The sequence below is a fragment of the Talpa europaea genome, assembly GCF_964194135.1.
Source record: "Talpa europaea genome assembly, chromosome: X".
Classification (NCBI taxonomy): domain Eukaryota; kingdom Metazoa; phylum Chordata; class Mammalia; order Eulipotyphla; family Talpidae; genus Talpa; species Talpa europaea.
The window spans coordinates 95,475,698-95,545,381 of record NC_140081.1 but is presented as its reverse complement, the minus strand read 5'-3'; the positions used below and the strand labels follow the sequence as shown (position 1 = coordinate 95,545,381).

At 54.6% G+C, this 69,684-nt stretch overlaps 1 protein-coding gene across 1 annotated transcript; it reads left to right on the top strand.

The window, feature by feature from the left end:
* The first annotated feature begins 21,843 nt into the window (after positions 1 to 21,843).
* On the top strand, positions 21,844 to 68,101 carry MECP2 (methyl-CpG binding protein 2). The gene is made up of 3 exons (XM_084258684.1): positions 21,844 to 21,920; positions 65,515 to 65,841; positions 66,906 to 68,101. Exons 1-3 carry the CDS (start codon positions 21,859 to 21,861, stop codon positions 67,984 to 67,986), a joined length of 1,470 nt encoding a protein of 489 aa, XP_084114810.1. The 5' UTR covers positions 21,844 to 21,858; the 3' UTR covers positions 67,987 to 68,101.
* The last annotated feature ends 1,583 nt before the right edge of the window (positions 68,102 to 69,684 follow it).

Genomic DNA, 69,684 nt, shown 5'->3' with positions numbered 1-69,684 from the left:
ATGGGACCATCGTGGCCGCCATCTTTAACCGTCCACCCATCCAGTGTGTTCTGTTCACCCCCAGATGGCAGAGAAAACCCCAGGGACAAGAAGTCACAAGACCACTGTGTGTCATGAAAGGACAGTTGAGTCCCCTAGAAGCATAAAGTCCCGGCTCTTCGAGACCCTGTATTAGCGCTGGCAAAAAATGAGCATTTTTCTCTTCATCTTAAGTTTTGTAATTAACCCAAATATATTTTAAGTGGTTTTTCATTGAAGTGAAATTCATATGAGATACAATTATCTTATTTCCTCAGACAATTCTGTGGCATTTAATACATCCACACTATTGTCCAACTCGTGCCCTCTAATTCCAGATTCTCATCATCCCTAGCAGAATCCCCAAACCCAGCAGTCACTTGCCATGCACTTGTCCCTCCGCACCCCAGTCCCTCACACCCCCAGTCTCCTTTCCAAAGTCTAAGGACTTCCTTGTTCTGGACATTTCATATCCATGCGACTCCCGAGACTGGCTCACCCGCTGCACGCTAGCGCCTCGTTCCTCTTCCCGTGGTGCGTCTCAGCCAGGACATGCTGATAAATGTACGGGGTGGCTTTTATAATGCCCTCGAGTGATTTTTATTTTTTTTTTATTTTTTTTTATTTTTTATTTTTTTTTTTTTAATAGAGGCATGCTTTTATTTATTTATTTATTATAGTTGTTTGTTTGTTTTGTTTATACATGCACTGGGTACAGTCAGAAGCGCGGGAGGGTGAGAGAATTCACCAGAGCCAGAGTGGGGAGCAGAGCAGGCAGAAGGACTGAAGTACACTGCTGAGGGGAGCAGCGGGTGGCAGGAGAGGTCTGCGCACCATGTGGGATCCTCCTCCGGGGCCGGGGAGCAGCCGGGGATCGAACCGGCGCCGCAGAGGCCGCGGGCAGCTTCGCAACCCAGCGCTCAACCGCTGCGCCACCGGGGAGGCCCTTATTTTTTTTTTAAAGATACACTTTTTTTTTCCAATTTTTTTTTAAGATTTATTTATTTATTTATTCATTCATTCATACAAGCACTGGGTACAGTCAGAAGCGCGAGAGGGTGAGAGAATTCACCAGAGTCAGAGCAGGATGCAGAACAGCTGAAGTACACTGCTGAGGGGAGCAGCGGGCGGCAGGAGAGGTCTGCGCGCCATGTGGGACCCTCCTCTGGTGGCCGGGGAGCAGCCGGGGATCGAACCGACACTGCAGAGGCTGCGGGCAGCTTCGCAACCCCACGCTCAACAGCTGCGCCACCAGGGAAGCCCTAGAGTGATTTTTAATAACTGTGCCTCATCCTGACCATGCCCTCTTTTTTAATTATTTATTTATACAAGAGCTGGGGTATAGGCCAGAGGCACAGGAGGGTGAGAGGATTCACCAGAGACAGAGCGGGGAGCAGAACAGGCAGACTGACTGAAGCACACTGCTGAGGGGAGCAGTGGGTGAGGCAGGAGAGGTCTGCCGCGCCATGTGGGAATCTCCCTGGCTGGTGGGAAATCAAAACTGAGCTGCAGAGGCTGAGGACAGCTTCACAGAGCTGTGCTCTTCCTGCTGCTCCATCAGGGGGACCCCTGACCATGCCCTCTTATCCCTTACATCCTTCTTTATTCCCAGTGGGTCAGCCAAGCCAGGTGAAGAGGTAAACCTCGGCACCATGAAGCAGCCACCTGCAAGGATGTGGTGTGGGGCAGTGCCTCATCGCATGGTTATCAATGTGAGGACTTGTTTTGCAACCACCCCAGGCCAGTTAGGTTCACCTTTGATTCTCACAGTTTAAAAGAGAACTTTGGGGGGGGCCTCCCTGGGGGTGCAGGGGTTAGTCTCAGCGCTATGAAGCTATCGGCAGCCGCTGAGGCTTCATTTACCCTTCAGGACTGAGCGTGGGGAAGGCCAGGATCGATGGCACTTGTGACAGGAGACTGGTCAGTGGCTTGGAGTCAGCATTGGTGCCCCAGAACAAGAAATGCCCATGACCTTGAAAATGTAACCAGAGTCACAATATTTGATAACAACATACAGCAGAGAGTAATATGATAACAAGTGGGAGTCTAAGCTCTTCCAGGAAGGAAGAACCGCCGCCTCTTGTTTGCCTTGCTTCTTTTCTTTCAACTGGCCCAACTGTGAACCCTGAAGAACAGCTCCCCTGTTAACAAAATCTGGAGCTGTGAGAGAAAAACTCTTCTCCTTTGGGCGGGACACCTGCGCTGAAAGATACTGATTGCTGAAAGACCCCTTTTCTGCCGAACGCCCAGGCTGGTACTCTTCGAACCTGCTGAAAACATGTCTTGGCTTAATGCTCCTTTCTCTGTATTTTAAGCAAGTACACGCTAGATGCTGTCACAGTCAAAGAGGCTCAGATGGCGATGCTATTGAAAACGTCAAGGCTTTAGGTGTTAAAATATAATGAAAATGACCAGGCATAGCACAAAACACTGTTTATACTGAAGTGCTTCTCTGAATTTAATTTGAGCGTGAGAGGGCAATTGTTTATATACAGACAAGACTATATAAGTAAAAAGCAACTATTACTTGTGCATTCTCTCTCTACGAATTTTAATTCCTTTGGAAATTGTCCAGGTAGAGCTTATTTGCTAATTACCTTGGTTTATTATTCACCGCAGGCCTCAAAGTCAATGGGTTGGGTGATCTTAGAAGTCAGAGCAGACATTGAAGAATAGTGTGATCCCAATTGAATGGAAAGTACTCATTTTACGGGATGGAGTAACTTCGAAGGGCTACATAATTATCATTATTGTTGGAAAGGATCAATTATTAATTATTGTGACTCAATTTAGTTCAACTTCTGCATGGATATTTACATAACATTACATCACCATAGACATTTACTGTAAGACAGAATCGTGGATCTGTAGGAAGTTCCACTTAATCTTTTCTTATAAAAATTGAATAATCGATAGATCGCAAATCTCACAAATGCGCCCTACTGTCATAGAACTGGGGGAAAGTGGGCCTGTCTTTGAAGCGAAAGCCAACAGAACAGTTAACTTTGCTCAGGCATTTGACCTTGCCAGGAGATGCTTTCTTTGCCTTTATTTTGCCAAGTGCAGCCACAACTTGATGAAGTGGGGTCCGAACACCTTAATCGTGAAGAACCAGGGTTTGTGTCAGTTGGAGGTGAACACAATGAGCAGGGCCTTTGCACCCCGATACCACCCAGTTCCCCACTGAAATGTCCTAGCACCTGTGACAGGCAGGGATTCGAGGAGTCTCACCACGGTTGGCGCCCTCCAGTGGCCTGCGGAGGCATGGAGGCGGAAGCTTGAGGGCCAGGGACCTGGCTCTGCTTTTCCCCCAGGCAAACTCGTCAGGTCCCTACTCATCTCTCCCAGGTAGAGTCTTTAAATGGGAGTAAGAGTGTTTCACACCGAAGAGGTGCCTGGTCCCTAACTGTTCCCGTTTGGCTTGATGGCCTTGCACCTTTCCTTGCTCCTTATGCTGTTACTTAGCAACCAGGACCTCAAGGCAATTGAAGAAAACAAATCATTTTCCATTGTCTCCCATCCAAAAACTTTTTTCAAGAAAGTGCATTGAAGAAACAGGCTTACTCTTTACACTGGTTCGAATAGGCTGCTGGATTTCTATGGTAAGTTATACATCTTCTACTTTTACTCATTAGTGTGTAAAAACCAAAACTTCTATGCTTTGATTCATTTTCCTCCCTTGTTGACCATTTAGAAATTACCTTTAGTGGCAGCTTCCTCCCCACTCCCACTCCAGTGCTGATGACCCAGCAGACAGTGGGGCAGTGCCCTTTGGCTCCCTCCCTCCAGGTTCCACAGGGGTCACCTGCTTGATGAGGTGGTTCCCGGTCTGGGGACCACCCTCCCCATGGTTGGGGGGGCTCTGGTAGCCAGGGCTTCACTGAGGACAGTGCACGGATCTTATGCCAGCCCCTGGCTGCTCCATCTCTGAACCTTGAGAAGTTCTCTGGAGGGGCTGGTACTTTTTTTTTTTAAGATTTATATATTTATTTATTTATATAAGCACTGGGTACAGTCAGAAGCGCAGGAGGGTGTGCGCATTCACCAGAGCCAGAGCGGGGAGCAGCTGGGGATCGAACCGGCACTTCAGAGGCTGCGGGCAGCTTTGCAACCCAGCGCTCAACCGCTGCACCATCGGGGAGGCCCGGGGCCGGTACTTTTACAGGATCAGCCGTGTGGGCTTACGTTGTAAGCTGTGTTCCCCCTGGGGGCTCTCTTTCTCTAAAGATTTTATTTTTGCCTAGAAGAACTGGGGGTTTTTGAATCCCATGCAAATACCAGTTGCATGGGCTCTGAGAGCTGTGCCTTCTCTGTTCATTTCCTTCGGAAGCAGAAGCTGAAGGGAAAGCAGCAGGGTTGTCTTTCAAAGGGAGCCCCCTTCACTTGCACGATGTGCTCTGCGTGCTGGGGACTTGAGGGGGACACCTGTGAGGATCGCAGTCCCCCAACAGGGACTGTGCCCACACTGGGGGTCTCCTTTCAGTGTGGAGCCCATCAGCTCTGGGACTCGGGGGGCCCCTTCCAGGCCACCACAGAAAGCTGGAGCACACAGAGTGCATGCTTGTCCTGCCATCCTGCCTTTGCCCACTTGGGAATGTTTCCCGGATTCCTCTGGTTCTGCAGGAAAAGCTGTCAAAAGCAGCCTCTGGGCAGGCATGAGGCAGTGGAGGCGGGGCTGCCCTTGCTGTCCTCCCAGGGAAAACCCACCCTGAACCCTGCCATCCTACTGCCCAGGCATGGGCTGTGAACCCTAGCATGCACGTCCTCCCCCAGGTCTCCCAGGGGCCTGGCTGCTCCGCAACTGCTGGCGTGTGTCTCTCCTGGAGGACAGGGGATCAGTGGCCGTGCCTGGGGTGGTGACTCCAGGGACACAGCTCTCTGCAAGGCTGAAGGAAACAGGCCCAGCCAGTTCTGCGGCCTGAGCTGGAAGCCAATGGAAACACACACACACACACACACACACACATACACACACGTGGGCAGCAGGCGTAGCTCCTCTGGCCTCGGACTGGGAACCGCAGAGGACTCCTGGGTAGCTTCTATGCTCTGGCTGACAGAAAGCCTCACCTGGCTCCCACGTTCTCACCAGGAAGCGGATGCCCTGGAGTGGTCTGGTAGGTTCTGTAGCACGAACAGAGCTAGTTAAGTGGGTAGAAACAGGACTTTGGAGCTCTCACACTGAAAGATGAGGAACTGACCAAGACTGACCAGGGGACCACAAACCTCGAGTGGCTATCAGGCATGGACATAGGAGAGCTCAATCACTGCAAGCAGGGTCCAGCTCCCCAGCCAGCAGGAAAGGACACATGGGGTCCTCACAGCGCACTGCTAGGCTTCGAGATGAGTAACCTTGGGAGAACCTCTAAACCACGACAACAAAGTCAGAGAGGTGAGGAACACAAGTCAAGAGCAGCAACACAGCCGGCAGGAGAGAAGGCTGAGGGGGCAGCTCTCCGGAGGCAGGGGTGGGGGGGCAGAGAGGCGGGGATTTAGACCACTTGCTTCAGTGGGTGTGAAGCAGGCTAATTTTCCCAGGGGCTAGTGGTGGGTGTTACACCTTGGGATCTTAATTAGAAGTGATAAGCAAGATAGCTGTGAGTGCCCAGCGGAAACATAGCACTGAAATGTCCAGTTTTTCCTCATGACAAAGTCCTGCCTCTGTTGGGAGAAAAGACACTTTTTCTTAAGTTTGGAATAAAGTTTAACCACTTGTGTCATTCCCACTTTGGACACCAACCCAGATGGTCCTCACAAAGATAGAGACATGACTGATGACAAAAGGGAAAACTTCCTATGTCACAGAGCACGGGGCAGAGCAGGGCCGGCTGACTGAGGTGGAAGATTCCCCAGCAGGACTGCAACATTTGCAAACCTCCTGAAGAGAAAAGAGAGAAAGGGCATAAAGGATAGGCCATATTATAAATGGAAAATGGCACAGCACCCCAGGCACAGTAAGATTTGAAAACTGTGGATATTGTGAGTGACTTTATGTTAACAGTTGAAATGGACAAATTCCTAAAAATAGAAATGACCGATATTGACACAAGAAAAGGCAGAAACTCTAATTAGTCATACACTCATAACATGTTTCCTTATCCGTCATCAAACAGCTCCCCCCATAGCAAGTACCGGACCCAGGGCCTCAGCAGCAATATCTTCCAAGTACTCAAGAACAGATGGTTCTAATTCTATACACACTCTCCCAGAGAAGAAAAGAATACTCTGTTGTGAGAGGGCAAACATAACCTTGAAATAAAAACTTTTCAAGGATATTATGAGGAAGAAAGTTAGAGGCCAAGCTTACTCATGAGCACAGATGCAACCATCCCAAACGAAGTTTAACAATATATAAAGTGAGCAGTGGGACTGAAAAAAAGAAACAATATAGAAAGTGAAATATAAAAATGATGATATATAAAAATACATGGTCATCAAATTGTGTTTCTCTCAGGAGGGCAAAGTTGGTTTACGCATAGAAAATCATCTATTGCAATGAAACAATAACAGGCTAAGGGAAAACATTTACATAGTCATACAATAGGTGCAGAAAAAGCATTTGCTAAAATTCAACATTCACGCATTATTAAAAACTCAGGAAATAGGGATTACAGTGAACTTCCTTAATAAGAGACCTAGAAAAATAATTACAGCAATCATCATATTTAATGGTGAAAGCTTTCCCTGGCCATCAGAACTAAGGACAGGAAGACCACCTCCGCTACCACCCTTGTCAGCAAAGTTCTGTTGGTCCTAGCCAGTGCAGCGGGGCAAGAAAAAGAAGTAAAAGCTAGGCAAGAACAGACTGTCGTTATCCACCATGAGTGGACATGTATTGCAAAGAGAGAAATTATTGCAGTTACTGAGAGAGTTTAAGGAGGTTCCTGGATATAAAAGCCACATGTAAAAATCATTTATATTTCTGTTAGCAGAAGTTACAAAGTGAAGTGTAAAAAATTAATATGCTTTTGCAATAGCACTTTTAAAAACATAAGTTATCTAGGAACAAATTAACAAAAGATTTGTAAGCCCTTTTGGGGGGAAATTGTAACTTTAATAAACCTATCAAAACCATAATATACGAAGCGGATTCTAAAGTATATATGGGCATGCATAGCACCAAGTGTAAAAGACACACTCTGGAAGCTGTGTCCTAGAGCTATAACAGTCAGTAGAGTGACCTCTGGGGACAGACCAATGGGACTGAATAGAAACCACAGAAATACCCTCTTTGCTGTGTGGGGACTTAATCCATGACAGAGGGGCGCCTAGGACAGTGAGAGAAGGGTGAGCCTTCTAGTAAGTGGTGCCAGGGCAACTGCTTTCATATGGGGATAAAAATGAAACCGTAAAAAGCAAAGAAAAGGAAACCTACCTCCACTTCACACTATATACAAAAAGCAATTTCATACAGATCAGAAACCCAAATATGAAGAGCAAAGCTGACTCCCTTAGGAGGCCACACACGAGGAGACCTCCACTCCTCGGACTGAGAAGGGTTATACAGAAAGCACTAACCACAGCGGAAAAGGTTAATGACCGGTGGGCTTGGATTCCTCAAAAACATCACAAGGAGAATGAAAGGTGAGCCCCAAAGCGACATGATCGCCTCCGCGGCAATACGCTCCTATGGCCGGCGGGCATTCCCGCGGATCGGAGAAAGACTAACAGCACCGCGGCAACATGGGCGGGAGGCTTGCACGGCCCCCCACGAAAGCAGAACGCATGTAAATATGCGTAAAGGCGCCGATCACGACGGGAAGCGGGAAGCAGGGCAACGGAGAGTAAGCGCAGCAGGACACCCGCACACACCGGCCCGGCCGCTCACCCGGGACTGAAACTCCCAGCCGTGTGTTCATGGCAGCGCTGTCTACAGCGCCAAGCCTTGGAGTCAACCCAAGTGCCCGCTGGCAGATGATGGGACGGAGAAGCTGTGGAATATATCGTCTGTGGAGTACTACACCGCTGTTGAAAAGGCCGAGGTGCTGGCCTTCGGGACAAGATGGATGGGTCGTGAGGTCGTGACGCTCAGGGAAAGTCAGGGGAAAGACAGGTGCCATGTGCTCTCGCTCATTTGTGGAATATAAATGACCAAAGCAAACGAACTGGCAGAACACAACAAAATAAGTTGAGACTGTGACAAAGAGACTAGTCACCAGAGAGGAGCGGGAAGGCGGAGAGGAGCCGGGAGGGCGGTGGCGCGGGAGGCTGAAGCCTCCTCCCCTGGTTGTGCGGGTAGGACAATGAACAGCGAATCAGCAAAACTGGATTTAAAAAACACCTTGCAGCCCTGACAGGAGCGAGCGTGGGCAAGGACGAGAAGAGGGGGTCAGGCGTTGCTGGCGGGACTGTAGCTTGAGGCGGCACTTGGAGAAACTGGCATCGTCTACTCTGCGTGAACATGCCCTCTGCCCCCTACAATTTCACTCCTGAGTCTGTCTAAACCCCGCAGAGCCGCGTGCACCAGGCTCCAGGAGGAGCGTTAGGCTCTTCGGAATGAACAAAAACTGGAAAGTACCCAAGTGCCCCTGAAGAGTAGCATGGGTAAGTGCCCTGAGGCACGTCCCCCGTGGCGGTGCCAGCCTCGGATAAAGAGGCCCTGACTGCAGCTGTGTATTTAACGACAAGAGTTGCACGTAGTGGCGAGTGACAGGAGACAGACACAGGCCGACAGAGACGACGTGTTACCTAGCTCACAGCAAGCTTAGAGACAGGCACCAGGCCTCTCGTCCAGGGCAACTTTTTTTAGGTGGTGAAACTCTGAAGAAAAATGAGGGGCTGATGATCACAAAAGACAAGAGCTACAGCGGCTAGGGCAGAGGTGGGTGAGGAGGGGCCTGGGCCTGACTGGATTTATTGTGCCTGGAAGTGGTCACGTGGGTATTTGCCTCGGAATTGTTCAGCCCCAGTTCAAACAGCCGAGTCGTGGTACAGCTCACACACTCGGAGCCCGTGGGCTAAGTGTGCAGTGTGGCAGGTGTGCGCAGGGACACGCCTATAAAAGCACCTCGATGAGGACAAAGCTCACAGCCACCACCGCCCCCAATGGTGCCCGGGCCCTCTGGCTCCTCTAGGCTTCACGAGGGAGGCGGCTCTGCTCTCCTTGGCCTGGGCACCACCCCCTCCTGGAGTCGGCTTGCTCATTCAGCTCCGGGTCCAGGCGGTGCACACTGCACTCCACTCCCCCGCGGCCTCCTCCAGGCTGAAGGCCTGTGGGACCCTGCGCCTCTGTTGAGGGGCTCTGGGACGAGAACAACATCCGCAATAAGAGCTCCTGGGCCACTGTGAGCGCTGGGAGGCGCTCAGGTGAGGGGACTCAGGGCAAGTCAGCTGGCGCAACCAGGGCCCCCTCCCACTCCCCCACCCCCGGCTTGGGGTGAAAATCCAGCGGGGAGGGGGCTATTCAGTAAGTACTTGGGGCTCCACACGTCCTGGGAAACTCCTGCCTCTACCCCCCTGTACTCCCCCCACCCCGTGGGAACTGGGAACTTGATTCTCTGCAGGGGGCAACATAAGAGGTCAGTGGACTGTGCAAAAGACAGCTCACGGGGGCAGTGAAACCCTACCGGAACAGGGTGAGACCGGCAATGTCTGCAGCGATCCCGCCTCCAGGGAACTGGGACCTCTCCGAGTTCGAGCTCGGGCTGACTCTCCAAGAACTGAAGGACAGGCGCCACAGTCAGAAAAGGCCCAACAAAGCTCAGCTCGTGGCAGAAAATAGACCCTCTCCAAGCACATCCTCCTGAAAGCGCACTGAGGACACAGGGGACATCCCACAAGCTTCCCGAGACAGGACAGAGCTCAGCATAGAGGGGAATCGAGGTGGCACCCCCTGCAGCTAATGCAGCAAACCCTTGTAGCTGCTGGAGGAAAACCACTTCCCAATCATCACTGCTGTTCCAGGCTGACGGACAGGGCGTCCCGATGCCCAAGTGGGGAGCCGCTCTCCCCGCAGTGGTTCATGGCCCTGCCTCAGGCTGTCCCAAAGGGGCCCACCCGGCTTTTTTTCTACTGAGAGCCTCATAAGCGCCAAGGCTGCCCCCCGCCCCCACCGCCCGCAACCCGCAAGCCATGTTTTGCCATCTCGTGCATTTCTGCCGAGGGAGCCTTCCCTGTCACGCTCTCACACACGTCCCTCCCATCGCCCTTCATGCCAGGCCCTGTAGCCAGGGCAGTGAGAAGTCTGACAAAGCTGCTGTTTCCTCCTTGACCCTGACAACAAAGGCACTAGGAGGGTGAGTATGGTTTGGAAATTTCTCCACTCAGCCAAATGACATTTGAGTGACAAGTGTCCAGGCCCGGGACAGCAGATCAGGGACGCTGCCCCGCCCTCAGGCTGCTGGCCTATCCGCAGCAGAGACGCAAGCTCCCAGGCACTGGGATCTGCGATGTTCAGGGGAGACCCGTGTGGGGCAGGGAGACAGTCAAGGCATGAAACTGCTACCGGGCAGGGGGAGGGGCACCCCGGACTCTCAAACCTTACCGCCTTAATTGGGCTCTGCCTTCCGCTGCATCAAGACAGAACACACTCTAGTGTGTAAGACCTTCAATGGAAAGGGCCTTTTATGCAATTAGTGTGCAATAGAGAGGAGCATCCCCACGAAGCACCCAAAGTCACCCATCCCCTCGTGCGTAAATGCCCAGCCTAACAGGGTTGGCCCAAAGCAGGGCGGCTGAGGCCCGAAAGCTTCCCCATCTAAAGCACCTTTTGGAGGGGACCTACAGAGAAGGGGCACAAGGGGCAAGTCTGGAAGGAAAAGAGCAAAATCACAATCATGATCAAGGCTTCCCTTGTCAGCCTCCCCATGGGCCTCTCACCCACGTCTCTGTCTCCTCCCTGTGTCTCCTTCCGTGTCCCCAAGTCCCTGGCACAAGTCCAGGCCGAGAAGCCAGCGCAGCTTCTTCACCTGTCTCTGCGCCATGGGCCTCCTCCAGGCCTTCGCGATCCCCTTCCGTCTTCTGCAGCTTCTCCTCTGCCCAGCCCCACCTTCCTTAGGGCGGGGCAGGCAACACGGAACCTCCCGTTTTCCTGGGGACCCCCTGGTACAAAAGGGGGCGGGACAGTGTCGGGCTCCTATTTTAGGGACAGTGGGTGGGGAAGGCTTCCCTGAGGCCGGGACACCTGAGCCATTGATTGCCTTGTCCCCGGCAGTGTAATCTGTTACGACTTGTTGGAAATTTCCCGTGGGAACTGGAGACCAGTGGGGGGTCGTCTGCGAAGGGCAGTTTGGCACAGTTAGAAGAATGACAGCGCCGGTTTCAGCCAACTATGTTGTAAATACTTTAAATTCCTCGCCACGTTATCATGTTTTAACATCCTAAATACCCTTTCTGGCTGGGGAGAGGCTGCCAGCCCAGCAGGCAATTCTTTAAGACTTGAAGGGCCCAGCGGGGAGCACAGCTTGGTTTGCAAACTCACCAAGGGGGGGGGCACACCTCCTCCATCTGACCTGGGCATCCCAGGTGGCAATCTATCTTTCGCCTCAGCATTCCCCAGGCTCAGCACCTGGCACCTAGAGACACCCCCTTGCCTAGGGTCCACCAGAAGTGTTCGGGCTGGCCTCCTAGACTGTTCACCCCAGACTTCCCTACTCGTCCCTCTCTTCATTTTGCCCAAGAATTAGATTTCGATGGTCTCTTCATCGTGTATTTCTAGCAAGTCATGCTTTTCCGGCTTCAACAAAGTGCTGCTTGGTTGCCTCTTTATGGCAAATGGCTCTTTTATCGACACAAAAGTATACTTTCTGGGTATCATTTAATATTTGAATTCTCCCTTGTCAGACAGTAATAATGCTTTTCCATTAATTTACGAAGGAGGCTGCCGACAGCAGACGCATCTCGAGAGGTCAGCCCGGCAAGAGCTGTTAGACTCAGTTGGGCCACCGAAGGGCAAACACAAGGGGCGTCTCCAGGATCTGGTCGAGGTGGGATCGGTGCACCTTGGAAGTGAAGTCCTTGCCCATCCGAAAGGGTGGAGGGTGAGTATAGTTTGGAAATTTCTCCACCCAGCCAAATGACATTTGAGTGACAAGAGTCCAGGCCCGAGACAGCTCCGCCAACATGCTCCCAAGGCCGGCTGCCCCAGAGGTAGGGAGCCCGGGACTGGGTGCCCGGGTCCTCGGGAGTGAGGCCTGTGAGCAAGTCAGGCAAGGGGAGCTGCTACTCCCCGGAGGAGCGCGAGTCTGGAAGCTCAGCACAGAAGCGACGATTCAGAATGCCATTGCCGATGGAAGAAGAGGTGGCGGAAGCGTAGCGTGCCATCCCTTCTCTCCATCAAATCAACATTGCTGTGATCAACAGCTGTTGGCAGATGCTGGTGAAGTTCAACTAGATTACGTAAAGGTCTAGAGAAAACCACTAGACGATCTCAAGGTGATCATATAAACCCAAAGGTGGGAGGAGCAGAGGGCAGAGAAGGACAGGGGTGGGGTTGAGGGGCGGTGGCAAGGGGCCACTGTGTCCCGAGGCCGCGCCTCAGCGCCTGAGAACTCTGCGCAGGCCTGTGTGTCCTCAGATCCGCTCTGCACTTCGAGTCGCCCTGCAGGGGCGGGCCTTGCCACCTGCCTTGCCCAGGCTGGGGCTCAGCTGGTTTCCTACTGGGAGTGACCTTGGGAGCCAGAGTGAGGACACTAAAGGGCATGTGTGGAGGGGGGCAGTGGGCCTCGGGGGCCTTGCCTCAGGGGCGCAGCTGCAGCTCCCCAGAGAGGCCCCCCGATACAGGTCTCTCCCTGTCTCTCCAGCTTGCAGGCAATGGTGCCTTCCTGTCCCTGGTGATCCCAGAGCAGTCTCGCCTCTCCCAGTGGTCCTGGAGACCCCTTTGCCAGCATTCCGCGTGGTCCGCCAGAGCGGTTTCTGTTTCCCCGGGAGACCCTCGCAGACCACTGGCCACCACGGCAGGGGGGAGCAGTGAGGGAACCGCTGACCAAATGTGAAGCCAGAAAAAGTTGTCAAGAAGTTTCACAAAAAGCCAAAGACGTTACTACAGAGCTTATTTTTGGAATCGAACACGAAGAACAAAAACCGAAAAGAAACTCACCACAGTCGACCTTTACAATTTCGAAGTCCCTTCCAAAAAGCTCCCATCATAAAACATCAAAGAAAAAAACTTGCGGAATATCTAGAAAACAGGAATGTTGAGAACAGAAAGTCCTGACTGAGAACGCAGAGAGAAACAGAGTAACTCCGTCCCGGAACCCGTTCTTCGAGAACCGAAAAACAAGACCGAAAGATAAAGCAGAGCCAACCCGAGCAACGGAAAACTGGGAAATAACAACAAATACCGATGAGGTCCCGACCTCCCAGACCTCCCGGGAGTGCCAGAAGCAGCCTGTGGTCAAGGCAGCAGGACGCTGACCTCCTCGTTCTCCTAGAGCCCCCTGGTGCCTGGCGGAGCCGCTGTCACCGGGTCAGATGCCCCCTTAGACCCAAGCCCCTCAGGCGGAGCAGAACCCCCCCCCCACGTACTGGCCTGCACTTCTCGAGAGGCCAGGCGAGGTCACCGGCCCCCACGGCTGGCAGAGACGGCTTTCTGAATCCCGGGAGGACCCAGCGGAGGCCACCGCCTCGCCAGGGCCCCAGGACCAGGCAAAGGGCCCTCTGTCCGGCTCCGTCGGGTCTCTCGGTGGCGCCATTGCAACAACCGGTTGTCTGTTTTGGCAGCAAGCTGCACTCGTCCTCACGGTCATTTCAGCGTGTGTTCGCATCCCCGCAGGGGCAAGTCTTCCCTTGAGACATTTTCTGGGCCCATCTTGTACATTTGTCCAATGGACGTAGAATCATTTTGTCAAGTTCCGTGACACTCGGGTACAGAGAGATGGCTATCATTTGTGGGGCCCGTCCAACCCCAACATGCTTTGGTTCCCCCTCCTCTGCTCTCCCACTTCTTTAGTGATTTTCTTTTCATCTTGATCGTAATCGCGTGTAAATGTTAACTCTGACAAGTCAAAGGAAAGTGTGATGACGAGTGTGGAAAGACACATTACGAGGGCCGGAGGTGTAAGTGGACCCTTCACATTGCAGAGAAGCAAAGCTAACAGCGTGCACGTCCAATGCAAGGGGCAGCGGCCCTCAAGACCACCCTCAGGAGCGCCAGTCCTGCCGAGCCAGCCCCTCGCTGCGCATGGGGGCGGGCACGTGTCCCAGCCTTTCCATCTGTGTCTTGTGCGTAGGTTGACGCTCAAATTTGAAAGCTGAAAAATCACACGATGGTGTTTATGTCAATCTTTTTTTTTTTAAATCATTACTTATCTACATGCATTGTTTTTTTTTTTAAAGATTTATTTATTTTTATTTATTGATTGATTTATACATACATGCATACAAGCACTGGGTACAGTCAGAAGCGCGGGAGGGTGAGAGAATTCACCAGAGCCAGAGCGGGGAGCAGAACAGGCAGAAGGACCGAAGGACACCGCTGAGGGATGCAGCGGGCGGCAGGAGAGGTCTGCGCGCCATGCGGGACCCTCCTCAGGTGGCCGGGGAGCAGCCGGGGAACGAACCGGCGCTGCAGAGGCTGCGGGCAGCTTCCCAACCCAGCGCTCAACCGCTGCGCCACCGGGGAGGCCCTATGTCAATCTTTTTAATGCCAGATCAAGAAGAGGAGTCCTCAGACCATAATTCCTTCTCATAAGTCCAAATGGATGAGCCTTGGGCCATTTTCCAGGAGATTTTTCTGAGCATCGAGGAGTCTCTCTTCTTTTTCACCATCAATTGGTAAAAATTATGGTATATTTCCACTTGGCTTAGTTATAACTTTCTGGTATAGTTCTTTTCTTTTCTTTTTTTTTTTTTTTATAGAGGCATGCTTTATTTATTTGTTTGCTGGTTTGTTTGTTTGTTTTGTTTATACATGCACTGGGTACAGTCAGAAGCGCGGGAGGGTGAGAGAATTCACCAGAGCCAGAGCGGGGAGCAGAGCAGGCAGAAGGACCGAAGTACACTGCTGAGGGGAGCAGCGGGCGGCAGGAGAGGTCTGCACACCATGTGGGACCCTCCTCTGGTGGCCGGGGAGCAGCCGGGGATAGAACCGGCGCCGCAGAGGCCGCGCGCAGTTTCGCAACCCAGCGCTCAACCGCTGCGCCACCGGGGAGGCCCTTCTTTTCTTTTCTTTATTTATGCATATAAGAACTGGGGGGCAGGCCACAGGCGTGGGTGGTGAGAGGACTCACCAGAGACAGAGTGGGGAGCAGAACAGGCGGATTGACTGAAACCCCCTGCTGATGGGAGCAGCAGGCGAGTCAGGAGAGGTCTGCTGCACCATGTGGGTAGCTCCCTGGCCGGGCTCGGACTCAGGCCACGGTGGCTAGAGATAGCGTGACAGCGCTGAGACTTTAACCCCTGTGCCCCCAGGGTGGCCCTGTAGTTCTTTCCTTACCTGGTGTTTCCAATTGCTTCTCTTTATATTCTTCTACTAATTACCCATCACCATGTCCAATTTTCTTCAAACTCCCAGTTACACCATCTCCTATGTTGAACACACGTGCAAACTCTTACAATACATTCTTGGAGTCCTCTGTCCCAGAACCTGCCCTACTCCTACTCCAGCCTGAACTGATTGCCAATCAGGCCCTCTGCCCAGTTGGCATCCTTGGTATTTCCTGTCGCTGCTCTCCTGGATTAGATTCACTCTCTTGTAGATCCCGCATCTTCCTTTTTCTTGGCTCGATCTTATTTTGCTGGAGGACATCCTCAAGAGGCTTCCTAAGAAAGTATATTTGGGAGGTAGTTTTTCTCAGTTCTTGCATATCTAAAAATATTTTTCTTCTATTGTCACACTTGATAGATATTTTGGCTGGGGTGGAATTCTAAATTGTAAAACATTTTCTCTTGGAATTTAGAAAGCATTGTTTTATTATCTTTTTAAAAAATTGTTGCCTGAGTAGCCTTTACCACTTAATGTCACCATGAAGCCTGATGCTATTCATTCTGATTCCTGTACCTTTTACTTGGTTTTATCTTTTCAGAATTCTTATTTGCTGGACTTCCAAGATCTCTCTTCAAAGTCCTCTACTTTCATATTTTTGGTCTCTGTTGTTTTGTTCTATTTTCCGGAGGATGTCTTCTTTTATATCTTTCAATATTGCTATTGACATTTGAACTTCAAGAATCACATTTTAATCTTCAGGAATTCTTGTTCTGTTCTCCTTTTATGTAATACTCTACTCCTGTTTTGTGGATACACAATATGCTACTTATATTAGCTCTCTGAATATGCTACTTAAATTAAAAGTTTTCTCTGCATTTTCTGGAATCTCCTCATTGGGTTCCCCCACCACCACCATAGGTTATACTTGATTTATTTATTCCTAGAGTTTTAAGGATCGTTTATTTCATAAACCTGAACCTGCTTATACTTGACTATTTTTTTAAAGATTTATTTTATTTATTTATTCATACAAGAATTGGGGTATAGGGCCTCCCCAGTGGCACAGCGGTTGAGCCCTGGGCTGCGAAGCTGCCCGCAGCCTCTGCAGCACGGGTTCGATCCCCGACCGCTGGGCAAGGGTCCCAAATGGTGCGCAGACCTCTCCTGCCGCCCACTGCTCCCCTCAGCAGTGTCCTTCGGTCCTTCTGCCTGTTCTGCTCCCCGCTCTGGCTCTGGTGAATTCTCTCACCCTCCCGTGCTTCTGACCTGTACCCAGTGCTTGTATAAATAAATAAATAAATCTTAAAAAAAAAAAAGAAAAAGAAAGAACTGGGGTATTGGCCACAGGTATGGGGGGTGAGAGGATCCACCAGAGCAGAATGGGGAACAGAACAGGCGGATCTACTGAAATACACTGCTGAGGGTAGCAGCAGGCGAGTCAGGAGAGGTCTGCTGCGCCATGTGGGGAGCTCCCTGGCGAGGGATGGAACTCGTGCTGCAGTGGCTATTGAGAGCTTCATAGTGCTGAGACTCAACCCCTGCACCACCAGGGAGGCCCCTATACTTGACTATTTTTAATGTTGAAGGCCTTCTTCAAATTCCTCATGATCTTTAGTGGTTGGTTTATATTTAATAAGGAAGGGCTGGACAGGTATTTTGGATTTAATCTGTTTCAGAACAAATAGGAGCACTGTCTTGCTGTGACTCCTCTGTGGAGGGCAGGACACTGAAAAGCAAAGTTCACAGCCCACAAATGCTAGAACGTGGAGGAAATGGTTCGGGGGAGCCAAGATCCACGCCAGCAACCAGAGCACTGTACAGACACTCCCCTCTGTTTTTGGAGAGCTGTCAGGTGATTTCCCTGCAGGCCGGTACTAGCCGCCCGCTCATCTATCTGCGGGAGCAGTGGGGGTTCCAACTAGCATAGTCATTCTGCATCTGGGCCTTCAGTCACCCCCATGGGTTCAGGCGCATCTAACTCCATTGCCTTCCAGCCATGCCTGCTGACTCTGAGCCTGCTCTCTGCCGTGGAGTCTGGCCAATGGCTCCCACTGCCTCAGCAGAGCCCTCGGCAGATACTCGTGGCTGGAGTTTTCCTACCTGCTTTACTCATCAACTAATCCCCGTCTGCTGAAATTGCTGAAATTTCAAATTTCAAAATTTCAAAATGGCTGAAATCTGTCCATTGATGATGACCTCCCTTCTTCACTACATTCTTTTCACACTGGTGTGTTGATTATTTTCTGTTCCTCGGTGCTTTTCTTGTAGGGCGAGCCTAAGGGTCAAGAAGGAAAACTCTGTGTGTGGGTCTGTGTGGGTCTGGGGTGGGGGGCCAGGGTGTGCCCACATTGTGAACACGATGTATCAGAATGAATGTGGGCAGGCGCTCGTCGTCCAGTTGACCTCTACGGCCACTTGTCATTGGGTTTACTGTGAAAGGTTTTCATTGTCAGTCATTTCTGAAGAATTTATAATTTTAGTTTTGCTTTCTCTTTAACCAAATGGCTATTTTGAAGCCTACTTTAAAACTTCCAAGTAGAGAGCATTTTGGTTTGTTTGTTTTACCTTTGCCCGTTCTTTCCCCCGAAATTGTCATCTTTCTTGTATTGTTGCCAGAGACTGTGAACGGCATGATTCCTGCATTTTGAAATTTACTGAGATTTTTTTTTTGAGGGGTCTAATTCATAGGCAACTTTAAGAAATGTTTCATAAGTGTTTGGATCAAATTTGTGTTTTTTATTTCTCATGGTATCATTTGGGGCATTAGTTTTAAATCTTTGGATTGCAGTAACACCCGTCTCATTTTCCATTGTCATTTTGGATTCACTCTTCTAAAAATATATGTATTTTCCAACTAGTTGAAGGGATGCTTAGATGGAGTAGAAGGTTGTATTCTGGCCACATGGATAAAATTCTTCTCATTGTTGAATCTCTGTCAGTTGCTATCTATAACATATTTTTCTGGTTTTTTTTTAATCTTCTATGAACCTATTTTTAATGGAACCCATTTAAAATGTTATAGTTCCTTTTTTAAAAAAAATGCCCATTTAAATTCTACTAGTAAACACTCTCAACTCTAGTATTTTCTTCTACTTTTCAATAGCAAAAGTGAAATTGTATCATTTAAGTACCATATATTCAATCTAAGGAATTTAGCAAGACCCTTTCCATTGGTTTTCTCTTTCAGAAGTTTTTAGACTTCCAGTCCTGTACACTTATTCTTCCTGTTCTAGTACAAACATCTAGTTATAGGCCATAAAAACTCCCAGATTTTTACTAGGGCAAAGAATTTCCACATGAATTAATGGAGAATTGACATCTTTATGACATGGACGTTTCTCTTCTAGGAGTATGGGAGTCCCTATTTTTCTTTCAGGTCTTCTTTTATGTTTTCCAGCAAAGTTTTATAGTTTTGTGTAGAAGTTTTTGGCATTTATTATTAAGTTCATTCCCAGCTATTTTATAATTTGTGTAGCTAGAGTGAGAATTGTTTTCTCCCCCATTACTTTTTCCAGCTTTTTATTACTGGTGGGATCCATATGCTTGCATCCTAATAAGCAGGAAATTGACTTGAGATTAATGAGTCTTTCTCCTCGTGGTGTAACTCTAAAGATGATTTTTTTTTTAAAAGAATGGGGGGGGCAAGATACATGTGTTTTATTTTACATGAACAATGTTGTACTATAGATCTTGTTCTGTTTCTTGCTTTGTCCCCACTTAACACCATTAAATATGACATTTATCCAAAGGATTTTTTTATAGATACCTTTATCAATTTAAGGAAATTCCCTTTTATTCATAGTTCTGTACATTGTTTTTTTATAAGTTGGTATTGAATTTTATCAACACTTTTCCTGATTCTATATTAGTCTTATTAGTTGTTCTCAACTGTGTTAACATTAATTTTCTATTTTTAAACCATCCTTGCATTCTTAGGAGAAAACTGAACTTGGTTATATCATTATATACTGCTGGATTCAGTTTGTTTGTCTAGAATTTTCCCATCTATTTCCACGTTCCATGTTATACTTCATTATGATAATTACAATATAGTTATATATAATAGTTATATTAGTCTCATAAAATAAGTTTGGAAAGATTTTTCTGTTTATGGATTTCCTAATTATATGAAAGATTTGCTAGAACTCATCTGCAAAGCTCTCTGGGCTTAGTTTGTTGGGGGTAGATTTCAAAAAAAAGTAGTCAATTTCTTTGTGGTTATAGAAGACCTGTCCAGGCTTTCTATTTGTACAGTCAGTTTTGCTAAGCTGCTTTTTTCTAAAGATGTGTTCATTTTGCTTATTTTTAAATTTACTGTCATGTGGTTGTTCATAATATCTTCTAAAAATGAATCTATTATCTATTGTATAAACTAGTGTATCAGTGATTCTGTCTCCTTTTCATTTCTATTATAATTTACTTGTGTCTTCTGTCTTCATATCTAGCTTGTTAGAGGGCTGTCTTTTTTTCCCCAGATGATTGAGAATCAGCTTCTGATGTTCTTAATTCTATCATGTGTTTCTGTTTCATCAATTTCCCTCAGCCTTGTTTTTTCCCTTCTATTTTTCTTCCAGGTTCATTCTGTTGCTCCTTTGATAGCTTCTGTAGTTGGATATTCAGCTTGTTGGCTTGTGGACCTATCTGCTTACTCTACATTTCTTTTTGCACGTCTAATAGGCACCTTAAGCTTAACAGGGCCACAACGGAATTCTTGATCTGTACCTCCAAAAACGTACTTTTCCTACAGTTTTCCTGTCATGGTAAGAGGTACCCATTCACTCAGTTGCTCAGGCCCAAAAGTCAGGAATCATCCTTGTTTCTCTTTCTCTATACCCTTTGTCCCATCTTTTCTGCTCAATTCTGAAAACACAGCTTGACTCTCACAAGTTCTCAGAACCACCATTGCTACCACCCTGGTCAAACCCGCCATCACATCTCCTAGGCTGTCACTAGGGCTTCCTGACTGGCTTCTTGCTTCTAGTTTTGTCCCCCATGGACTGATTCAAAACCCGGCAAGGGCTTCTCATCTCAGAATAACCTCCAAGTTCCCATGTGGTTCCAGGTGCCTTTCCAACACTCTACCACTTTTCAGTCAGGTAAGCTGCCTTGTCAGTCCCTAATGTGCCAGGCATAATCTCTCCTCAGGACCTTTGAACTTGCCCGAAATTTCCCTTCCCTAGATAGTAATATGGGGGAATAAAATGAGGTCAAAAGCCTGTGACTATCTAAATGGCACCCTCTTCATCCTTCCTGTATCTATCTCAAAGCCCTTATCGTTATGGGACTTTATATCACCTATGCATTTGTATGTTTAGCATTGAATTTTCCCACAAGAATGTTAGTTGGCTGTCCTGTTCAGCAGTGCTGCGCACCCCGAGCCTGGAGTGCATAGCAAGTGTTGAATAAATGAGTTGGGGGGCGGGGACGGGGAGGAGGGTCAAGAGGCAAACTAGAAGGTTCCTTGTTAAGCATAGAACTAGCATAGAACTTGTTAAGCATCGGTTGAATTGAATGGTGGCTGAACTCAAGGCTGCCTTGAAAACAGCCCTGTCCTGAACACCACATTGGCGGAAACTTCTCTCAGACTGTTAAATACTTTCCAGAAATAGAATTGCTGGATATTAGTTCCCCAAACACCTCTTCTAGGAAGCCTTCCCTCTCCCTTGCAGGCAGAGCTAAAAGCGCGGCATCCTCTGCACTCCCACTGCCTGTGATCCACACCTCCACCCATCCATGCGCTGCCGTGACGACAGGCCTCGCGTGACCTGGGCACGCACCCACTTCCCCCAAGAGTGTGAAGGCGGCCAGGGCTGTGGCTTATTGTCAGTTCATTCCCGGCCCCTGTGAGACTGGTACATGAGAGGCTTGGATGAAAGCACAAGGTAGGCCTCTTAAAGCAAGGTCCTCTGCTGGAACGTCAGGCTCCAGGGCAGGCAACTTTGCTGCTCCCTCCGAAGGTGGTGATATTGACAAGATGCGGGTGCGGGGAAACGCTTCCTGGGGCGCGCTGCTGAAGAGCTGGTCAACAACTCCGGAGGGCGGCGCCAACAGGCGTCCGGAGCCTAGGCCTCCACTTGCCCCAGCATCCTCAAGGACCCATTAATCCCTAACATTCAAATGCCGCCCACTAAACCAGCCCCTCGGCGCCCAAGTCGCCTCTTTTCCCCAAGTGACGGCAGACGGCAGCCAATCGCTGGCCCTCGGAGGGGTCCGCCCCCTTTTCCCGGGTCGGAATCGACACGCACTCCCGCCAATGGTCGGTGTCGCCGGTGAGGCCCCGCCCCTTCCCGCCTGCCCCAGCCAATAGCAAGCTGGCTGGCACCGCCCCCCCCGGGGGCGGGGCGAGGGCGCGCAGGTGCAGCTGCACGCAGGCCGGCCGGGAGGGCGGGGCGCGACGTCGGCCGTGCGGGGTCCCGGCGTCGGCGGCGCGCGCGCTCCCTCCTCTCGGAGAGAGGGCTGTGGTAAAAGCCGTCCGGAAAATGGCCGCCGCCGCCGCCGCCGCGCCGAGCGGAGGAGGAGGAGGAGGCGAGGAGGAGAGACTGTGAGTGGGACCGCCGCGGCCGCGGGCGGGAACCCCTGCCGGGGGGCGGGGGGCAGGGGCGGGACGTGGCGCGGGAGGGGCCCGGGGGTCGGGCGACACGGCTGGCGGATGGCGTCCCTCCTCTCTACCCTCCCCCTCCCGCGGCCGCCGCCGGGGACGGCTCCCCCCGCGGCCCGTCCTCGCGCTCGCGGGCGGAGGGCCTCGGGCTCGGCGCCCGAGACCGCCTGCGCCCGGGCCCCCTCCCTCCCGCCTGCGGCGCAAATTCCGGCCCCCGGCCCGCGGGCGCCCCCGTCGCCGTGGCCTAGGCTGTCGGGACTGTGCGCGCGTCGTGCCCTTCCCGGGGCTCCTGGTCCGCGGCGCCGTCGCGCGCCCGCGGCCCCGGCCTCTCCCTGGCTCGCGCTCCCCCTCCCTCCCTCCCTCGCGCGCCCCCTCTCCCGTTACTCGGCCCCCCCACCGGCGCGCGTGCGCAGTCCGCCTCCCGTCGGGAGAGTGCGCCACAAGGGCTCCTGCGCGCTCACCCCCATCTCGGGGCTGGGCCTCCCCCTCCTCCTCACCAGTTCCGTGACTCTGCCCCCACGGCGAGCCAGGCGCCCCTCCACCTCCTTCCCATTCAGCGGGAATCCGGAGGTGGGAACTGGTGCGCACCCACCGAGGGCACGAGACGTTGTGCTCCCGGCCCCGCAACTCATCCCAAAGAGGCAGTTACAGTTCCCACCGGGAGCCGTGGGTAGGGGACTGCGTGTCCCGCGGCACTCGAGACTCTTGGGGGGAGGGCGCCCCAGGGCCTTTGGGGGTGCCGTGGCCCCAGAATCTGAGCGCCATCCCAGCCTCCCCTCCTTCGCCGGCGATCTTCCAGTTACATAAGTGGAGTGGGACATAATGTGTGCCGGGCTCCCCGAGTCCCGGAGCGCGCCCCGCTGGAGATCGACGGCACCAGATGGGGCAAGTCCACGGCCTCGCTGTGCTCCTGTCTCTCGTCTCTGCAAGTCGATTCTCTTTTCAGTTGGGTGGTGACTGAATCACCCACACTGAGACTCAGGTGACTTTTCTGTGGCGTGGCCGAGCCTCTTGGGTTTTGTGCTAAAGACTTCAGGTCATGGTGAAGAGTCTGAGAAGGCGGCTCTAGCAGGGGAGACCGTGCTGACACTGTTCACTGTGGACCCGAGCGGGGGGCCTGCCCTGGATGCCTCGTTAGCGGGAGCTCCCGCGTGAGTTTGTTGCTGAGGGCTGGGCACAGCGAACATGAGCTCCACCACCAAAGTGATGTTCCTGACTCATGGTCAAGCAGATGTATGTTTCTGGCTTTTTCCAGGAACAGGAATGGGCTCTGCAGAGCCACTCACTGTGTGGGATCAGCACCCCAGATTGTGAGAGGTAGGGTGGAATATAGGGCATGATGGGTGACTGTGGAACCACACTGACCGGGGTGTGATGCTAGTGGCTCAGGCTTGCTAGTACTCTCACAGGTTTTAGACATTCCATTATAGTAGAAAAACGAAGCATATTTGGGCCTCGATGGTGAAGTTCACCATTAGCACACAATTACTACTCTGGAGAAATTGGGGTTTCGTGGCTGGGATTTTCATCTGGAGCTCAGCAGTTTCAGTTAGCAATGAAATGAGCTGACCTCTTGGGTCTTTTCAGATATGCTGGATCCTTGCTTTTTAAAAAAAAAAAAAAAAGGTCTGGATTTTTTTAGGTCTCATGGGAATTTGCAGCAGGGGCTCAGGGAAATAGGCTGATTTATGTGCTTTTTTAGGACTTCTGCTTCAGGCACCCAAGCAGGAAGCCTAGAGAATACTTTCTTTTATTGTCTTACCTGGACATGTCAAAACCCTGGCTTGGTCTAGGCATGGTCTGTGTGCAAGTGCGGTTGATGGAAGAGAGCGCCACAGTCGCCTGTGCGTGGCGTGCCAGCTAGAAAGGCTGGTCTCTGGGTATTTCCCTTCACACCCGCTGGCCTCACTTGACGAAGACCACGAGGTTTGTACAGTTCAGCCGAGACGTGACACTGTGAGGCGACAGGATGCTTTGTTTGGCCTCGATGGAGTGCGTTTTCCACCCCCGGTGCCCCTCCAGTCAGTTGTCTGTCCTGCCTCAGCCCTTCCCAACACAGGCACCTTCCAGAGTGTAGTTTCTCTGCAGCGTGCCTGATGGCATCTGAGCTTAGAATACCCTGACAGCGTGAAGAAACCTCATGTGGCTTTCTTGCTAGCGCTGGCCTGTCACACCTACCTGTGTGTGCTGTTTGTGTGGTCGTGTATTGTTCGTGTGTTTGTGTTAGGATGCAGTTTTGCATTCTGCTGGCGATTTCCAGCCAGTCATTGTTTCTCTTGCCTGCCCTTTCGCTGCGAGGCCAGCCTGGGGGGGGGGGGGGCAGCTGTAGAGTCTCAAAGAGAAGCTGGCTCCGTGAGTCTGTCCCATGTCAGCTTGTCCCCACCTGCTCCTCACACCTTCTCTTCTCTGTGGAGCTGGAGCGATCTGGCTTCTTCACCTGGAGTGGGGCAAGCTGGGATCAAAGATTTGTAGTTCCTAACTCAAGTCCCTTTCCAGAGCTAAATACCTGCCCGGGACTATTTGCATGATAAAGGATGTGATTTGGTATCTAATCTTCAAAGGAAAAAAAGGTGATTATTATTTGTGGGACTCTTAGGTCGCTTAGGGTGCTGTCATGAGCCAGCAGGCTGCTTAAGTTATCCATGAGGAGGAGAGAATCACAGCAGCATTGCACATTTGTCCTGACTAGTGTCTTTCGCACACAGTGGGTAAAACACAGGCTTCAGGCGGCTGCGCGCTCTTGGAAGGGTGGCAGGACACCTGCCAGTTTTACCCCCTCTGCCGTATGGGACATGTGTGCAGACCAGCCTCGTGTAATGGACAGACACAAACTTTTTTCTTGGGTAGAGCATGTTTCTGCTCCAGCAGAAGGACCTTGTCCTCAGCGCTTCTGTGCCAGCCCTCTCCAGTGAAACCGCTGTGCCTGTCAGGCGGGACAGATGTGAGCAGGCCCCTCCTCCTTGGGCTTCTGTCACAAAACTTGTGCTCATCAGCCTTTACCTGCTCTCTCCTGCCATTTTCTTGCAAGGAGCCTTTTCCTCTGGAAAGCTTGATGTGCATGCCATTGCTTACACACTTGGCCCCAGCACTTTGATGGTAGGTATGGTGTGTGCGGAGGGGGCTTGGGGGCCTGCCGGCATCTCCATTCCCATAGTAAAAAGAACCATTCTGTTAGAAAGAAAGCCTCGTCCTTTAGGGCATTTCTAACCTTGGTTGGTCTTTAAGCCAGGGGGGCCCACTTGGGTCAGGCCTGCTGGCACGGGACTGTGTCCTCAGCCTGGCGAGTGGCTGTTTCGCAGTTACTCAGAAGCCTGGCCTGCAGCAGGCCTCAGGAAGGGCTCCCTCATCTTCCTTGCCTACGAGCTGGGGCGCGTAGACAGGAGCCCACACAGCGCTGCTGTGCTGGGTTTTCTCCTCACTGCTCTCGTTCTCTGGCTCTTCTTTTTTTTTTTTTTTAAACCCAAACTTGAGTTAATGAAAGATCATAAACTTTCAGAGCCGGAAGGTCCAGCTGCTTCAGTTTCAAGTGAAAAAAAAAAAATGTGGCTGGGAGAAGTAGTTGTAACTTTTTGAGGGCCTCCCAGCCAGGACACCAGTTCCATTTTTATGACACAGCTAAGTGGGTGATACTGTTACCTGACTTCTGCGATTCCAGAGTACTCCGGGGCTCTGTGTCGGAGGGGATTCTAAGCGCTCGCTGCACCTGAGCAGGTAATTCTAGGCACCATCGTGGTGGCCGTGCCTTGGTCGCGGACACGCGGGGGGTGTCGCCTTCGCTCTGTGTTTGAGTGCACGAGTAACTGTGTGAAGCGTCTCTTTCAGGTGTACACGCGGGGCTTTTTTTTTTTTTTTCTTTTTTCGGGCCAGCACGGTATCTGGGATTAGCTAATCTGGGCCAGTTTAGGTTGTAACAAGAAAATGATGGTTATCGTCATGATGAAAAATGTAACGGCAAAAGTTCGTTTTTGAACCTGTGTTCAAAAGCAGAAAGGAAACTATCCAACTAAGAGCTCTGCTGAACATTGCCATCTGCTCGGCTGAGAGGCTTCAAAGTGATTGCTCTGAGACAGACTTTCGTATTTCGAGGACGGCCTTGCCTCTCCTCGGCGCTTGCTTCCCAGCGCTGCTTTTTCCCTCTCAGGGTTAAAGCAGCTCCTCCGTGTCGTGACAGCCGCTCATTGCAGCTTCAGCTGCTTGCAGGAGAAGGCAGGCAGCCTCGGGACCGCGCGCGTGCTCTCGGGGATGACATTTCCCTGCTGCGTGTTCTCACGAACATGTGCTCTCTCCCTAAGTGTTTCTCTACAACATGGTGCGAGAAACACTTACGAGAGGTCGCCACTGCCGTGTGCTTGGTAGTGTCCCTCAGAGGGGACGAGACCTGTGATCACGTGGATTCTAACACGCATGCAGTTTTCCTCGTGTCCGTGCCATGTGTTCCATGCCAGCAGTCTGCAGTGCACTTTGTTTCTAGCTGGGCCAGCTGGGAGCTAGCGTAGAGCGCGGCCTATGTTCATCTTCGAGATGTCCCAACTAGCCCTGGGAAAAAGGTCGTGCAGCTCAATGGGGGCTTTCAACTTACGATTTTCTTTGTTTTAGGCTCCATAAAAATACAGACTCACCAGTTCCTGCTTTGATGTGACATGTGACTCCCCAGAATACATCTTGCTTCTGTAGACCAGCTCCACCAGGATTCCATGGTAGCTGGGATGTTAGGGCTCAGGTAAGTAAGCTTCCTTTTTTTTTTTTTAGTATATGTCCTGGTTTGGCCATCTGTTTTTAAAAAAGAAAAAAAAAAGAAAGAAAAAAAAGAGCTCTACGCTTGGACAGTACACACGTGCCCCAAGGACTAAAGACATAGTGTGCCAAACTGCGCCATATAATAAAAAAAAGTCACTTCCCTGAGCCCTGCAAGGTCAGTCCGGGTAGGGCCCTCGGAGGCCGCAGCGCGACCCAGGGGCGGGGTCAGATGAGAGCGGAACTGGTGGTCTGCGGCTTCGGTTCACCTTGGAGCAGATCAGCTGAGCTCCTCACCCAACGCCGCCCCGGCGCCTGGCGCTCTTCAGTGGGGCTCTGTGCGCTTTGCTTTCGGGTCGATGTCTTCCTGGGTGGCGGTGGCGAGCGCGGTGGTGTGTTCTCAGAGCGGGGCCGGCACGCGGCCCCCTAGACGGAGGGCCTCCCGGAAGCTGTCACGGCACCACGGGGCCCGGCCAGCGGCGCATGCTTGCCAGTCCTCGGGCGCCCGGGCTTGCCGGCTCTGCAGACTCGAGCAGAGCAGACGCCTCTTGAGATGCCGAGGAGCCCGGCCATCCGAGGCCTGACTCGGGCGCACTGCCAGCCGCACGTGGGGCGACTCGGGCACCATGGTGCGGGGTTTAGTTTTGGAAAAACCAGTGGTTCCTTAATGGCTCAGTCATCCAGGGCGCCACATCTCAAGCTTTTTTAAAATCAGGGTCACTCCACATTTGGTGTTTTGACACCTGGATTTCAGACATTTTGTCTGGTATGGCAGAGTGGTGTAATTGAACCTGTGCCTATTCCCAAGGGAAAAAAGCGCCCTTACCCATCTGTTGCCACTGTGGTGCCAGCTGAGAGCCCCAAGTAGACCTTGGTTGCGTCTCTGGTGGCTTCCACCACCTCACGCTCACGCTGTCCGGGCACCCATAACAGCCAGCCCACCCCGGCCTCCACGGCTGGCTGGCTGTGGGTGGAGGAGAGAAGCTGTGGCGGGAAGCGGGGCGCTGGGCCACCTCCGGGCCCACATTGGGCTCCGCTGCTGCGGCCGTGGCTCCAGTTGCTTCTCCCCAGTTGCTGGCTGCAGGGTGTGCTCTGGGCCCTGCTGACAGGACATTCTTTGTGCTGGTGGGAGTCATGTGGCCTCCACTTTGTGCATCGTCTCAGGAAGCGTGCGGACAGTGAATGGGTTTCCTCCGGGACCTGTCAGGCTGGGGGAGGTGGACTTCTTTGTCGTCTTCCTCAGCTTCCGAATGATTTTGTAAAGCAGGCGGCAGTGACGCTCCAGTTCTTCCTAAGACGTGTAACAGGGAGCAGTTTTAAGACATCTCTTCTTGTGTGTAAGTGGGAAAGGCTCAGCCATTTGAGCTTCAAGGAACTTTTAAGGAAATTCCCAAAGGACAGACTTTGTCTTTACTGGAAAAGCGCTTGATATCTTACTGTGTTTCTTTCCCTTTCATGAAATTATAAAAATGATACTGCTTTTATTAAAATTCAAACCATTTCAAAGTATATCAAGTCAAAAAATGGAAGTTCCTCGGTCCGCTCGGCCCCACCGTCTCGGGCAGCCTCTGTGCACAGCTCAGTGTGGGTCTCTCTGAATCTTCTTGGTGGTGGAAAACCAGGAGGTGTTGTGCATGCTCTGCCTTTTTTCCTCTGATCTGTTTGTCTCTGCCTCATTTTCTTCTTTTTTCCACCTTTGGTATCATTTTTATTGTGGTGACATTGGTTTACAGCCCTGCTTCTGACCGGCGGGGTGTGGGTTCTTCAGATGTGGCCTCATTTCTTTGAGCGAGCAGCATGCCCTCCTGCCAGCTTGCAGTCATGTGTTGCCCGCCCCCCCCCCCCCCCGTCGGTCTCCCCATTCCCCCAATGTTAAGCACACTACGGGCTCGAACTGCCTCGTGGGCCAGCCTTGGGGAAGAGCGGCTGCCCGGACGTGGAGTTGCTGGTGGGTGCCAGCACATCACACCCCCAGATGGCTACCCCAGTGCCCCCGACAGCCTGAGAAAGTGCGACTTCCTGTGCCCTCCCAGAACTGGGTGCCCATCTTTTCCACAGGTGCTCCTCGGGTTGTACTGAGGCTGAACCTCATGTTCTGCCTTCGTTCTCCCTCCAGGGTGTTTCTCTTTAAGTGGATTTGTCAGCACTGTTGACGTGTGAAGGGTATCCTTTGTCGGGCAGGTATTTTCCCCATTTTGTTACATAGCTTGACTCTGAGATGAAATTTCAGTCATGGTTTCTTCTGTTGCTCTTGTAGTTAGTCCTTTCCTGCTCTAAGTGCACATCAGTATTTGCCAGTATTTTCTTCCTGAGAAACTTGATGTACTATATTTACGCACACATGTTTGATACCTTACAGGTGAGGTGTCCTATGTTTTTGGCTTGAACTTTGGGGCGGGTGAGGTTTCATGCCTGCTTCGTCCATTCTCTAAGAGCCACGTGGTGAACCAGTCGTCTGGCCTTGACCTTTACCATATGCTGACTTCAAGTGAACAAAGTAGTGCTTTTTCCTTCCGGAATTTTTTTCTTTCTTGATGGCAAACCTGTCAGCAGCTCATCATTTATTCATTTACCCAACAAATATTTGAGCCCCTGCTTTGAGTGAGCCAGGTCAGTGCTGAGCCCCGCAAGGGCACCTTCTCATAATTGGGGTGGGGCTACAGAGGTGGGGATACCAGTGACGACAGTGCTCATTCCAAAAAAACTCAAGAAAACAGTGGATCTTTTCAAGAGTGGGCTGTAGGTAAACGAGGAGGAATCCAGAGTGGGGTGAGTTTTCAGTTCCGACGAAACAAGCTAGAGCCTCAGGGAAGACTGCAGCATAAGCGCAATTGTCTCACTCATGTCGGCGGTACAGGCTGGTTTTTGTCTCGAGTTACCATGAGGGCTTTTTGCTCTTGAAACAGTTCTATGTTCAGTTAGCTTGGTTGATGGAATAAAAGTTGCATAGTGATAAAAATGGTAATTTTCTTCCATCATGATTTTGGAGCTTTTCTGTCATAGCTGATAAAAATAAAGGCAGACTTTTGATAAATATATTCTTAGGGGAACAAGTGTAACTTTTGCAATTTGCATCATTAGAATTAATAAATGCCCTCAAGACGGAAGTGGCATCTTGATAGGGGTTAAAAATATTTATTTACTTAAAGAAGGGCTGTGAGTGACTGTGATTAAGAAAAAGCCTTCTTCTAGAAGGCTGTTTTTTTTTTTTTTTTTTTTTTTTATACAAGCACTGGGTACAGTCAGAAGCGCGGCGGGAGGGTGAGAGAATTCACCAGAGCCAGAGCGGGGAGCAGAGCAGGCAGAAGGACCGAAGGACACTGCTGAGGGGAGCAGCGGGCGGCAGGAGAGGTCCGTCGCGCCATGTGGGACCCTCACCGGCGGCCAGGGATGGAACCAGCGCTGCAGAGGCTGCGGACAGCTTCGTAGCCCAGCGCTCAACTGCTGCGCCACTGGGGAGGCCCGAAGGCTGGTATTTTTTAAATGAGTTTTTGAGTAGTTAGTAGAAAATGAAGATGATGGCGTGAAAGCTGGTGTGGCAAAGGGTCTCTCCTTGGCGCAGCCACCACCATCAGTTTCTTGTTAATGTTTATATATGTGTGGGGTGCGTAGAATTTTTAAATCGTGCTAAACTATACCTAACATAAAACTTACCATTGTAGCCATTTTTACATGTACGGTTTGACGACATTCACCGTCGCCGTCATCTGTCTCCAGAGGCTGCCCGCCTTAAACACTAACTCTCCAGCCCCTGGCACCTGCCTTCCTCCTTTCTGTCTCTGGGAAACTGACTATTCCAGAGAGCTCCTAGTGTGTATTCTCTCGTATGTGTTTCTGGGTTTACACGAACAGCAGAATCCCTTGCACAGCAGTGCACTTTGTTCTTCTTAATGTGTCTCGGGGCTTGGTTGGCATCAGTCCCTGTAGCGCTGTATCTTTTTTTCTCTAGGGTTGGACGAGTACTCCAGTACATAGAGGTGTCATCATTTGTGTGACACTTTGCCATTGCTGGGAGTGTATGTTTCCAGTGGGTTTTATTTCATTAATGCTGTAGTCAGTGCTCTTTTTACATATACCATTTTGCTCATGGCCAAGTTTGTCTGTAGGAGAAATTCCTAGAGCTGGGACGTGCTGGGTCAGGGAGAATAGACATTTTAGCCAGATCAAGGGTGATCTGGTAATTAGGCTTGAAAGAAACAGGTTTTTTTTAGCAGTTAGTACTAGGAAGCAAAACTTTGGAAGTGTCTGTTGCGTCACACTTGACCTCGTGCGAGCGGAGCCTGTGAGGCAGAGCTACTTTGTGAAGGGAGCTTCAGCCAGTCCTTGTATGTGGGTCTTAAAGAAAATGGAGCGTTTTCTCTTGGTCTGGTGCTGTTCCTGGTTGCAGGGGACTCCTTGGGACTCAGCATTGAAGATTCTCCCTTAGCTGGTGGACATTCGGCTTCATTTGTATGGTTGACCTTGAATGACGAGGGTTTGTTGAACAGTGTGAATGCCCTGATATGCGGTTTGTCCTTAAATACAGCCAACCCCCCCTCCACGCCCACGGGTTCCGCATTCCCGCAGACAGAGGGCCAATTCTAAGGCGCTTGAGCTTTGTGGGACTTCGGGGTGGGGGCCGTCCGGGCCGTCCGGAAACCAATCCTGTGTGGATTCCAAGGGACGACTGGAGTTAAGTTTTGGATGAGTGAGACGTCATACATGGATTCTCAAGTGTGCGGGGGTTGGTGCCCGGCCCCAGTGTTTCCAGTCAGCTGGACTGAAGTGCGCAAGCCAGGCCTGCGAAGTGTTCAGGACCAGCTTGCCGGGGCTTCATCTCTGGGCTGGTTCGGCTCTTTGGACGCCACACTTGCCCCATTGACCTGTGCGCCCCGAGTGCCGCTGTGTTCGCGGCGCCGAGGGCCGTCTCCACCCGAAGTGATCTTCTGGTCGAAAGCGACGTACAGACAGACCGGCCATTCCTTTCCCAAGGGCTCGTCCAGTGATGGTGAGGACCAGCCAGTGAGGGCGCGCCGCATCAGCATCGGAGGGGTGTGACCCCAGTCCGGGGGGGGGGGGGTAGAGACTTCTTTGACGAGTCCCCCCCCACCCCACCCCCACCCCTGTACCTGAGCCGTCAGGCAACGTTAGCTGGTCCCGAGAATGTTTGCCTGGGGGCCGCCAGCCTGCGCAGAGGCTCTGCTGACAGCACTGTTGGGCTGGGTTCGAGGAGTGCAGTGTGGAGATGAGAGGAGCGGCCCTCGGGGCGGCAGGATGTCCGGCACAGCAGTCCCCGAGGGCCCTGCTGGCTGTAGGTCCTGTTCCCTCTGCCCCTTGAGGCCCCAGGGCCGTTGGCTCTGAGCCGACTCCCTGCTGCCTTTCCCTCCTGCTGTCAGGTCCCATCCAACACGCTTGTGCTTCGTTCTCTAATTCTCCACCCTGAGCAGAGGGCGGGAGTGGGCGTGGAGGGCGAGTCTACCAGAGCCCCGCTTCTCTTCGCTGTTTGTTTGGGATTCCGCTGCCAGGGGCAGCGCCATCAGCCAGCCCGCTCCTCTCATCGACAGGCAGGGCCTCCCCGATGACAAGCTGCACAGCTCTGGCCCCTGCCCCCTCCCTGCGTGCCTCTGCTCACCCTCCGGCCTTCCTGACCCTTCTGCCCGCCCACAGGCCTCCGGCTCCATGCTCGCAGCCGGCCCTGCCCACCTCAGCGCCTTTTAGGGAACGCCGTGGCGCCAGTGCCAGCGAAGTCCCAGCCCACAGAGGCCCTCGCGTCCTGCCTCCCCTAGGTAGCCCACCCCTGCAGGTGCTGGGGTGCTCCCCATGCAAGCTTGATGTTCCACGTGTGACCATGCCTCGTCCTTGAGCGTCTGTCAGTTCTCGGGCTGCCAGCCGCTGTTGCCTTCTGCACCTGGCTCCGTGTACACCCCTCGGCTTATGCGCCTGGTCTGTGTTGCTCCCCACGCACCTCCATTCATGTGCCATGTCTGCTCGTGCTGCAGAAACGTCTTTACAACGGAAGCCCCGCCGGCGCCCTGAGGGAGGATGGAATTGGGGAGCGAGGAGGACCGACATCTGCTTGGTGTTTACATCCGCTGGGCCTGTCAAGCGAGGGGGGGATATTTTTATTTCTGTGTTTGGGAAAGCGTTCCACAAAACAGGCATCCATTTTCTAGACTCATTAATAGGGCAGTCCCAAGGTTTTATTTTTAGATTTGAAAGAAACTGCAGCAGGCTTCTGCGGTCCGCACCCGTGCGAGTCCCACGGTGCTGCCGAGCCGGGGGTCACGCCGTTTTCAGGATGAACTTACGTTCTGCTTGTGTGTTATCTTTGAAAAGATGAAAGTGTCTTGTTTCTGGGGCCTCTGGTGCACTCAAGTTTTGACATAGCTTTTTGGTAAGTTATGTTTTTAACTTGTCCACGTGTAACTTCTAAGATCTAAATTTCTGTGCTTCTGGTCGCTGTTTCTGTAAACAGCAGAAGGTATTAGTCCACATTACTACTAATTTCCTCTAATATCTTCAGCTGTTTTTGGAATCACACTTGGCATAAAAACAGACCAATGCCTGCGGTTGTGACAGCTCGTCTTTTTGTTCCTTTTAACTGCAGAATTGATGACACCAGTGACTCTTGCCAGGCTTGTCAGAGCCTGTGCCGTCCCTGCGCTTGCCGGCCAGAGAGGGGAGACTTGGTGAGGGGGCGTGGCCCCGGCAGGAGGGTGATTTGCTGGGAAGCCACCTTATCAGATTTCTCAGACACCCTTCCAGGATGTTTAAGACAAAACAAGCAAGCAAGAGAGTGTTGAGTTTTTTATTTTGAGCCACACCACTAAGGCGCCAGTGTCACCCGTTTAGGAAACGCATAAGGAGGAATCGCCACAGGAGTCTGGGCCTCCCGCGTGCCGGTCTGCAGAAGGTCGTGGGGGTAGGAGCCCCTGTGGCTCTGTCACCAGCGGAGAGCAGAGCTGCTGGCAGTAAACTTTGTGCTCAGCACCGCTCCAGAGGTGGGGCCCAGCCCCGCGTCCAGGTCTGGTCATTTAGTGATTTGCTAGGGAAACGCGCGTCGCTCTTGTGCGGGCTCCGGAGTGTGCTGGGACGCAGTTCCTGCGTTCCGAGCATTCTTCTGAGGTGGGGTCCGGAGGGCCAGCAGGGGCCAGAACATGGGCTGAGGGCCCCTGCTCTGTACATCTCTCTATGCTGCTGTCTGTCAGGACGGCCGGCACCTGACAGGCCTGAGCGTGGCGGGGGGGGGGGGGGCGGCGAGGGAAGGGCGGGAGCGCCCCAGCACACAGGTGCGGTTGGGGCAAGTTGTTATGTCGGGCGAGACGCGTCCTGCTCTGTCCGTGCACCACGCAGCCCCACCGCATGCCTGCGCCCCGGGCCCACGCTGGGCAGCCTCTCCTCTGCTCCTGTTGGAGCCGCTTGCGGGCACTTCACACCTAAGTCACAGACAGATCATGCGCCGCTTCAAGCCTGCTGCTCCCCGCCTGGCGGTGGAGCACTTGATATCCGCGCGTCTCCTCAGGCCAGCGTTCTGGGAGTCGCCCTCGACCCTTCCTCTCTCCCTCACCATCCTCCTGTTGTCCAGCTAGTCCTGTGGGACTCGGCATTCAAAGCGTACCCTGTCTTCTCACCAACCCTGTCCGGGTCGCGGGGCACCTCGTGCCGACGGCAGCCAGTGGTGGGGCTTCTCACGCTCACGAGCCAGCTCCTGCTGGTGGCCCCTCGTCCAGCAGGTCCCTCGGGAGAGCCGGGTCCCAAGGGCTGCACACTCAAGGCTCTGCCGTCTGCGGCGCCCCGGGCCAGAGAAGGCGGGCCAGCGGGTGCCCGAGGCACCTCGCTCCCTGCCTCCTGGAGCCCAGGTGGGGGGGGGGTACAGACTGGAAATAGCTGCACGCAGTTACGTAACTGCGGCGGGGTACCTGCTCCGAAGGGCAAGTACGGGGGAGGCGGCTCGCTGTGATCCTGTGTGGCAGGGCCGCCGCCCCGGGTGGCCTGACTGGAGGTGAGCAGCGGGCCGGGCAAGACCTTCCTGCCCTGGCCGGTGGTGCTCGGCGGCCCGAAACCTGCAGGAGCCTCGGACGGCTGCAGCCAAGCCTGGGCGCCGCGCAGGACCCCGGATGTCCGCAGCAGTGGAGCAATAGGAGACGATTGAAGTTCTGAGTTTTTAATCCAAATATGACAGGCGGCGCTGGTGGCGTGACCGCTGCCAGAGCAGCTCGTGCTGGAAGCGGCCCCTTCCTGGCCTGCCACGCCGCCCAGAGAGGGCTGCTCTCGGAGCCGGCCTCCGGCTTCCGTCTCCGTGACCGGCCCCCTCTTGGGAATTCTGTTAATTCCCTGAAATGAACGGCGATGACCGAAGTGGCATCTTGTGTTGAAGGTCAGAGCCCATTTCTCTGAACAGGGACTCCCGTCCACCTGCGCGCATCCAGCGCCGTTCGCTCCGTGCAGGGTGACGCAGCGCGGCCCCTAGTTTTTCCCTTCACTGCGCCTCCTGCTTCTGCCTCCTCAGAGTCAGCTCTCCCGTTCTAAGACTTCCGGTGCCTGTGTTCTGCCTGCGGCCACAGGCCAGGAGCCCTAGATTCTGTCTCGGTTGAAAGGCAGTTGGCGTCTGGGACGGCGCAGCGCAAATGTCCGTATCGTTCACAGTCGGGTGGGCGCAAAGGCTGGGCCTGCCCTTCCCTGACAGCCTGGCGGCGCAGCGCCCGGCCCCTCAGACGAGAATGAGCAAATCTTCGATTCGCCTGCTTCGCTTCCTTGCCAGAATTTGACCTGCTTCTTATTGGAACCTTGACTTCCTTGTGCAACGCTTTGTTTCCCTGTCTGCTCGCCTCTGCCTGCGCTCTCGTTGTCTTCCCTCTCAGCCAGGCTATTTTTCCCCTGCGATTCTCGGCTGTCCCCCTCCCCACGCCTTCCTTTTCAGCTCTCAGTTCTCCCCCTCCAGCCTGTGCACAGCTGCCGCCCAGACTGCACTGGACTCCTGGGTTGGAGCCACTGTTTCCAGAACCCATAGTTTTTGCTCAGTTTACTCCTTGTTTTCTGGAATGCTAGCTCAGATGAGGGGCATGGGCAGTGGCCCGCCACCGTTCTTACCCCTGTCATCCCTCTGTCCACATTCCTGACAGAATCTTGGAGGTTGTCACTTTCTACCCAACGCCTGGCCCAGGCAAGGTCTTGGCACGGGTGTGCCTCTCATCCCGGTTAGTCTGCTGGGACAGGCTTGGATTGGGGGGGGGGGGCTCTTGCCCTTTCTCTCTCTCTTTTATTTAAAGATTTATTTATTTATACAAGCACTGGGTACAGTCAGAAGCGTGGGAGGGTGAGAGAATTCACCAGAGCCAGAGCGGGGAACAGAACAGGCAGACTGACGAAATACACTGCTGAGGGGAGCAGCGGGCGCAGCAGGAGAGGTCTGCGCGCCAGGTGGGACCCTCGCCAGCGGCCGGGGATCGAACCAGCGCTGCAGAGGCTGCGGACAGCTTCGCAGCTCAGCGCTCAACTGCTGTGTCACCAGGGGAGGTCCCCTTTCTCTCCTCTTGAGTGAGGAACACGTTGCCGGCAGACCAAGTGTGAGGAAGGCTCTTCCCCAACTAGGACTATGGAGCTGAGACGGAGGAGCCAGGGGCCGCCCACTCTGGGTCCCTTATGTCGGAGAAGGCCGTTCATTGCCATGGAAGCCAGTGGAGATGCCTTTTCTGTTCCTTGCAGCCCAAAGTATAAAAGATCTTCTGCGCTGCCGTGGGTCTGCTGCACCTTTTCTTCTGCTCTTCAACTCGACTGGCTGAGCAGAGGCTTCCAAGTTGAAAGTCATTCGCCCTGGCACCTTCCGGGGTGTTCCCTGTATTGCTGGCAGAGCCCCTGGGCAAGGCGCGCAGCCCCTGAGCGGGGCTCTTTAGGCGGCTGCTTTTCTTTCTCCTGCCCTGGGAGCCCTTCCGGGCCCTTTTCTCTCTGTCCTGAAGCCCCACGACTAGGTCTCCAGAGTTGTCTTTTGCACGCACCATGCTGGGCTCATGGGGGCGATACTTGTGCCTGTTGTCTGCTCTTTTTTAACATGTGTGAGCTTCGCCCTTCTGCCTTTCTGGTGGACACTCCCATCGGCTAAATTTTGGGCGATTTATGTAGGTCTTCTGTCTCCATCACCTCTCATCTTTTCCGCGGAATATTTTTCTGGCTGTAGTTTTATATCACTTAGACTTTATTTTCTATTCCCTATTCTTTATTTCAGTCAAGTATTTTCCTTACTGTGAGGTCTGTGTGCCCACTGCCTAGATTCAACAGTTGGTAACCCTTTGACAAACACTTGTTTGCTTGCTCTGGAGGGATGTGTGCATCATTGGACCTTTCTTCTGACCGCTTGAAAGGAATTTGCCGGCATTGTGACATTTCATCCCCAAGTACTGTACCGTGTGTCTCCTAAAAATAAGGCCGTTTTCCCATACAAACTTAGAACTCTTGGCGGAGGGGGGGGGGGGTCGTGAGGGCCCTGTTAAGGTTCAGCCTGGCCTTTCACTGCATCCTTTGTCTCCACAAGAGCAGCCTCCCCCCTCCACCGACCTGCAGGTGCAGCGACCCAGGATCTTACAGAGGGCCCACATGCTGCATGCATGTCTTTGTCTGCTTGTCCCTTGCAGTGATGTGAGTGAAAGGGTGGATCTACGGGCTTGTTCGAGACGTTTCAAGCCAGAGTATTCCACATGAGCGTCTAGTCAGGGGACGTGTGCTGGCTGGTCCTGCTGTGCCTCCTGCTGCTCTGCCCCACGTGGGAGGGGGGCGCTGCCGTGCTGGGGCAGGGGCTGCTCTTCCTGCTGTGCTGATATGCAATCCTGGTGCCCAGCAGCTGCGCACCGAAGGGCTGAGCTGTTCCTTTTTGGCCTGTCAGCACATTGGGAGTTGCAGTGCTGGGCTTTCTAATTCTCGAGTCTACTGTAGTCAACATTGGCACTTTTCTGTGAAGAACTTGCCCTCACCACGTGAGGAAGAACCATCTTTTCTGAGGAACAATACAAATGCTAAGATGTTACCTTTATGTACTACACTAGTCACTAAACTGCAGAAGTAGGAGCTGGTGTGACCATCACCTCCAGTGGTGGCGCGGCATTTGCTGTTGCGTCTTCACTTCTCTTTCGTGTCAGTACAGGCTCCTGCAGTTTTCTCTAGGAAATGTTTTAAAATTCAGCTATGGTCACAGTTCCTTTTCGATCAGATCCCACATTCGGTCTGTGAGAGCCCCTTCGTGTTGGTGCCTGTATCCTCTTGACACACCCCCGTCACTTGCTTTCTGGCACAAGACGTTCCATCTCAGCCTGTACTTTTCCTGTTCCAGAACTGGTTTGGGAGCTCTGGTGCCTTTTAGTGGCGAATAGCATTTTGGATCCAAGGTGTGGGTGCTAGATTTGCTCAGTCTTGCTGGGATGACGTTGTGGGTAGGCCCTTTCAGGGCACAAAGTTGGGACTATGCTGAAAATCATTTTATTACTGCTAACTAAAAATATTGGCTGAACTTTAAGATGTTTTTGTCTGTAGGCTATATCTCCCTGAGGATGTGAAATCAGCATTAGTGTATTCAGAAGTCACTTGGGAGCGAGGGAACTCATTTTAGACTGCCCCTTTAGCAGATAACAGCTAAAAACTGTGGACAAAAGCAGGGGGAAACCTGAGGGAAGGTGATACTTGGAAGAAGGGAACTGCTTTCGGGCAGTCTCCTGTTTATTACATCTTTTTGCCTGAGGACTCCCCCTGTCTATGCTGCTGCTTGGAGGGCGAGACTTGATTGCAGACCTGCAGTGTCGAGCTGAGGGAGGCAGAGGATAGAGTTCAAATCAAGCACAACAGCTGGAAACCAAGGGCAGAAATCCTGAAATGCAGGCAGGGTGTCCAAATTCTTCTGGTAAACTCTGCTAAACTCCATGTAAGGCAAAAGACATCAACAGACTTCAGCTGCTGCCCGCCCTAGGCAGGACAGTTTGGGGTTTGAGTTCAGCCAGGTGAATTGCCTGCTAAAATAAAAGAAATGGGTGCCCTTCATGGAAGCAAAAGAGAATCCCAAGTCTGACGGTGATCATTCAGGGCGTCCAGACGTTTGAAGAAGTAGGAAAATGCAAGCCTCGCTCAGGAACAGAGGCAAGCGCTGTGCTGTCTTTGGCGTACAGTGACTGTTTGGCTTTGGGGCCTGGCATCTCTGTCACAACCACAGAGCTCTGCTGTCACTATGAAAAGCAGCCCAAGGCGTGATATAAGTGAGTGGGCTCTCACAAAAACAAGGTGGGCCGTACTTGGCACCCCCCATTCAACAGAAAAGGCAATCAGCGGCTACCTGCCCGATGGGACCCGGGTGATGGGGTGAGCGAGACAAGCATTTTAAAGTAGCTGCGGTAGCTGTGCTTGAGGCAGGAAGCAAATGTGCTGTCGTGGAAGAATCGGTCACAGTCCTGGCTCCGGTGAGGGTCATGACTAAATGTACAAGGGGGTGATTGCAGTTAAATGGCAGAAATTAAATCCAGTGGGCTGTGGGTTAAAAAGAAGACCCAACTCTGTGTCCGCTATATATGGTGGAAGTAGGAACGTACCTAGCTGCTAGCTGTAAAGGTTGGCTTTAAATCTGGGTTTCTCTTTGGAGCAAGTTCTCCCACCTACGAGGACACAGTTAGTGGTCGGACAAAGCTGGAGACTGGGTCATGAACTGTTTTGCTCATAAATGAGAATTAAAATGCATATTTGAAAAGACTCAGATTTCCTTTTTATATATTAACATGTCTGTAACTTGCTGTCTTTTGAATGTATTGTGCTGTTTCCAGTCTGAAGCGCCCGGTCATTTTCAACAAAAATAATTCAGACTTACATAATTATTTGCAAACCTTTACATGTAAGTTAATAATTAGACAAGTGCCTTTTATCTGTGACTCTCAGACTGAAAGCAATTCTAAATTAAATTCCGTTTCATAAGGTTCATAATTCCCACATCACTGCGTGTTATATAGTATGTTACTTATCAAAAAGATGAAGTATTTTCTGGGCACATGGTGCAGCTATTAATTTAAAATAAGACTTGTAGACTGTTGTCTACTTATTATGTAAATTTTTGCAAGTCAAATATGCAAATGCAAAACAGCCGTTTGCAAGGTTTATTCACAATTGTTAAGGTTTTTTTAATGTGTAAAAATGAGTTTATGAAGTCATAGTAAATTATTCCAATAGTGTATTCAGTTGATCAGTGTTTTTAAACAAAAAATATTTCCGTTTAAAAAGACTAAAAATAAAAAGACTAAAAATGTTTTTGTGTTTAAGAGAAGCTAACAGGTGATATTGAGACATTTTCTGTAATTGCTGGCTTCTCTGTTATTCAAAAAGGTGGCTGAAATCCTGTAGTTTTGAATGAAAATGATGGTATATTTTGAATTATTTGGGGGTGAGTTCTAAAAGTCAGTCGAAAGTCAATGTAAAAGAAAATAGAACTTACTTGATTTCACAGAGAGATGGATCTAAAGACAAGACACTACCTTTGGCTTATAAACTATTCAGTTTTTCGTACTTTAAGATTTGTACTTAATTAACTGGTTTATGGCCCCACTGAAAGAACTATTGAAGCCAGAAGCAGTTTAAGACAAGCAGTTCATGTATGTCATAGCCAGGTCAAAAATACAGGGATCAAGAGACAGACACCTTGCAGAGCAGCATAGGAACAGCTCAGGAGGCGACACTGACAATTAGGAAAGCAGCAGGTCCCAAAACAAAGGCTCTTAGCAGAGGTAAAAGGCATGTTTCATGACGAGTGAAAGGGCAGGTTCGTCAGGGAAGATGTCAAGAGTCATACATGCATGTGTGTCTCATTGCAGAGCTACAGAACACAGGAGGGAAAAGGTGGCAAAATGAAAGAAACAGACAAATCCATAATCATACTTCGGGAGCTCTGGTGCCTTTCTCTCCAAGGGCAGAGACCCTCTGAGCATGCCCACCTGCTCCTGTGGCCTAACGGACATGCAGAGACGGAGACTCAGCAGCTGCCGAGCACCCGTTCTTCTCCAGTGCACATGGTGCAGCTCAGCAGCTTATTATCTGCTGGGCCACAGAACAAGACTCAATACATTTCTGAAGCTTGGAATCCTACAGATAATGTTGTTGTGATCAGAATGGAATTAAATTAGAAATCATAACGAGGAGAGTTGGGGGGGGGGAATCCCAAATATTTTAAAAGTAAACACATTTCTAAATTAACCATGGGTCAAAGAAGTCACAAGAAAAATTAGAAAAAAGATTTCAAGCAATAATGAATTACTGGGCTGTCGGAAAAGTCACGATGTATTTTTTTTCTGTGTTTTTAAGCAAAAATGCATCGTGACTTTTCCGACAGCCCAGAGTACCGAAAACACAGGCTCCAGCTAGCGGGACACTCAAAGGGAAACCTGCACCTTTGAATGTGTTTATTAGAAAATCAGGTATAAAAGCAGTTATCTTTTAAGAAATTATCAAAAAATAAGAAAAAGTTATAAAAAAAATAAACTAGAGCAACAACGAAGTAACCCAAAGTAAGGGCGGGAAGTGATTAAGAAAGAACAGAAATCTAGGAGACAAGAAAACAAAGAATTGAGAAAATTGGAGCCAGAAGTTGCTTCTTCAGATATACCAACAAGGTAGACAGTCACCTGGCCAGACCAGACAAGATGAAAAGGGGAGCATGGAGGGGGGTCACCAAAGCCTCTTCAGCCACTAAAAGGATTACAGGGAAATGGTGGGGACAACTAAGGTTGACAACTTGGTTGAAGTGGATAAATTCCTTAAAAAAATAAGACATATCAAAACTGACGATAGAAAATATTAATAGCTTTTTATTTAGTGAAAATACTTAATTCATCATTGAAAACATTTCCCTGCAAAGGAAACTCTAGATCCAGATAGTTTCACTCGTGAATTTTATGAAACATTTAAGAAATGACAGCCGTGGGCCTCCTTAGTGGCACGGGGGTGAAGTCTCAATATCATCAAGCTATCCGCAGCCACTGCAGTCTGAGTCGATCCCTGGCCGGGGCGCTGACCCACAGGGCGCAGCAGACCTTGTTACAGGGTAGGGAGAGGGGCAGCCCAGACCCTGCAAACCTGCCTACTCTAAATAGGTTCTGCCATTCGCCGCATCAACACAAAACATAGGAGACTTTGATGGGAAGGAACTTTAATACAATTAGGAAACAACGCAGGAAGGGCAAAGAATCTAGTTTCTAAATCAAGCACCCAAAGTGACCCGTCCCCTCGAGGGTAAAAGTCCACCCAAGCAGGATTGGCCGAGAACGAGGCCCGAAAGCTGCCCCAGGTCCAAAGCACCTTCCAGTGGGGACCCACAGAAAAGGGTCAGAAACAACCAGACAAGTCTGGAAGGAAAAGAGCAAAATCAAAACCAAGACAAAAACCGCCATGGTCCCCTCCCCACGGGTCTCTCACCCGCATCTGTGTCACCCGGTCCACGACCAGAAGGCAAGCGCAGTTTCTTCACGCGTCTCGGCTCCATGCGCCTCCTCCAGGTCTCCTTCTGGCTCCATCCTGCCTCCTTCCTTCCTCAGTCTCCTCTGCAGCCTCTTCCTTCCCTGCTCCACCCTCCCTTGGGTGGGGCAGGAAACCTGGAACCACCCCCTTTCCTGGGGACCCCCCTGTTATAACTTCTCCTGTCTCCCTGCTGCTCCCCTCAGCAGTGTATTTCAGTAGATCCTCCTGTTTTGCTCCCCACTCTGTCTCTGGTGAGTCCTGCTGGACCCCAGTTGCATAAGTCAATTTTTTTTTTAAAAAAAGAAGTAACAGCCGTACTACATAAACATAAAAACATTTAGAAAACCAAGAAGGAACACTTCATAGCTTGTTTCATGAGTCAGCTTACTAAATCTTACAAAGACATTTCATAAAATGAAAATCACAGACCAATATTTCTCATGAACATAGGTGTAAATCAGGGCCTCCCCTGGTGGCACAGGCGGTTGAGCGCTGCGCTGTGAAGCTGTCTGCAGCCTCTGCAGCATGGGTTCAATCCTGGCCGGCTGGGGAGGGTCCCACATGGCGTGGCAGACCTTTCCTGTCGCGCCCGCTGCTCCCCTCAGCAGTGTATTTCAGTCAGTCTGCCTGTTCTGTTCCCCGCTCTGTCTCTGGTGAATCCTCTTACCCTCCCATGCATCTGGCCTGTACCCTGGTTCTCGTATAAATAAATAAATAAATAAATAAATCTTTAAAAAAAAAAAAAGTTAGCAAATCAAATCCAGTGATTTAAAAATAAGAATAATACATCACAACCCAGTGAGACTTAATCCAAGAATACAAATGTGGTTGAATATTTAATAATCAGTCTGTAACTCATCATATTGGAGACTAAGGGAGAAACCTATGTGACTGCCTCAGTAAATTTTTAGTAAATTAAAAGCTTAGTAGGAAAATATTGAATGTTACTCCTGAAATCAGGGAAAAGGCAAAGATATCCACTGTTACAGTTTTATTCCACATTGCACTAACCTATACATCAAACTGCAAACATTGCTGAAAGACCTAAAAAAATGGAAAGCTATATTGTGTTCATGGATTAAAAGTCTAAATATCTTTACGTGTCAATTATCTGCTCTGATCTGCAGATTCAACATAACCCCCACCCTAACGGAAGGCTTTTTGAAAGAAGTCGACACTGATTCTAAAACGTGTGCGGAAATGCAAAGTACCTAGAATATCTGAAGCGATCTTGAAAAAGAATACAGTTACACCTGACTTTGGCTTACTTAAATCTATAATAATCACAGCTGCCGGGCATTGGTATTTGGATAAACACACAGTTCAATGGAACAGGTTAGAGAGTCAGGCAGCCCAGAATTGACCACATTTTTATGGCGGTTTGATTTTTCAGAGGTGCCAGGGCAATTCAGTGGGAGAAAGGCAAGCCTTTGCAGTGAATTACTCTGGGTGATGGCAGAAGAGATCCATCTCAGGTGGAAATGAGCTTGCAGCCTGCTTGTTTCCTAGGCTCCTGGGACAGGTAACGTCAGTTGGAGGACTTAAAACCCCAAGTGTCAGCGAGGCCTGTTCCCCCTTTAACCTACAGGGAAGGCCTTCCCGTGCCTCCCCAGCTTTGCGTGGCTTGCTGGCGCTTGTTCCTTGACTCGCAGCTGCGTGCCTCCATCTCTGCCTCGCTCGGCCTGCCTGTTCTCCATGTGTGTGCGCATCTTTGCACAGGACAGCAGTCGCCGCATCGGGGCCGTTCTCAGTGAGACCTCATCTTGGGTACTGGAGGTGAGGACACTCCTTCTCTCTTGAGGCGGACACAGTTTAACCCGTAGCACTACCTCACACCGCGCATAACCGTGCATTCAGCATGGATTATAGACTTGACTGTTTCACAAGGTAAGAATATAAAGCTCTAGAAGAAACCCCCAGGAGAATGTCTTCACAGTCTGAAGGTAAAGGTTTCTTAAGATACAACATAGTATTAAAGGGAAAAAAGTGGATAAATTGGACTTCATTCATTTAAAACTTTTACTCTTCAAAAGATAATATTAAGACAGTGAAAATGGGCCTCCCTGGTGGCGCAAGGGGTTGAGCACTGCACTGTGAAGCTGTCCGCGGCCTCTGCAGCACAAGTTCGATTCCCCGGTCAGCCAGAGAGCAACCCACATGGCGCAGCAGACTTCTCCTGTCTCGCCCACTGCTCCCTTCAGCAGTGGATTTTAGTCAGTCCGCCTGCTCTGCTCCCCACTCTGTCTCTGGTGAATCCTCTCACCCTCCCACGCATCTGGCCTGTACCCCAGCTCTTGTATGCATAAATCTTTTTTTTTAAAAAGACAGTGAAAACACAAGTTACTAAAATACAGTTGAGACAAGTCATAGAGAAAAGAAAATCATATACATCTAACAAGGTTCTCGTTTCCAGAGTATATGAGAATGCCCACAATTTAGTAGTAAAAAGACAACCTTTTCTTAAAAGGAGGAAGGAATTTACTAGCTCTTCACACACGAAAGCCTCTCAGCGGCGACTGGCATAGCCGTGAGAGAAAGTGGGCAATAGTCGTTGGAGACGTGAATTAGATCCACGTGCAGTGCCACGCCACACCCTCCAGAAGGGCCCAAAATGGAAATTGGAAATACCCAGTGTGGCTGACCATGTGGCGGGGCTGGGGGGGTGTGGGCGCTGGCGGGGAAATGGTGCCGGGGAACTATCTGTGACCGTGGTGCCATCTTCCATCTTGATAGGACTCTGGCTCAGCACACTTGACAACCCATTCTGTGAGACCCTCGAGGCTTGCCATTCGTGGGGTATGCACTTCACATTAAAGTACAAAAATGAGTTTTCAGCCATCATTAACGATGTGCATGCCAAAGTATTTGGGGGACAGTGGGCTGGTGTATGAACTTTGAAAAGTGTCAAGAAACGAGCGTGATAGATGGATGGTGCCGAGTGAAGTGAGTCCTCGGCTACGACGTGGGCAGCTTTGTGATTTTTTTTGCATGTTTGAAATTTTTCTTTACAACACATTAGGAAAAAATCACCTGGAACAATTCTTTTCTGTGTGGTTTTGTCATTGATTTGCTGTGTAGTTCAGTTTTCTGTGTTCAGTTTTGTGGTTTGTCTTTTCCTTCTATATTTTTGGAATGTGAAGTATTTAATGGTTCAAAAGTCAAGCCTAATTTAATACCGAGAATCGCTGCTTCACTCAGCAGTAGTTATGCTCGTGGAATAACAGCATCTCTGTGCAAACGGTCCGCACGCACAGCACGCACATGTCAGCCACGCGTGTGGGCTCTAGTTCTCTTTGTTAGCTTTGTTCTGACTACAGTTGTTGAATTGCCATTCGATGGCTGTGGAGTGAACACCTGCCCGAGGAGCTGCGCCCCGCCCCCTGGAGGCCACCGATTTGCCAAGGGGCACACACGCGGGCATGTCCTACCTTCTCTAGCATACGCAGACCTGCCTTCTCTAGCGTACGCAGACGTTCGCATCTTGTTCGCAGCTTGGCCCGCTCACCTGCTCCCGGGGCAGCCCTTTCTCAGCCCTCCCTGTCCAGAAGGGCGGCTCTGCGCTTGGGGCGCTGCTCACTTGCTGTTCGTCTCAGATTCGGATTGTCTGGTTCTTTGTGGGGGTGTGTGCACGTCTCTGTTCTTGGCTTCATGGGGTATGGTCTTCTGGAATTTCTCCACGCGTATTATCTGTTTCCTCTAGCGACAGAATTTACCTCTCTCCCAGGCTGCTCCTTCTCCTGATTCTGGAAAGCCTCTAGGTTGGGGACAAGGGGCCTGGGTAGACGGCATGTTGTCCCAGCGTTGCTGGGGTCACCTGTTTCCTGTGAGGGTTCCCTGAAGGAGATTTGGAGTAGGTAGGTGTCCTTGGGGGGCAGGTTGACCAGTGATGTAGCTGGGTGGGGAGGCATCAAGGGTCAGCACTCATGGCCCCTCAGAGGGTAGAAAGAGGTGGGCTTCACCTGGGCAGCTGCCAGGCATGCCAGGAGCCTTGGAAGAAGAAGAAGACAGAGGAAGGGCAGGGTCTGGCTACGTATTCTCCTTGGGCGTCTTGCCCATGGGACGAAGTGTCTGCCTCCATAGCATCACCCGGGGCTGCTGGAGGTGCCCAGTGCCACACACACCCCCCAGCTGCCTTGTGTGCCCTTGGAGTTGAGGGGCCCTGCTTGCCCCTGGTCTGCTTTGAGAACCTCTTTAGGGTTCTGACAGGCACAGGGACCCGCACCTCCATTGTAGCTCTGTATCGTACACTCCGCTCTGTTCCATTAGTCAGCACGTTCTCCTACTTCCAGCCTCTAGAAATTTGTGACATACGCCTCCTCTGTTTTCTAGCCCCCTCCTGCTCTCGTCTCTCGAGCACGTTATGTGTCTGCACTTTGTCTCTCTGGGCCTCAGTGGACCGAGCGGCAGATGCACGAGTACCATGGGCCGCCCTCTGATCAAGGGCGTCAGGCAGGGAGCTTGGTGTGATGTGGTGAGTGTCATGGGCCAGCAGCGGGCAGAATCCAGATTAGGGCTGTGAGTGGAGACTGGGTATAGACAACTCTTTCTACGAAGTTTTGCTGTGGCGAGGGCCAGAGAAACGGTGGTCAGGTAGAGGGTGCCTTTGGGTTGCGGCGGGTCTTTCCAGGGTTGCAAGTGTGCACCCCTTGGTGTGGCCCGTGGGGAGGGAGCAGGAGGAGGAGCCGGGCAAGGAAGAGCAGAGCCTCCTGTGGAAGCGTCCAGGGGCTGTCGGGGGCAGACTTCCAGCAGGAGCTTCCTCTGGGAAAGCCAGGAAGGACCCTGTGGTAAGGCTTGGAGGCCAGCAAGTTTAGCGACAGCTGAGACAAAGTACCCGAGAACCGAACTCAAGGTGTCGGTGGGCCCTGTCCCCTGCAGAGGCTCTGGCAGCTGCCTGCCCTCCTGGGTGCCCCTGGCATGGGGCCTCCATTGCTTCAGCCACGGCTTCACCTCCTGCAGCCGTCCAGTGCGGGAGTGTCTTCCGACTCTCCATCTGGGGTGACGGCGTCTGGAGCACCTTTGGTTTCATGGCATCTGCGAGGCTCCTTTGTCCAGTGAAGGTCCTGTTCACAGGGCCCAGGGGTTAAGATGTGTGCATACCTTTGGGGGCACCATTGAGCACAGTCTTGAGGCCCGCCTGTCCCCAGGGTACAAGGAAAGGGCCGGCTTCCCCACGAGGCAGTGGTTTTAGCAGCAACCAGACACACAGCAGAGGACGGTGGCGGTCTGATTCTGCTCTGCCCAGGCGCGGCAGCGGGCCTCGGCAGCAGCACGGGGGTCCTGTCGCCCTGAGAACCTGCTGAGAAGGTGCACATTGGCGCAGAGCTGCTGGGGAGTGGATACTGACTTGACAGCGGGAAGAGGAGAGGTGAACTGGCACCCAAATTAGACTCCAAAATTGTGGTTCTGGGTCATCAAAAGAGCAAGCGTGTGGAGGGAGAGGGCCAGAGGAGCTGGAGGGTGGTGGCAGGTCAGGAGCTTGGGTCAAGGTGGGAGAAGCAGCAGCTTCTAGGGGATGGGAAGGGCCTGTCTCCAAGGGAGGAACCACTGCTGCTGGAGAGGGGCTCGCAGCAGGGCAGATGCCATGGGGAGTCGGGGGTTCAGGGCCTGTGGGCAGACTATTCAGATCTTGGGGAACCTAGGGAGGGCTAGCGCTGGCGCCCTGCAGATGAGTTGGGAAGAAAAGGCAAGGCTAGGAGTTGCACCTTGGGAGCACGCGTCACAGTCGTGTGTCTGCAGGCACAGGGCCGGGGTTGGGGTGGCTGCCTTTCACCAGAGTCGGGGCTTTGTCAGCTGTCTGCCGAGAACGAGGGAGCTGAGCCAGGGGTCCTCGACATCGCTAGCACCGGTGGCGCGCCCCAAGCCCAGCTTGTTTCCCCTGGGCCCACCCTGGGCCCTGCTCCCAACCTGCACCTCTGCCCCGGCCTGCAGCGCACAGGCCCCACTTGTTACCGCCCTCCTGCTGCTCTCCCCCGTGCTGGGACCGCAGGCCTCCATGCTCCTCCCTGGGCCCTCCAGGCGCCCTCCCTGAGGCATCTGCCCTGCCCTTTGCCCAGGGCACTCTTCCCTGGGTCTCAGCAGCGCCTCGGCTGTCTTCCTTCCAATCTGTTGGCAGCAGTGGTTTGGAAAACCAGGGCAGTGTGTTTCCACGGGGGCGACTAGTGTGGACTGGCCCCCCAGACGCTGACAAAGTGGGGAGGGCAGTGACCAGTGACGACGCGCACCTGCAGTCCTGATGTGGACCTCCCTGAAAATTGACACCTGCCTCCACCCCACCCCTCTGTCCCTCCCAGCATGCCTTCCTCTCCCGGCCCCACCCTCTGCGGGAATAGCAGTCCCCGGCACAGAGATTGTTTCTGGTCTCTTCCCTGCTGTCCCCCCTGCCCAGAGTAATGCCTACCTGCTGGACGGACAGGGGCACAGGCGGGTGGCTGCTGCAGTGGGGTCTGCCCTGAGGTTCTGTCTTGGCAGCTTGCTCTGTGTTGCCTCCCGCCTCCAGGGCCGAGCGCATGGCGTGGAGGTGGAGCTGTGTGGAGTGTGCTTACTTCGGGGGACATGGGGTTATCCAGAAACATGAGTCCACTGACCAAGGTCTAAATAGCACCCGCCCAGTCCCATTTTACTCACACCCTTTATGAGCCCGTGACGCAGCAGCGTGTCCCCGGTGCAGCTTTGCAAGACAGGAGCCATGGTGTAAAGGCTCTCAGGGGTCTTTGTCCTCCGAGGCCTCGTGTTTGTGGGACAGCGTTTGTGTTTGGCAGCAGATTTGCTGCCACGAGTGCCTGCGAATGGCCCGTGCGGTTTTCCACTTGATTGGACAGAAACTCGGGCACTGGCTCCTGGGGAGAGCGGACAGCGCCCTCCCCAGCGTCTGGGCCTTACGGGCCTGAGCCCTCCACCCTGGGCCTCCCTCACCCCTGCTGACTTCGGGGCAGCTGCAGTAGCCAGAAAGGACGGCGTTGCTCTGGCATGTTGCACTTAGCCTGAGTGGCCGATGCCAGCCCTCCTGGGTCTCTGTGGGGACAGGAAAGGACAGGGCCTCTGGCTCGCCACACAGCGTCAGGGCGTGTGTGGGGGGGGTGTCCGGGTGTCCGCTGCATGCCCTGGCTGATGGGACTTGAGCCTCCGCTATCTGGGGGATGCCTCGTTTTCGTTCCGGCCAGGCTCGACACCGCCGCTGTCGTAGGGGGTGCTGTGTGGTGTCGTGAGCTGTTTTGTTTTAAAGTTTCTTTAAACTTTAAACCACGAGGCAGGTTGTCTTTGTAGCCGCTGCCTGGGGCGCGACGCGTGGCAGGCGTGCATGTCGCCCTCAGCACACTTCCGAAGAGCTGGGCTCCTTTTGGCTCTGGAGTTCACTTATAAACAGCTCAGAGGCTGTCATTTGGCGGAAGCAGGAAGAACGACTCTCAGGACTTGGTCTCTTTTCAGCGGGCTGAGGTACGGGACAGGTAGCGCTCTGCTGCCGCGGCGTCGGCCTGTGGCTCTGCGGGGGGCCAGGACATGTCATCCTTAGCTGAGCTGGGGTCCTCGTGGCAAGGCTGACAGAGAAGACAGCGGGTGCTGGGGGGCAGCCAGGAGGGCTGGCCCCCAGGGATGGGTATCCCCTCTGCCTGCCCCCTGGAAGCTGGGGGATGGTGCATCCTGTTCTCGGGGGCTTGGCATCCAGAGAGACAGTGAGCTAAGTCATGGCAGGGGCTTCCGTCCAGGGAGAGGTGGCTGTGGTGCCAGGGTGGGTGTGCCACCTGCTGTTGTTTCATTCGTGCAGCTGCTGCCCGGGCTTCAGTTCCCTAGTGTTGTCCATTTGCAGATCTGCTGCCGAGGAACCTCTTGTGACCGGAGCACACCCGGAGTTGTTGTCTGTTGCTTGCCAGGCAGGAGCTCACGGCAAGGCCAGGGCCAAGTGAAAAGCAACCTTTCCGCCTTTACTCCAAGTCCAGGGGCCACGGTTTGGCTCTTGCATCCTCTTGCCTGAGTTTAAATCCCGGCCTTTGTGCCTGCCCTTCCCTCCTGGAGCTTCGGTGCTGCCTTTGGGCAGGCCCTGCTCTGCCGCGTGCCGAGCCCTGCATGAGGTCGTGACGCTCGATTGAAAAGTAACTTGGGGGAGCGTCCTGTTCTGCCTGCTTTGAGAGGCCGTGTCATTTGGGTAATGGGCTGGTCACGTAGGAGTGCGGGTGGCCGCTCAGGGGACCATTCTGGAAAGAGGGTGAGCAACGGTGGGAGACGCCCCTGACAGCGGCCGCTGTCAGCAAGGCCCTGGCCGCCTCAAAGCACTGTGCTCGACAGGCCGCTGAGCCAACGAAGGAGCAGCGAAGACCTGCGCGCGCTCTCGGGGGCCTGTCTCGGGGACTTGGGCAAGCTGAAGGGCGTGGAGTGGGGACACAGTTCCACAGCCAGTGACTCATCCTGGCCCGCGAGCCCCGACCGGACAGCTTCAGCCACTGCGGGTGCAGTTGGGCAGATCTTTCCACTTCCTTTTTGGTCTCGACTCGAACAGAGCCGCTCTTCCTGCCACCCAGCTACCCCTGAACAAAGCAGTTCGTGAAGGAAGAGGTGCAGGAGGCCAGGGAGGCCTGGGAAAGATCCTGCCGCGGGGTGATCAAGGAGATGCAGATGCCCGTGGCACCTCTTCGCTTGGTGAGGGTTGGGTTGGCCGGCGCGCAGAGGCGACCGGACCTAGCGCCCGCCTGTGCTGGGTCCGCCCTCGGGCCAGCCTGCGCGCAGCCAAGCGGGCAGCCCGGCGACCTAGTTCCCCCTCAGCGGGGCTCAGCCGTTCTCGCTGTGTCATCTGCTCCTGCGCGTCCGCGTGGCTGGTCGTTCCTGCCCTTTAAACCTCTTCAGCATCTGTGTCAGGTCTCCCTTCCTTCTAATACTGCTTACTCACCGCACCCCGTTTTTCCTTGTCTGGCTAGATTGTTGTCAGGTTTCCTCGCCTTTCACAGGGTGACCTGGCGGCCTTGTTTTCCCTTGGGGCTGTGCACCTGCTTTCCAGCGTGCGCCACCCTGCTGCTCTGGTGTGTCCCCACCTTCTCGGTTACATTCTGTCGTCTTCCTGCTCCTCCCGTTGTCGCGCGTTCTTGTTGACGTCCTGCCTTCTTTTCACACATCAGCCCCTGAAGCTGACCCTCAGCCTCCCCAGCTGCACGCTCTTCATTTCCTGCGGGGTCCTCTCTCTGGCCCCAGGCTGTCCACACGCGCGGCTTGTGAACTTCCAACCATGTGACTTTGTGTTTTCTCCTAGTTACTGTGTTTAAAACCCCAGCCCGGCGAGTCCCGCGCCCCCCCCCCACCCCGGCAGTGCGACGCCAGGCCTCCGGGGGCCTCCGGGGCGGCGTGGCCTCCGTCCTGTCCGCCGTGGATGGCTGCGGTTGCTTCCCTGCCGCCCGGGCCTCGGGCGCGGGTCTCCTGTGTGCGGGCGGGCCTGTCCACTTCCCCGGCGGCTTTGTTCGTTTCCGCTATAATTTAGGGCCAGGTTTTCCCATTCTATAAAGTTTTATCTTCCTGGTGAATTGAGCCTTTCGACATGACGAAGTGACCCTCTTTGGGATTCGCAGCGCCTTGCCTCGGCCTTCACTTTGTCTGGAGCCGCCGCACCGGCCGCTGCTCCTGGGCACGCTGCGGGGGCGCACCCGGCCAGCTCTGCATTTCCTCCCGCTGTGTCTCTGCGGGGTGCGTGTGCCATGAAGATGGCACGTAGCCGGATTTTGAAAAATCCATTCTGTCCCTTTGGTCCATCCACATCTGTGTACTTCCTGATGCATTTGGATTGGTTTATACCAGTTTATTTTGTGCATTCTATTTTTCCCCACATTTTCTGTTCTTTCTTGCCCTCTTTCGGATTTGGGGTGGTCATCCTTATCTTTTTGGTGGTAAGAGAGGCATAAAAGTTACCATCTTAGCCGTTTGTAAGCGCACAGTTCAGTGGGCTTCACATACACCCCGGTCGTCATCCCGCCGTCTCCTGGATTGGGTTTGAAATGGCCCCCGGCGTCTGTGCCGCCGTCTGATGTGAGAACGTGGACATGTCCATATTTACGGACTGAAGTGCACAGCCCCCTCCCGGATTCATACGTTGCTACCTTCAACGTGTGATGTCAGGAGGTGGAGCGATTGGGACCTAATTAGGAATAGGGTGCAGTTGTGGGGCCAGGGCCCCTGGTCCAGTGGAATGAGTGCCCTTCTGAGAAGTCTTACCAGAGAGCTCACTCTCACGCTCCCCATGTGCGCCCTGTGAGGACCCTGCAAGAAGGCCGTCGCCTGCGAGTCAGGAAGAGGCTCCGCACCAGGAACCAAAGCAGCCATCACCTTGATGAAGCCACCCGGTCTGTGGTATTTCCTTGTGGCAGCACACGCGAGGACACCCGCCTTATAAAGAACAGCCTCCTTTTAACACGTCATCCCATCGCAGACTGCCACGTATCTTCTGTCCTGGCCTTCTGCCGGCGCCCTGCCCCTCACTCCTGGGTGTGCCCCCTCGTCGTCCCGGCGCCAGCATTCTCCTGGAGCGGCTTGTGTTCACAGTCGCTGCCTCCCATCCGTCCGCCTCTAGGATGGCGTCCCCGTGTGGGCCCTCCGCTTGACCCCCCCCCGCCCCCCGCAGTGGTTCAGGTGGACAGGATCCTCTCTCAGAGTCCATGTCCTCACCCTTCCCCTCAGGGGAAATTCACCAGTGTCGACATTTAGCTCAGCGGCTGTCTGTGGCGGATGAAAATGTCCATTTCCTTCTTGCTGCTCTTTGCTGATAGAAAGGGAAGTGAAGCCAGGTCATGCTCCTTGGCGCCTCCCCGGCTCTGGGCGCCTATGGCCTTCTCTCCCAGACCCCCAGGGGATGGGGCTGCACAGCAGCAACTGCATCTGTCCCCCGCCCCCCGCCGGGGCCGCCCCCGCTGTGGCACTGGTTCTACTGCTTTGCAGTGGCCGGCACTGGGGGGGCGGGGGGGGGGCGGCAGAGGCTGGGAGGAAGGCGGTCGGCAGCGGGCCCGCGGCGCCTTGCTCTGCCCTGAGACCAAAGACCGGTCGGCCTTTTTTTGCGTGCCTGGATGTATAACGTCATCTCACCTGGCCCAGAGGCAGCGCATTCAGCACTGATGCCAAGAACCAAGCTCAGCCGTGCTCTCAAGTGTCCCCAGATGTCTGTCCCACCCACCGAGTTTCTGGCCGCCTCCATCGGATGGCTGACCCTGGGTGCGGAGAAGCACTTTGGGGTGGACAGGCATCTGAACAAGGTAACAAGTGCAAGTCTGTTCGCCCCAGGGACCTCTGCTCTTCAGAAGGTGCACCCTAGTGTCGTCACGGATCTAAAGTAAGCCGGCCGGGTCTGTGGCCTTGGGCACGGCCTGGACAGCTGCTGTCTTGGGAGCTTCGTGTCGCCCCAGCTCAGCTCCTGGGTGAGTCCTTGGCTTTCACGGACACCGTTAGATGGCGACAGAGAGCATGGAAAGAGGAGGAAGGAAACCCCTGTTTGCTTCAGGTTAGGGTGGAAAAGACTGACGAGGTGAATGTGTACTTCAGTCAGATTTGACACTGCAAGGGTGGCCAGGCCTCTAGGGGACCCCACTCCTCTGGCCTGCTGTGTCCGCCTCAGCCCTACGGGACTGCCCCTCACCCTCCTGGCCTAGCCTACATTTCCCCACTTACTCTGGAAGACTCGGCTCAGGTATTTCTTCATGTACAGAGCCCCACCTAAGCCCGCCAAGCTCCCGGGAGCCAGGCTCCATCTGGGTAAGATCCCTCCTCTCCGTCTCTTGCCCGTGTCACGCACGGTGCCCTGGCGGCAGTCATAGCCCAGGTCCCAGACAGGAGGAGGACCCGTGTTCTCCCTCTTCACCACGCACGTCGTCTTCACAAGCGCTTGGTGATACTCGTGCCACTCAACTCCCCAGGCCTCCACCCCCGTTCCCGGCTTGCTCACTGCGGACTCGGCGCTAGGCCCGTGGTCTCTGTCCGGGTCCCACAAGTGACTCCAGTGTGGGTATCAACAGCCCTCCTAGCCCTGGCTCCCCATTTTCTTGACCTCAGCCACCCGTGGCAGGGTCACAGTCCGGACTGTCATCACCGGAAACTGCTCCATCCGCACAGCAATCACAGACGGCTTCGAGGTGACCAGGACCCCCCCACTCCTCGCTTGCCGGCTGTACGCACCCCAGGGCTGTCGCTCCCCCTCCACTCGTGAATCCCGTGGGTCTCGGAACTGCCCGTCTTCACTGAGCCCTCGCTTGGGCTCTGCCCTCCTCAGCTTCCGCCCAGCTCACGGCCGCCTTCCTCTCGCTCTCTGCTCAGTGCACCCCACAGCAGCTTTCTCCCCACAGCCCATGACGCAGCCGTGGCCCTCTTCTCACACGCCCGTTCCTCCGGGAAGCGCCTTCCTCGCGTCTCCTCGGGTCGCCCCGTGCTGCTCCAGCACTGCCGGCCACTCTCCTTGGCTTTCGTCGGCCCGCCTTGCCTCACGGCTGAGCCTCCTTCTGTTTGGGGCAACGTTCGCCTACCTTGGGCCTTTGCTGTCAGGCCGGGTGACCGCTGGCTGTCACCGCGCTCGGGGCCACATGCTGCTTTCCCTCGCCGCCCTTGCAGCCAGGAGACGACAGCGGCTGGCAGACGACACTCCAGGACCGGATCTGGCCCTCCGGCCTGTTCCTTTAAAGGAAGTTGTACCGCAGCCCAGACCCGGCCCTTCCGGCAGGCTGTGTCTGGGGCTCCTTCCTGCTGCCCTGGCAAGTTGAGGGGTTTTGACAGAAGCTGTGTGGCCCGCAAAGCAGAAAGGATTTATTCTCTGACCCTTGACCGGAAAGGCTGAGCCACCCTGCTTGGAGGCACGGACACAGATGGGAGGCAGCAGGGCCCTGCGGGGCAGGGACCGCGGCGGTCAGCAGGACAAGCCCTGGCTGAGCCTCGCGGCTGCGGGGCAGACCAGCTCCTGGGTGGCAGCGGCTCCTGCTTGCAGGTGGCAGAGGCAGGCCGGCTGCCCTGTACCCGCCTGGGGCATTCCTCCTGGCCAGTTCAACTGGAGACCTGCTCAGCTGGCCCTCGAGGGACGTCAGTTCACCTGACAGCCTTCATTTTTATACTGGTGTTTCTTCCTGTGGTAAAAACGCGTGCTATAAAGCGTACCATCTGTACCACGGCGAAGCACGCTGTTCCGTGGTATTACGTACGCTCACATCACTCAGATACCACTGCCTCCGTGTCCATTGCCTTCCACCGAGTCCTCGTCCGTGCGAGTCCCCTGGAGGCCGCCTCTGCGGGCTGCCACCAGTGATGTGCACGGAGCCTCCTGCTCTCTCTGTGTCCCCGGGGCTGGCTGGCCCATCACAGTGCAGGTTTTTGGGGGTGGGGGGGAAGGGGGGGCTGGTCCGTACTCGCGTCCAGCAGGTCATGTCACTCATGTCACTCGTTCCGTGTGCTGAGGACGCGCGGCGCCTCCAGCCCAACCTCCACCCCAGGCTGTAGACCTGTGAAAACGTCAGTGCAATCTTGAGGTCAGAGCCCTTGATCTCCTGGGTGCTGCCTGCTCCCGGCACATGGGCACCTGCTGCCACTAATGGCAGCAAGCTGGGCCGTTGTGGTGCCCACCTCGAATCAGCACTGCAGTAACCTCTTGCCTTTCTGGCCGATGTGTGGTCAACAAGTAGCTCCGGCTGCAGGTCCCTTGGGGTGCAGGCTGGGCCTCACCCTGGAAAGCGGGTGCGCTGAGGCCAGCCCATTTCCGAGATAGCGCCCAGGTGGCTGAGTGAGGCCGGGGCACCAAGCCCCACCTGCCCTCTCTGCCCAGGGTTCAGTGGGCTGCTTTCACACTCTGGATTCTTCTTCTGCCCTGATCCACTTCCTTACCCTGCTTTTCAGTGTTAAGCCCTAGTAAATATCTAGCGCCCCAAACTGTGAGCCCACCCTGCAGCACCTGCCTCCTCGCCCCCGCCCTTACATCTTCCACGTGGTGAATTTTTTAAAACTTCATCTGAGCATGTGACTTCCCTGTGAAGTGTTCTCTGGGGGGCCTTCTGCCCCTCTGAGAACAAAGTGCCAAGCCCGTTGCCAGGGAGCAGGGCCGGCCAGGCGCGCGCTTCTCGTCCTCAGCCCTGGCTCTGCTGCGCTCTCTGCAGGTGCTCCAGAGGGGGCACACTTCCCTCACTTTCATTTTGCAGTGGGCCCGCCTCCTTTTTCCTTTGCTTGCTTACTTGGCTCCAGCCCATCGCTCTTATGTTTCCTGGAACATGCCAGATTGTTCCTGGTGTTAGGGTCTTGGCTCTTACTGCTCCTCGTTCTTGGCCCCTCTATGTGATGTGCTCCCTCTTCCCTCAGATCTGTGTCCAGGCTCATCTCACACAGCCCCCGCCCCGGGATAGGGTCCCCTGGGATCGGGCCCTGCCCTCTCTCACCTCTCCTCTGCCCCCTGCCCACGTCCACCCCCTCTGAAGGGCTGCTGCCCCTGTGCCCCTGCCCACGGCATCCCAGGACGATAGGCGCCATAGGCGCCGCTCCGCGCCCTCCCTCAGGCTGTACTTCCTTCTGGAGGTCGAGGTAACTGACCAGCCTGGGAGCACAGTGGCTCTTTCGGGGCCACTTGCTGCTTGTTTTCGATCCAGGCCACTTCTGCCTTTGATGGCCGCTTCCGTTCCACTTCTCGGGGTCCCAGACACGGGGGCACAAGTCATGCTCGCGTCGCACCGTCTCCCCCAGCGCTGTTAGCTTTGTTCTAGTTGCTTTCGCTTGTCTCTTTCCCCCGCGTTCTGTGCGCGTGTGATTGGCAGCTGTCTCTGCGCTCTTCCTGGCTGTTCGGAAGTGTTTGTTGGCCCGTGCGGACGCTTGGGTCTGTGGGGATTCTCCAGGTGGGGGTTGCCCTGTCACCTCACTTAGAGCCGTCGGGCACTTCCGCCTTTTCCTGTGGGCGCTCTCCCTTTGCAGGCTGGCCTTCATGAGCCGTCTCCCCCCCCCCCCCCGGGGTTTCTCTTCTTGTGCCCTCATGGCGTCTGTGGGGTTTCCTGTCATCGCTCAGGCTCCCGCGTGTCTGTGCACCAGGGGCCACCACACTTCTGGGCTCACTCTCCTGCGTGCCCCTCTGTGCTGTGGCCAACTCGCTGCTTGTGGGCAGAGAGCCGCTGCCTCCGGGAGCTGCAGCCTGGGAATCTTCAGCTGTTTCTAGACTGTTCTCTGTACTGACGAGCGTGTGAAATGCCTTGTAAAGAGGCTCGCTCTCGCCGCTGAGGAGCAGGGCGCAGGGGCCCTGGCTGCTTCCCTGCCCTCAAGGGCCCGGGAGCAGTGGCTGCTAGCTAGGCGCTCCCCTCATTCTCCTGCACCTCCCAGCCAGCCTATGTTGCTGGACTTCGGGGCTTCTGGGAGGACTTAGCAGCTCCCACCCAGTTACTTCTCTGCAGCTGCCCAACTGAGAGGTAGTAGGGTGTCGTCAGCCCCCCAGCATGGCTTCTGAGGGTGGGGGCACAGGCGCGCAGTCTGGCCATCCTCCACACCCCTTCCCTGGGCACCTGGGTTGGACTGTACTGCACTTCATTTTACGTCCCTGGCTTCTGTTGAGCCAGTTCTTCCCATCACGCTCCTCCCCACCTTTGCTCGTGGGGAGCTGCTCAGCCGCCACCCGAGCCACTTCTCTCACTGGGCGGACTCGCGTCTGCGTCCACATGCGTGTGACGCGAGTCTCAGAGGCCAGTCCCGGCCCCGCCTGCCCCCACCCTTCCTCTAGCCGTGCGCAGACGCTCCTTCTGGGCAAGTGTCGGGCTCCGAGGGGAGCTCACTTGGGGTTCTGACTGCAAGGACAGCACCCAGCTGCACGTTCTTTTCCCAGTTAGTATCTGCACCCCGGGACGTGATGCATTTGTTGCTGTTTGGTCACCGGTTATGTTATTTTTCAGCCACAATTGTTGATGGGTGGAGATTTGGGCCCTGCCTCTGGTGGCTTTGGACCCCTGTCATCAGAAAAGAGGGGCTCGAGGGGGCCGGGGTGCTAGCAGGGAGGCCACTGAGACAAGTGGGATCCCTGCCCCCACGAGTCTGTCCCTGCTATGCCCGCGCTGCAAACCATGGCTGGCCCTTCTGTCGGCTTCTAGCAGCACTTCGGCTAGATTTTGTAGGGTTCTGTGGGGGAACCCTAACCCCCGATCTCCGTGGTGAGTCCCCTCTGCTTGAGCAGAGCTGTGCACGCCGTCTCCAAGAGCCCCTGAGCCCGCGCAAGCGCGTGCCGGCCTCCCGTGTCGTTGATCACCCCCAAAGGCTCAGAAAGCGTCACTACGGTGCTGTTGGTGGGCGGGGAGGAAGGCCCCAGGGCACGGGAGTGAGTCGGAGATGGGCGGGCAGATGGGCCAGCCGAGACTTCTGTGCTCCTCGCCGCGAGGCAGCCTGCCGCTATTGAAATTGCGTTTTGCCAAGTGTTCTGTTCTTCAGGAAAACAAGCCCGCACGTCGATGGAAGTCGTAAGCTTACTTCCACCAGGTGTGCAGAGGAAGGGGGTGTCAGCAGGAAGCGGGAAGAACCGCTGTGGAAGAGTGTTGCTGGGCGACCGCAAGGCGCCGCTGCAGAAGCACCCATGGAAATCTCCTGTCAGCAGCATGGAGACCGTGTGTTTGTCCCGAGGGCACTGGAGGCCACTGCGCCCTGGGAGCCTCGCGCAGCCGGTGGCTGGGGGTGGAGGCCGTCCGCCAGAGGAGGAAGTGGCCTGACAGGACCAGTGGGAATAAGTTTTGGGGTCTCGGTTTTCTCCCACTGTCTCCTTCGGCCACCCTGCTTGGGGCCCACACCGTGTTCTGGAGCCGCTCGCCCGTGCCCTCGCGCCCCTGCTAGCGCCTGTTCGTGGCACTTCCTCGGGGTCTCTGTGGCGTCATTCTTGACTGGCAGTTTGGGAGATGGTGCCCGCTCAGGGAGAGAGGAGAGTGAACTGTGGGTAGGGAGCCTGTCCCGGGCTCGCGCCCTCCGCCCCCTGGGCGGCGCCTAGAAGACGCTGGAGAAACGTTAGCTGGAGTGCGTGAGTACGTGACGCAGCCGCGGCCTGCGTCCTCCCCGCACTCCTGTTTCGATGACTCGTGTGAGGCTTGCACCTGCCATATCCCCGCATGCAGGCGCAGTCTTCTGCCCCGCTTTACTCCTGCCGAGCTCCAGAGCATTTTCACCGCGCTTGGAAGAAGCTCTGCGGAGAAGGGGCTGGCAGTTCCTCAAGTAAACGAAGTTCCCATATGAGCCGGCGGCGCCCATGAGAACCTGCATGCCCCGTGTGTGCAGCAGCTCGGAGGTGTGCGCTGCCCAGGTGGCCTTCAGGGCATGGCCAGATAGAGTGGCGTTTCCAGGCAGCGGGGTGTCCCCCAGCCACCCAAAAGGGACGGTGTTTGGCTGCACCCGAGAGCGCACGCCAAGGCCGAGAAGCCATGCACAGAAGGCCACGTGGCGTTCACGTCCACGTGCCCGAAACGTCCAGAGCGGGCACACCCACACAGACAGACAGTAGGGGGGCTGGGCAGTGCCGAGGTGATGGGGGTGACGTGGTGTTCTCGAGCTGGGTGGTGGTGATGGCTGCAAGCCGTTGCGCATGTGCGGAGGCTGCTCACGGTACACTCTGTTCTGTGTCGCTTTCCACAGTACAGCACGGTGGGCCGGACGTGCTCAGCGTAGTTAGCCGGTCGCCTTCAGACTCTGAGCTTGAGGGCAGCTTTCTGGCCATCCTGGGCAGCACGTTCAGGCCAGTGGCGCGTGTGCTGTGCTAGGCCCCGCCTGGCCACTCGGGGCAGATGGAAGCAGAGCTGCCTGCCCTGCGCCCGAACGCTTTGCTTGAGACGGTCCTTGTAGGCTCCGAGCTGTGTGCGGCCTGCGTAGCACGCACCTGTCCAGTTCAGGGCGATGGGGAAGGCAGCTGCCGTTTGAGGGGGGGTTGTGAAAATCGTGATGCTTGCCCATTTGAAGTACACGACGCAGGGCCGTTTGGCCCGTCACAGTGGTGTCCAACCATCCCCTGCAGCCAGTTTCAGAACCCCCAGAAAGCAAGCCTGTAGCCCTCAGGGGTCACTCCCTCTTACCCTGCAGCCCACGCCGCCGGCCGTGACTGAGCCCCTCTCCTGCTTCACAGAGAGGGACCCGACGGCGGGGTGCTTTTCGGTGTCTGGCTTATTTCCCTCAGCTCCTTGTCCTCGAGCTGCCTCTGCGCTGCACCCTCTGTAGACTTGCCTTCCGAGGGCCGCGGGCCGCTTCCACCGCAGGGGTGGGCGCACCCTGCTCCTGCATTCGCAGACGCTGGGGCTGCGTCTTTTGGCTGCGGTGAACTCGGTGCGCGGGTGTCTGTCCAAGTCCCTGTTTTCAGTCTGTACCTGGGAGCGGAGTTGAGGGGCCCATGGGAACCCCACGGTTGACCTTGGAAGGGCTGCGGGCCTCCTTTCCTTCCTCCGTGCTCCGCGCAAGCCTCACCTGTGGCGCCCTCGGCCTGTGCTTGCGGACAGCTCTGCTTTGCTTGCTCACAAGTGTGTTTTATTTAGCTCGTGAAAACAGATTTTCACATCTTCTAACAACAGGGAGATTAAAAAGCATACTGGACTCAGAGCAGGGCCCGCCTGGCCTCGAAGCCGCACCCTAGGCGCCGGTGCCAGTTTGAGTCCATTCAAGGGGCGATGGCTTTCTGTAGGGGGCAGGATGGGCACGGAGCAGGTTTTCTAATCCAGCAGACCGGGCAAAGGAGGAGAGAGCCCTGGAGCCCTCAGTGGCTTTTGCAGGCTTTTATTGGGATTGACCAGTGTAGGGTAAGGAAAAATGTCAGGCTCTCCTGCCCTCCCGCCATCAGGAGAGATGACGGAACCCTGCGGTCCTGAGCGCATGCCTGATGGCGGCACCTGGAGTGGGGTGTGGGCACAGGTAGATGGGATTCACCTGGGCTGAGACTGGGCTTTTCAGGGCGGCGTCACGGGGACGCCAGCAGAAGCCAAGCAGCAGCAGAATGAATGGAAGAGCAGAGAAGCAGAGAGAACGCCAGAGAGCCCAGATAGAGTGGAGACGGGCTGGGGGCTGGGAGGCCTGCCAGCCTCCCGGCCCCCCAGCACCCCTGCCTGCCGTGTGCCTGGTGAACCCCAGTAAAAGACCTGCAAAAAAACCACTGAGGACTCTGACTCCTCCTTGACCCGCTCTGCTGGATCAGAGAAAACCTGCACCGTGTCCAGTCCTGCCTTTTACAACCAGGCACACGGCAGGCAGGGGTACGGGGGGGGCAGGCCTCCCAACCCCCGGCAAGTCATCACTCTGTCTGGGCTCTCTGGCGTTCTCTGGTGATCTCTGCTGCTCTCGTGGCTCTGCTCTCTCTGGTTCTCTGCTCTACTATTCGTTCTGCTTCTCCCTCTGGCGTCCCCGTGACGCCACCCAGTCTCAGCCCAGGTGAAGCCCATCTGCATAGGCCCACACCCCACTCCAGGTGCCGCCATCAGGCATGCATTCAGGACCGCAGGGTTCTGTCATCTCTCCTGATGGCGGGAGGGCAGGAAAGCCTGATACTTTTTACCTTACCCTACACTCTCCCAGCGCCCTTTCAAGGGGCTCCTCACAGTGCTACTGCCTCTATCCATTCCACCGAGCAGCCACCTCCATGCTGAGGTGATGCCGCTTGCTGGAGGTAGGAAGGATTGGAAGCGCTGAAGGATGCAACTTCAGGGCGGGCATGCCCGAAGCCCTTTTTCTATCGGCCCTGACATTCCTCTGAGCAGCACCCACCGCCTGCCCTCACGGTTGGGGGCCTGTTGGCGCTGCTCGGGCTTCCCGTGCTCTCGGTGGGGGTGAGTGACCGCTCTCGTCCCACTTGCTGTGCTTCTCGTCTGCGGCGCCGGAGAGCTGGCACTTGGCTTTTCCGAGAACACACCCATCTCTGCGCACACGGCCTGGTGAAGCAGGCGCCCCGCTCTCCCCAGAGGCTGTTGAGACTGTGCCGGTGTGCGAGGGGCCGCACATGTGGCCTCAACACGGGAAGGGGGACGAGCACCGTTCAGTGGCATTGACTAAGTGTATGCTTTGGGCACCCCGCAAAGCCACTCCTTCGGAAGCCCCCCAGCCTTTCTCCCGCAGACAGTCCTGGGCCTGAGCAGGTAGCTGGACCCGGGGTAGCCTCTTTGCAGTGCCACCTCGACCTCACACCCACAGACTGGCCCGGGGTCTTTTTTTTTTTTTAAGATTTATTTATTTATTTCTGCATGCAAGAACTGGGGTACAGGCCAGAGGTGTGGGGGATGAGAGGACTCAACAGAGACAGAGTGGGGAGCAGAACAGGCGGATTGACTGCTGAGGGGAGCAGCGGGGAGACGGGAGAGGTCTGCTGCACCGTGTGGGTAGCTCCCTGGCCGGGGATGGAGCCCGTGCTGCAGAGGCTGCGGACAGCTTCATAGGCTGTGTCTTAACCCCTTGTGCCAACAGGGAGACCCAGGCCTGGGGTCTTTGTGCACTTGTTACTTGGCTTTAAATAGGGAAGCGGCCGGCAGGGAAGACAGTAATAAGCGCTGTGTACCCTGGACGAGCAGAATTAGAAATCGCCACAGTGTCCAACTCAGTTCAAGTAACTTCGGCTTCAAAGGGCCAGAACAGTAGCGCTCGCGTTAGGGTCCTCACCGTCCCGTCTGCAGTGCTGCTGATAGTTCCTTTCTGCACACACAAAAATGATCAAAGCAGTAAATTTTATGTTACACATATTTTACCACGATAAAAAGCATGCAGGAAAATCCTCGCTCTTCATTTAGGCCTACGTCAGAATCTGGGCACCGCTGGGCCCCCCACTTTACAGGGAGTAGCCAAGGAACTCTGTTCTGCTCTCCTTGAACTCCGTGGATGCGGCCGTCACCACCCCCTCCACTCTGGGCCCAGACGTCCCTATCCTTAGTTGGTGGCACCGCCATCCTCCAGTTTGGGGTGTGGTCCTCCAGTGCGCCTCACACCAGTCCAGGAGGTGCCATGCACCTCCTGGGCCGTGCCCAGTGCTTCGGCCCCACCAGGAGTGCTGCCCAAGGCTTCTTCCAGGCCCACCTAGCTTTCCTCGACGGGGTCCTTTCACGAGACGAGCCCTCCTCGTCCCTGGGCCCTGCCCAGAGCCGCCTTCCCCCACGGGGCACCTGGGTGGCCCCCCTCCCTTCAGGTCTTTCTCTTGCTGCCCCAGCACCCCCATGTGCGTTGCCCCCTTACTTGCTTCACCATCACTTCATCCTTTTGGCTCCTCGCCTGCTCGTTTCCTCCCGACTTCCTGTTACTTCCACAGCACCCGTCTGCCTTCACGGGCCCACGAGCCACCCCCAACCAGAACCGCCGTGTTTTCCGGGAGCCAGCCGCTTCCCTCCCTCCCGTGGACGCCAGGCCTCTGTCCTGCCCTGGGGCACCCGTGCTGGCTGCGCAGAGTTTTTTTGAAGCAAAGCTTTCCTCTGTTTCCTGTGGTACGCGATGGACAGTTGCATTCGTTGCTTTCTGTCCGCGGTCAGTGTGATGGGGTTGGTGACTTTGCGTTGTCTGAGTTTTGATTGTGCGAACTCTCACATGATTCAGAAGGCAAAGCTGGACCCCAGCACGCCCAGAGATGTCTCAGGCCCGTCTGCCCCATGTGGCGACCCCGCTCCATGCATTTCTGCCGTACCCTTTCTAAGCCCCCTTCTCTCTCATACAAAAGACAGCCTGGATATACAATTGGCACGTGGCGTTTTTCACCCCCCAGTTGATCTTGGGGATCAGTACCCAGCAGTTCGTGGCGCGCTCCTTGGGCCGCTTCTACAGCCACAACTCAGCCCGCCCCGGGGGAACGCTGTCTGCTCAGCATGCCCTCTGCCGGAGCCTGCGTCCTTCTGCGTTTCCGGAGGTGTCTCTTCATGGCAGGCTTCTCGAAGGGATTGCCCTCGATGGTGTCGACACCCTTGATCATACCCAAGAGCTGTTCTTGGGTTTCTCCTTGACCTCAGACACACTGGGTCAAGCGGCTGTGGAGTGCAAAGCAGAGTTCTGAGGAAGGCACACCCGCCCCGGGGCCACACCGTGCAGGCTCTGGGGGCACCCCTTGCCGCCTGCGTCGTGCTTGTCGACGGGGGGCAGTGCCATTGCAGTCTCCGGCGCTCTGTGGCCGGCCAGCAGCCTCCTCTCCTTGCCAGTGCGCTGTACCGGGATTCCTCACTGCCTGGTGAGCAGTTCAGACCAGAATTGAAAAAAAGTCTGTGCTAGAACAGTCAGGCCCCGCTTTGACGGCAAGAAAAGGTATCCTGTGGGTCACGGGCTGACTCTCAGGTGACCCTAGGCGAGCCCCGAGGGGCCAAGGCCTGTCTCCACACGCCTGTCCCCGTAGTACCAAGCGTCTCCTAATGCTAACTGCCCCCGGCGCCGTCCTGCCTGCATGCCCACGCCTTCATGGCAGTGTCTGCTCTGTAGACAAGGGGGCTGCTGCATGGGTTAGAACAGCCACAGGAGCAAGTGGCTGGTGCTGGCGAGAGCCAGTAGGACAGGGCAGTTCTACAGCTGAGATGCAGAGGCCAGGAGCAGGCCAGCTCTTTGCCCGAAAGAATCAGGTCACTTTGGTAGGGGACTGGCGGATAGCTGGCTCGGAGCCGTGATTCTTCTTCGCCAGCCCCGGCCCAGGTTGTGTTCCCAACTTCTCAGCCCCGCCACTAGAGCATCGCGTCCAAACGTTTCCAGGGCCTTGGGAGGCCTTTCCAAAGCACAAGGCAGGGCCTGGCAGGCCGAGCCAGGTATCCGGAAGGAGCTGCTCTATAAGGGCACATGGGGCTGTGGCCAGACCGTGCCTTTTCTTTCTTCCTGCTCGGCCCTCTCTGTCTGCGGAGACAAGGGTGTTTGTCGCAGGGAGCATCTTGTGCCCGAGGCTTACTGGAATGCTGTGGGATCACATCTCTTCTCACAGCAGAACCCCAGGGCAGTGGCGTTTGGTTGCCCAAGGTCGCTGGTGTTCCTGGGGCTCCTTTGTGCCTTTTTGCCCTCGGAGGCCACAGTACCCGCAATGAGATGACAGGCACAGGGTGCTGGTGTCTCTGGCACAGGTATGCGTGGGGCTGGTCACCACCTCCCAAAGAGGTGGTGGGGCCCATGCTCCCGTCAGCAGCTCAGACCATGCCCCCCACTGGCTGCCCTACAGGGGCACCCAGGCCCCACCTGTCTGGAGTGGACAGCCCCCTCTGTGGCAGCCAGGGCCCTATGCAGCCATTTCTCCTGCCAGCTGCGAGACCTGGGTGCTCGGGTGGGTGGCTGCAGTGCAGGTAGGGTGCCGTTGTCATCACCCAGCCGCCCACAGCCTCGAAGAAATGGGGAGGTGAAGGGGCCCTGCTTCGGGCAAGTGCAGCCCTGTCCCGTGGGCCTGGCCTGTGGCCGCTTTGTCTGACAGCTGGTGTGCTTCCTGTGGTACTCACATGCTCGTTTCACACTTCAGGGAAGAAAAGTCAGAAGACCAGGATCTCCAGGGCCTCAAGGACAAACCGCTGAAGTTTAAAAAGGTGAAGAAGGAGAAGAAAGAAGACAAGGAAGGCAAACATGAACCCCCGCAGCCGCCAGCTCACCACTCTACTGAGCATGCGGAAGGGTCTGGCTCAGCCCCAGCCGTCCCCGAAGCTTCTGCGTCTCCCAAGCAGCGGCGCTCCATCATTCGCGACCGTGGCCCCATGTATGATGATCCCACCCTGCCCGAGGGCTGGACCCGAAAGCTAAAGCAAAGGAAATCTGGCCGCTCCGCTGGGAAGTATGATGTGTATTTGATCAAGTAAGTAAGGGCAGCTCCACGCTCTGCAGCACGGGCAGGGCCGAGTGGGGGGGGGGGGTCAGGGACAGGCTCCGAAACTGGTGGGACCCCTGCAAATGGCAGCTCTTCGCTGCTTGTTGGGCGGGGGGTGCCCACAGTGAGTACTACAGGTCAGCAGGTGTGCCCCGGTGGGCCTTTACCCCCGCCCTCACCCGGAGGTGGACTGGCAGTAGGACCTACCCGAGGCCACAGTGAGGACCCACCCGGGGCCATGGTGAGGACCCTGGGAGGCTACCCAGGAAGCACCGAGGACTGCAGTCGGGGGTGCACGCGGAACTCCTGGGGTTCCTACCACCTCCCAGCTAGAGAACGTCAGGGGTTCTCAGAACCCTCAGCTGCCTCGCCCTGGGAGAGTGATTCTGTGATACTGCTTCGTGACCCAGAAGAGACAGGGGTTCACGGGGCTCAGTCTACTCTGAATCATGCTGGGAAAGGTGGGCCCTCTGGGGAGAGGTACCCACAAACTGGCTCCATGTACTTGTCCAACCTGTACATTTTGCATTTGTCCAGCTTTGGGCTCATCACTGGGCATTTTTGATTGAAGCCCAGTAACTTCCAGAGCCAGAGATTGAAAGGAGCAAATAAGTACCTTTCAGTTCTGTCCCTTGAACGATCCCCAAAAGATGATCCGTTTACCAAGGACATTTGCAGAGGCCTCACTTGATGGCAGTATCTCTGAGACGGGCACGCTGACCGTGATCCTCCCGACAGATGAGAAACCCTGTTCTCAGGGCGGCCCCTCAGCGTGGGCCCCCAGGCCCTGCCAGGCCAGACCCCTCAGGGGCATCCAGGTGACAGCTGCTGGCTGTCCTAGTGCAAGTGCAGGCCTTGTGTGACCGGCCGTGCCCTCCAGGTTTAGCTCACTGTGGCTTTTCTTAAATGTGACTGGCTCTTTAGCGACGGCAGGCTTGTCAGTTGCACAGCATCTTCTGTGACAGAATTCTTCGCCATCTCCACTCTGCTCCCTTTCCGTCATGACTGTGGAAGCTTCTGATCATTCTTTGTGTCTGCATTTGTTCCCACAGTCCGCAGGGAAAAGCCTTTCGCTCTAAAGTGGAGTTGATTGCGTACTTCGAAAAGGTAGGCGACACCTCCCTGGACCCTAATGATTTTGACTTCACGGTAACTGGGAGAGGGAGCCCCTCGCGGCGAGAGCAGAAACCACCTAAGAAGCCCAAATCTCCCAAAGCTCCAGGAACTGGCAGAGGCCGGGGACGCCCCAAAGGGAGCGGCACCACGAGACCCAAGGCGGCAGCGTCAGAGGGCGTGCAGGTGAAGAGGGTCCTGGAGAAGAGTCCCGGGAAGCTGCTCGTCAAGATGCCTTTTCAAGCTTCGCCGGGGGGAAAGGCCGAGGGGGGCGGGGCCACCACATCCACCCAGGTCATGGTGATCAAACGGCCTGGCAGGAAGAGAAAAGCCGAAGCCGACCCCCAGGCCATTCCCAAGAAGCGAGGCCGCAAGCCGGGCAGTGTGGTGGCAGCGGCCGCCGCCGAGGCCAAGAAGAAAGCCGTGAAGGAGTCTTCCATCCGGTCCGTGCAGGAGACCGTGCTTCCCATCAAGAAGCGCAAGACCCGCGAGACCGTCAGCATCGAGGTGAAGGAGGTGGTGAAGCCCCTGCTGGTGTCCCCCCTCGGCGAGAAGAGCGGGAAGGGGCTGAAGACCTGCAAAAGCCCCGGGCGCAAGAGCAAGGAGAGCAGCCCCAAGGGGCGCAGCAGCAGCGCCGCCTCGCCCCCCAAGAAGGAGCACCCCCACCACCCCCACCACCCCGAGCCCCCGAAGGCGCCCGTGCCGTTGCTCCCGCCCCCGCCCCCGCCCCCGCCCGAGCCTCAGCGCTCCGAGGACCCTGCCAGCCCCCCCGAGCCCCAGGACTTGAGCAGCAGTGTCTGCAAGGAGGAGAAGATGCCGCGAGGAGGCTCGCTGGAGAGCGACGGCTGCCCCAAGGAGCCCGCTAAGACTCAGCCCGCGCCGCCCGCCGCCGCGGCCGCAGAAAAGTACAAACACCGAGGGGAGGGAGAGCGCAAAGACATTGTCTCGTCCTCCATGCCGCGGCCAAACAGAGAGGAGCCTGTGGACAGCCGGACGCCCGTGACCGAGAGAGTCAGCTGACTTTCCAGAGCGGCTTGCAGAGCAAACCAAGAATAAAGGCAGCTGTTGTCTCTTCTCCTATGGGTAGGGCTCTGACAAAGCTTCCCGACTAACTGAAATAAAAAAGATTTTTTTTTCTTTCAGTAAACTTAGAGTTTCGTGGCTTCAGGGTGGGAGTAGTTGGAGCATTGGGGATGTTTTTCTTACCGACAAGCACAGTCAGGTTGAAGACCTAACCAGGGCCAGAAGTAGCTTTGCACTTTTCTAAACTAGGCTCCTTCGACAAGGCTTGCTGCAGATACTACTGACCAGACAAGCTGTTGGCCAGGCTTCCTAGGGTACGCCTGCACCTCCCCCACTCAGACCTTCCCTGTCGTGGCCGCTAGGGACAGAGAGCAGTGGAGAGGGCGCCCCAGTCTCGGCGCTCCTCTCCCCCACCCTGCCCCGCCCCGGCTCCCACGGCCCCCTACTCCCACCCACGTTGGGACGAGGAGGCGCGAGGCAGGAGAGACAGTTGGAGCCTTTAGAGAAGCAGACAGGGGTGGCCAGTGGCTCTGGCCCCGGCGCTCCCACGGCAGCGGCGCGCGGCTCGCCCCATGCCAGCCCCCATCCAGAACCAACCAGGACATTTCGCAGGACAGGGAGGGTAGCACCTGTTTGCTCCCGTCTGGCGTGGCTAGGAGGGAGTTGTCCTCTGAGCGGCTGGGTGTAGACTGGCCTGAGCCAGAGGAGAGGCAGCCCAGGGCTGGCCTCCCGCGGGGGACGTGAGAGAGGCTGTGGAGGCCCCAGGCCCGGCGCAGGCAGGGGCCCGGCACAGCCGAGCGCTGCAGGGCAGAGGCGGGGTTCCCAGCTGCTCCGAGCAGCGCGGGACGGGTAGGTGGAGGCTCAGCAGACGGGGCGGGTGCCAGGGGGAAGGAGGGAAAATGTTCTTCCAAAACTTTCCAATTCTACTCCTGTAGGGACAGCGTAGGACTATTCGCACTACTCAGTCTTCGTGTTCCCACTTCGAAACAAACGTGCTCCGCGAGCTAGTTGGCTTGGGTCGTGACTGCCCGACAAGCCGCCAGCGCGGTGGTGCCCGCGCTCCCTGGTCTGTGCGCCTGCGCTTGTCTCCAGGTGGGCTCAGCGCGTAGGGATCCCACGAAGCTCCGAAACTCTAAGTGTTTGCTGCAATTTTATAAGGACTTCCTGATCGGTTTCTCTTCTGTCCTCCATCTCTGCCGTTCCTTTGGCTTACATTTCTTCCCCTCCTCCTTGCTCCCAGCCCATCCCTTCTGTTCCAGGCCGTCGCAGTACCCCACTGTACCCCGAGCCGATGCTTGTTAGCCCAGGCCCCTAGGACTCCCTGCCCCGGGCCTCCTCACTGCTAGCACCAGCCCCACCCTGTTCTGAGCTCTGAGGAAGCCCGGGGCTCGCTGTGGCGCCTCCACTTCTGAAGAGCGAGAGAACAGCCGGGGCTTGCTTTCCCAGGGAGCACCCCAGCACCCCTGGTCAGAAGCAGCAAAAGGCCTTTCTGCTTCTGAACCCCGGGCCTTCGCCACCTAAGTAGACAGGCCGGGCAGGAGGAGGGCCGGGTTGGGGTCAGGACCGGACTGCCGAGGGAAGCACAGAGACCCGTCCCTCCCCCGCCCCCCCCTCGAACCGGGGCCACCCTGACATGGACCTGTGCCAGGCCTGGCAGGGGGCAGAACAAAGGCAGGTGCCCCCGGACCCGAGCTG

What these genes read in the sequence shown, in the direction of transcription:
- MECP2 (XM_084258684.1), top strand. Translation starts at nt 21,859, where the DNA reads ATGGCCGCCGCCGCCGCCGCCGCGCCGAGCGGAGGAGGAGGAGGAGGC. An exon ending in GGAGGCGAGGAGGAGAGACT is followed by an intron (nt 21,921 to 65,514) that starts GTGAGTGGGACC and finishes TTCACACTTCAG; the next exon opens with GGAAGAAAAGTCAGAAGACC. An exon ending in TATGATGTGTATTTGATCAA is followed by an intron (nt 65,842 to 66,905) that starts GTAAGTAAGGGC and finishes TTGTTCCCACAG; the next exon opens with TCCGCAGGGAAAAGCCTTTC.